The sequence below is a fragment of the Schistocerca gregaria genome, chromosome 2, assembly GCF_023897955.1.
Source record: "Schistocerca gregaria isolate iqSchGreg1 chromosome 2, iqSchGreg1.2, whole genome shotgun sequence".
Taxonomy (NCBI): domain Eukaryota; kingdom Metazoa; phylum Arthropoda; class Insecta; order Orthoptera; family Acrididae; genus Schistocerca; species Schistocerca gregaria.
The window spans coordinates 990,722,076-990,794,164 of record NC_064921.1 but is presented as its reverse complement, the minus strand read 5'-3'; the positions used below and the strand labels follow the sequence as shown (position 1 = coordinate 990,794,164).

Genomic DNA, 72,089 nt, shown 5'->3' with positions numbered 1-72,089 from the left:
ACAGAGAAGTGTTGCTGCGGTGAATCTAGCATCTTCCACCTATGGTGCTATGTGTATATGTTAACAAGTGGCTCTGTTCCGGACAGAGATATACAGACAAGACAGTTTCACCACAGTCTAGCACAACAGTCGAGACACGCGTTTCGTTTTCATTACCCATAGGGATACCAGTGCTCCAAGCGGCCAACAAGCGACGTTTCTGAATACAATATTGGATGAGAGTGAATACTATCTTTTATATTAATTTGTAACATACTTTTTAAAATAGAGACTACATAGTGCCATAAAAATCGACAATAATTAAAAATGACACCATATTTATCATTATTTTGTTTCCTAAGGCCTTTGGGAGGTACAAAATGGCACATGACAGATCAGTTCATTTACGATATTCTTGTAATGGACAGACATTTACTGAATAACGCCGTTTTCCTTTCATAACAAAAAATTGCTTGTAAACACCTGAAGACCTGGCCTTATGTAGAAAGACGTCGTAATCTCCCAACAAAGCAGAGTTTTATTTGCTAGACTTTCAGCCAAATCAGTGAATGTGTAACTTAGAAAACCTATAGAGAATATAATACCTACATTGTTTAAAGTATTAAATGAGCCACCACAACTGTAGCTTAAGGGAAAACAATACAGATGTGAAAATAAATTGTCAAAACACTAAAACTATTTCCCAACACAGAAGAAACCAATTTCACAATCGTCACTAAATCTGAGCCATAGAAGGCGAGAATCTACAACACATTCTCTTTTTAACCAAAAGAAATTACATGCAAATAATATTCACGTATTAGAAAGTCGAGTGAAGTGTAAGAATGGGAGAAACATTAGACTCTATACGAAATTTTTATTGGAAAGAAAAGTACCTATGGTAATAAACAGAATATATGCTTTTCACGCATGAAATATGTGTTTATATTCACTTTCTTTCAGCAGAATAAGCTGATACTATACACATATTCGAATGGATTTCTTCATGAACACATTATGGCTTATGTGTTCGATTCATTGCAATTCAGCTCTTTTTATAGTTATTTCCCGATAATTCATATCCCTTGGTAACACACTAATGCATGGAGAGCAAATATATAAGAACTATTTCGTTTCTTAAGTAGAAAAAAATTTGAAATAAACGTTATCCTTAGGACACTTGTGACTGTCTGCTTTCTGACCACTTGGAGTGACAGTGTCACTCTTACTGTCAACCATAACAAATTTCGCACCAGACTGTGTCGTGATTATATGCATTAGATTATGGTTTTACTTATTAATTAATTTATTTTTTAAATTTAATTTCATTGGCCTTTTGCTGGAACGAATGCAGTTATTACAATTGCTCAGAATGATTAGTGACAAGAGTTAAGCTTTAAGTACATAGCTCTTTTATATGTATATAAAATTACAAATGTCGTTATCTGATATGTCAGAGGTTCGTATTCGCTTCTAGCATGTAAAATCCTAGTCAACAATTAATTTGGATGTTCTTTTGATTCATAGATGTTATAATATTTGTAGAGGGGGTATCTGCATGTTTTCGAGGTTTTCCCACAGGTAATTTGGTGTGGTAGCTACTTAAGAACGTCCCAGAATGCTCTGGTTAAGAATTTCTATGTCTTCTCGATATTCGTTTCATGTGGGAAAATGTGTCACTCCAATCCTCTAGAAGGCGCAGGGAAACGCGAGTGTCGCAGACTGATTCTAATAATGGATGTGAAACGTCTTGTCAGAAAATTCTTCTGGTTGTACCATAATTTTTCTGAAATAGTGCAATGAACTGAAGTGAATAAAAAGCTCTTTTTTGTTGCTACATTTGCAACTGCTGTTCCCATTGTTTGTATGTTTCTTTTCTTAAAATGTAGAGAAAGTCTGAATATGGCAGGTGCTGTATTTCACAAGGCCATCTACTACTTCATTGTGTAGATTAACTCAGTGCCATCTTTAACCACATTAGATGATTAGCTTTATTGCCTTTGTTGGCTTTGACTATTAATTTTACCATGTCACAAACATATCAATTAACAGATTTCCATTTTCGATGTTCTAATTATTATGAGTACTTTAGTTGTGTGTGTTAATGTAGAGTGTGTAAATATCTTTCCTAACATACCATTTATACTTCATACAGGCTTTTCTACATCAATCATGACAACATCGACTGCATAAAAATTCTTAAAGATGGACAAATAAATAAGTAAAGCATTTCTAGAGATGGTCATGATTAATGTTTTGTTACCTTTATCGGTTCTAAACAGAACTGCTTCTTCAATTACAGTTATTTATGCAGTATAAACACTACTTAAATGTGGTAATGAATTTTGTATACCTGCAACATAAGACAATAACATGCATAGCCAACTCCATTGTGTATTTTCGATCTATCAGCGCGCTATACACATGCAGAAAATCTGGTGATCCACTTTTCAGGTAATCTACTATATCACTATTAATGCTAAACTGTTGATATATTCTGATTGGTTGATAAAATATATCAGACTAATATGCCTTTCTTATTAAAGAAAATCTGAACCTAGTACACCAGAAAACTTTTACTGACAATAGTGGTATGATTTGTGAGCAATAGGAGCCCAGCAAACATCCTCATCATTTTATACTATGGACTGATTACACCCAGTAATAGACTGCAGAAGTTTACTATTTGAAAATGCCACACAATGTGTGCTACAAAGCTAACTGTACTTTAATTTCTAGTCACTAGGCTTGCTCATTGTCATCATCAACTAATATCCTCCTGATAGAAACCAAAGAAATGCTTCTTCACTACTAACTAAAATGATTCTATGCCATAAGAAACCTTTTGCAGAGTACACAGCATAGTCTGTAGGACACGTAGTAGTCTGTAGAAATATCTTGTTTTCTTCCATTTGCTTACGCCTTTGTCTCACAGTTTTCACAGGGTCAGCGTGGTTACAATCGGATTTGACTAGGTTAATTTGAAGGGATGGCTGGATGCCCTTCCTGCCGCCACCTCATACCCCCCCCCCCACCCCCCAGGATGGATTCAATGTAATCCAGCTGTCTGCCTTTAGTGTAAATCATGAAATAGTGCGAACATGTTGCAAATGTCGGTGAATCGTGTAACTAAGGTGGGACATAGGGACCAGCTTAGTATTCACCAAGTGGGATGTGGAAGACCGCCTAAAAACCACATCGAGTCTGTCCAGCACACTGGCCCTCGTCGATAAAACGCTGGCAGATTCAATCCAGAGCCAGTACACCTACCCGAGTCCAGGAAGCAGAGCATTAGCGCTCTAGGCTAACTTGGCGAGTCCTTTTAGTCTGTAGTGGTATCAAATTCGAAAATTCCGCTTTCATTTGTCACCGTAGCTATAATTTCTCCATAGCAATTAACTATTATTTCTCTTTTTATATTAAAGGTTACTCTGTTGCCCATTTTGACTATTGAACTCACATATAACAAGTTAGTTGCAATATCTTTTACATAGTAAACATCACATGCCACAATACTATGCTTCTCACTTGACAATTACATTAAGATCACCTTTACCGGGAAGTTGAGATTGTAGCTTACAAAGATTCACTGTAAATATATCCACGTGAATTTTATCACTAATACCATAAAGAGCTGTTTTTGTTTCGAATGCTATGCAGTGACACCCTTGTATGTGGTTCTCTATTACTCATTTTTTCCATAAAAGTGATAATGAAGAGTGACTTACCTTGATTTGAAGGGCTGTTAACAAGATATCATTTTTCTTCTTTCGTACTCCTCCTTTCATTGCATTGGGATGTGATGTTGCCCATCATCTCACAATTCTATCACTTTTTTACTCGTTTCTTATTTTTCTTCTTAGAATAAAGTGCTCAAGTTGCTTTCTTCTTCAGAGTATGGACAACAATGTGCCAATGCATCCATTGGTAATATAATGTGCAAGATGCCTTAGTTGACTTCATGTAGATATTACCTTTTAAGTGTAGTCCATGTTCTTCATGGAGTAATCTGACTTTATTTGTAAGACCTCCATCTTCATATGCGCTCCGTAACTTGTCATAGTTTTGTTTTGCCCTCACAACTTTCTCTTTGTGTACAAAGTTGAATGGGTCAACCAAAAGAATTAACTTTTATCTTCTAGACCCACTTGGTATAATTTTGTTCTGTGGGCTTCATTGTAATATTCACTAAAACCCACATATCGTCCTAGTGTAATCCATAGCAAATTTCTATATAGCATAGTTCTCATGACCCCGTAAGTCCCTCTATCTGTGGTATTTGTGACACACTCATTTTTCACAGCTACCTTTCTTGGTAATAAGGACAGTACTAAATTTCGCAAACTCTTGCGCAACGAGCTAGTCTCGACAGATTTCACAACACACTTTAATGTGCAAAACTAATCCAATGATTTTTTTCCTTCTGTATATCAGAATAGTTATTCCAAACACATTCTCTGATTTCTGGTTCCATAACCCGTTAGAACTATTGCAGCGAAGCAAGTAATTCTGAAATCTAATTTTCAGAAATAAAGCAAGCTATGTTTTAACAGCCATGATTACAGAGGACAACGCAGAATATTGTCAGAAAGTTCCATTAAACTCTGTGCAGTTCACTTTGCGGCACACATATACACATAGGAAGTACACATGTGCCATGATTCAGTTATCACTAACAATCCTTTGACGTTGTTTTGCCTAGTGTAGCAGTAGTCAGTTGTGAACTCGAATAGTGTGTCACATTCATATGTCAGTTGTCACCAGCAGTTTGAGATTTGTTATTTGTTGTTATGTGAGAAACAATGAATAGAAAGCTAATTACATAACTACATGCATTTCTTTGGCAAACATGCTGGAAACTTGCCCATAATTACAATGGTGTTTGGGATTTGGATGTGGAATGTTTTCCAAACATCCAACCCCTGTCTCGGCAGGATATTTGCAAACTAAATTTAATATTTGGAGACATGGGGTCGATAGTAGAGCTCTCTCATTCAGATAGAAGAGAATCTTAACACATTGCAGTCCAGATTTAGTGACTGCTCCAGTCCCCCAGACATCATAAATTTTCCTTCCAGAACGTTACTGTGCGTTTCATAAGTACTGTCGTTGACTTCAAAACCACTATCGCGAATTTCGAGATCAGATTCTTCAAGCAGCCTCAGAATACTTTCATCAGTCAAACTGTCCAACATTTTAAACAAACGTTTGTGTCAGTACAGCTACCGAAGCACACTGCAACAACAAATCTGTGGGAACTGATAATGTCTATAATACGATTTTCAGGTCACATAGCACTTTATGGAAACAGGAACATCCGTTTAGCGGCTATCCAAAGTACTAAACGTGCGAAAAACTGACTTCAACCAGTTACGTCTTGGAAATAATGCATCATGAAGCAACAATCAGGAAAGCCAACCTTGCAGATTCTTCTCGCACAGGCTATAAGGGAACTAACAACCTGCCCATAGTGATTTGCATGTGTTAAGAATGTCACGCAATGGTTTGTGAAATCGTCAACAAAATCTGAAATAAAGGTGTCCAAGGGGTATAGAAAAGCAAGAACAAGCCTACAAAGGATTCAGAAAACGCTGAAATTGAGAAAATATAAGCCTACTACACTTCAAAGTGTAAATTTAGATTATTCGGGCTAGCATGTGGAATTCTGCAAGCTGTACACAATCTGACAAGAATCCGACCCCAAGTTTTTTTTTTTTTTTAAAGCTCTTCTCTGTGATGACAACGTGACTTTTAAGATTAGCGGCAGAGGTAATGGACACATCTGTGTATTCTGGGATTCTATGAATCGTAATTTGGCGATGGAGACAGAGCTCAACTCTCCTGGCATGAGGGTATGGACAGGGATTTTCTGCAATGGCGTAATCAGGTCTCATTTTTAAGAGTATTGTCAATTATATAAATAACGTATATATAATTCAAAAATTGGTGCTAAAACTGGAAAGTAATCCATTTTTTGAGCATCTGTAGCCAGTAAAGGAAAAGTTGATATGTCAACAAGATGGAGCATCCCTGCATTACTGATTTAAAGTGAGAGACTTTCTAAATGAAAACTTTATTGCATTGGTTGGCGATTGAGGTCTTATTGAGGGGCTTCCACAACCCCCAGATATCACAGCCATAGCTTTTCCAGTTTGGTGTGTGCTAAAATTAAATTTATTCTCTCAACATGGATGATATTGAACATTTGAAAGAATGAATACAATCAAAATTTGAAACATTACAGATCTGGAAAATTTACAACAAAATTTGTAAATCATTGTGTAAAAGATGCATTGTTTGTTTATAACAGCATGGGAACAACCCAGAGTATCTTTTGTAGGTTACTGAACCATTCATTTATTTCTGTGTAGATAATAAATTTGAATTTCCATTTGTTTAGCGTTATTTCACCAAACACGCTTTTGACATTTCCTTATGGCCCACACTGCATGTTGTCATATATCCCCAAAAACTACATATATAAATGGCCATCTGCTTTTCATGTAGTTTATTACAACACTATTAATGCTAAACTGTTGATCCCTGTTGACTTGTCAGTAAAACACTTCCAGTTGACAGACTGCTGTTTCCTATTATTTATTAAACACTGATAATATTCAAGCCTTCCATGTCAGAATAAATATGAATCTGAGATACTGGAATTGTGTTCTTGTGTTTTCTTCTGAACATCCCCTTTCTGCCAAATGCTTAATTTTAACCATTCTGGGGTTATTAATAGTTATAGATCCTTGGAGCAGCATTTCTTTGTGGATATAAAAAGGAATTTCTTTAGCTTCTGTTGGAAGGGAATTATTTATGATGACCACATTGCTCTTTCACACTGTCTAATAGTCAGAAATTTAAGTACAAATGCTTTTTGTAGTACATGTGATGGGCCATTTTGAAATAAGTAGCCCATTACAAATCATATGAGTTCATATTATAAGATGATGAAGTTACTGAGAAGGTCTTCCCACCAAATGTGACTTAGTACATATAATATATTTAGAGCTCCTTCTGTTTCCAAACACTAAGATTAACTCGTTCGGTCCAGTATAGCCTTTCATCTAGAAGAAGCCCAAACACCTTTGTTGATGTTCGTAAATGTAAATGTACCAATCTTATTTTATTCATAGCGTACATTTGCAGTGACGGATTTAAAAATTTTGAGCGCCTAAGCCCACCATATTACTATCCGATCACTTGACAACTGCCATTTTGGGTGGGAGCATAGTGAGCTGTTCCTGTACTCTGCTATTCATTGTTCTCAAGGACGTGTCAGTGGTCTAGTCGTTCTCATTCAAAATGTAATATGGTTCCTGAACTGTACTTTCTGTATGGCAGCGGATAAAACAAATTTAAAACTGCATTGTGTTAACACATTCTTCTGTAGAAAGACAACAGAAACGAACACAAGGAAAATAACTTTTCTTTTATGACCTAAAAATTCAGCAGAGCGTCTAGGAGTCAACGGACTTTTGTTATACATTCACTTTTAATGTCTTCTTTTACACGAAACCGTTGAAAATGAAAATAAAAAACTTGTGTTATCATCGAAAAATTGAAGCGAAAGTGTCACACGTTAGAAACTGATCTGTACTTTTACAGGTATCCGTTCCAAATTAAAATTGAACTGTCATTTTACGATATAATAACTTGAATGTACAGCAGATTTAAAAAACACATTCTGTATTAATACGAGAATATATGGGAAAGTGTATGAAATGAAAATAAAATAGAGATTTCAGTGCATGAATAATAACTAAATACAGACTAACAAACGCAGAACTGGATTTGCTATTACATAATTTTATAGACTGGTGTGGAAAAATCAAATTTGTTTCATAATCTAATAGATAACGTGTTAGGTAACGTTGAAAGCATTAGGGTCAGTGTAGCTACATGCAGAATAATTAGTGTATACAATACCTTTAATCCCTGTGAGGGCTTAACAGTTTTGTACTGCAGCTACTGCTCTTACCATAGCTCTTTCTAAAGGTATTAGCAAAGCCTTTATGTATTTATCGACAGATCTGAACTACATTATTTATTAACACCTTTTCATCTGAGCGTACTCTCCAATAACGTACATTTCCGCGATAACTATACATTTCAGCAGACGCCAAGAATACGCACCAGTTTTAATATACTGCAGTATCAGTATGACTTGACTATACAGCTGTGAGCGGCCTGGGTCATTCCGGTATTGTTTAGTATTGTCGAGGGCCTTCGGTCACGTCTGCATGTAAACGAGGTTTAGTTCCGCTTTCTGCCGTCGGCAATTGTAAAATAAACACGTAATATGTAGTTTGTAAATCCAATGAATGTGCTCTAAATTATAATAAAAATCATATTATAATATTAAATTTTCAAAACTTATACCAATAACTCATGACTTAGCAAAGTTTGTGTCAGGCTCTGACCGCAGAAAACTCATTGATCATGTCTTCATATTTCAGACAATTATCAGTTAGGCGATTGGCTTCAATGTGAATAATGGACAAGGCGTTCAATCTCTCCTCAAACAACATAGAACGTAGGTGCAGTTTCAGTGTTTTAAGAGCCGAAAACGAGCGTTCTTGTGAACAGTTTGTAAGTGCCATACATAGAAATATTCTAACACAATTGTCAACATTCGGAAACACGGTCTGTAACCTCTCTTTTCCTAAAAATTTACTATTTTCGACTGGTATATCACTTATCACAGAAGAATTGAATAGTTCCACAAAATAAACACATTCACTAGGGAAGGAAGGCTCTAAATTTGTGTCATATGATGCTTGGAAGTTTTGCTGCACGTTCAGCAACATAGTCAGGTGAACTGTTCTTAAGGTTACTGAAAAATGTGAAGGAATCCAACAGTGTTCTATATATATCCTTCCTCCTCACTAATTTGGCGTACAAGTTGTCGAGTGCTGGGAGAAATATTTCGACTGTAAATTTTTCCCTTTGCAGTCAGAAAGACTTCTTCAGACTCCGCTTCTTTATCATCATGGAGTTTGCGTTTCATTATCTTTTGTAGGTGCATTCATAGTCTATATCAGTCACAATCTCCATGGACTTATTTTGATAATAGTCGAACATGCCACGCATAGATGCAATAAATCCTACAAGTGATTCATATAATTCATGCACTAGTTTAGTATCAATATTTACACTTAGCAATTTCAGATTTACTATATTAAATCTCTCGAGTATGTCCTTCCAAACTGTCATCATGAATATTATTTCTAGTCTGCTGAGTTGGTTTAATAAAGGTGAAGCCTCATTTCGCACAAGTGGTTTTTCAAATGTATTATTAGCAATATGTTTGAGGGCATTAATAACGCCCTCCCAGTTTTCATACAGACTTACACATGCTTCCGCTCTTACTAACCACCATGTTCTTGATTAACTTTTTACCATTTTGCTCCCTGGTTTCATGGAAGAAAGAAGTTTATCCCAGCGCTGTGTAGAAGCAGAGAAAAAATTATAAAGATTTTCCATTACTTTGAAAAATGAAACATTCTTCCTGACAACAGCTTGCAGCACTAGTGCCGGTTTTTGGGCCCATCAGACTTAGCATAAAGGGACCGATCGTCCCGCTGCAGATCGGTCGTCCAGGGTCAAAGACTCGTGTCAACGCCCTCGTTCGCCCTCGGCACAGCACACAGCACCTCCCCCCACCAGACGCTCTAGCAGCGCGCTCACGGAGGCTCTGCTGGTTGTAATTGCATTTTTCGCAATGTTTGCTGCAGATCTGAGCATGGTCATTGCTGACTGAAACCAGTAGTCGAAGTACCTAACAATTTTGTGATCAGAGATGGAAAAAAAAGAAATTTATTCTACACTTTCTGGGTTACTGTTCTATTGACACCCATGTCGTAGCTTGTGGGACAAATAATTCAGCACGTAAGACCAGTATTTTATGATTATCAAACTGTGCAGGAATCCTTTGTTCCCTATTGCTTCATCGAAATTTTGTACTTTTAAGCACCAAGCACAAAATTATTGAATTTTCCATCTTCTTTTATTCTTTCTTGTTTTCCTCCATCTTGTATGCTTCTATTCTGTTTTCTTCTTCTTGTGAAAGCTACTGTTCACTAGTTGTCCCATCGAAAGTGACAGTTGTTTCTTCAGAAATTACATCCTTTGCTGAAATTACTTTCTTCAGCCCTTGAAACTAAAATCTGTATCCATTTGGACAACATCAGATAAAATGCATATATTTGAATGAGAGTCAAAGTTTGTACCTGTAAGTTCCTTTGAAATTTTTATAAATGCTACAGAACCAAAAACCTTCATCTTCTCCAAGTTGGACTTTCTTCCACACCACAGAGTTGCTGGTAGTTTTTTTTCCCAGGGCTTTAGCGGTCTCCTGTTTATGAAACAGCTTGCAACCTACACTGCTTCTGTCCAGAAATAGTTGTGAAGTTTTGGTATGAGAAGTATACAAAGTGGTTTATTCATAATAGTCCTATTTACTAAAGTAGTAAACTAAACTCCACCCAACGGTACCGACCAGCCGCTGTGTCATCCTCGGCTCACAGGTGTTACTGGATGCTGATATGGAGGGGCATGTGGTCAGCACACTGCTTTACTGGCCGTTGTCAGTCTACGAGACTTTAGCCGCTACTTATGAATCAAGTAGCTTCTCAGTTTGCCTCACAAGGGCTGATTTCACCCCTCTAGGCAGCAGCACTTGGCAAACTGGATGGTCATCCATCCAAGTGCTAGCCGAGGACAACAGTGCTTAACTTTGGTGATCTGATGGGAATCTGTGTTAACAGTGTGGCAAGGCCATTGGCAGAATAGTCCTATTTAGACATTCAGAAACCTCATTTTGCTGAATGCCCAAATCCTTGTAGACAGTCTTCAGTTCATTCGATACTTACTCTCTTGCTTTATCAGAATGAATATGGCTTATTTTGAAATTAGAAACGTGCTGTAGACATTGTTTCAAAGATTTTGAAAAACTATGGTACTTCTTCGTTTCTAGAAAATATATACGAAAAAAAGAGTGAAGCCATCAATAAACCTTAAAACATAATTTGTTTTCATATAAACTTCGTGTAATTGGCCCAGTTAGATCATTATGAAAACGCTATATTGGTATAGTTAGTTTTATTCTTCTTGTTTTATGTGGCTTTGAAGTCTGTTTCCTTTCATCACATATATGAAAAATATAAGAATTTGAACCACTCAGTTAGAGGTTCATTCCATCAGCTTGTATCTGGAACTTTAAAATGTCATTGTAACTCAGATGATCCAATCTTTTCTTGCTACAACTGAATCGTCTGTACTGATGAAGCTACAGGACATTGAAGTTCCTTATGTATAGTATTAGTGTGTACAATTTGACTCACTTCTTTGTGCAATGGCAAGAGTAATTCTGTCCTCCTGAATGATAACTTTACAGTTCTCAAAAACTACTCACTGAACTCTTTATTCTAGTGCACATACTGGCAGCAGGTTACCATGAGGCCTGAAATTGACAGGATATCTGCAGTGAAACATCTCTGTAACGCTATCATGGTTACCAAATAACCCTGTGACGAAACGCGCCGCTCTTCTTTGGATCTTCTCTATCTCCTCTTTCAATCTAAGCTGGTACAGATCCCACACTGATGAGCACTACTCAAGTATAGGTCGAATGAGTGTTTTGTAAGCCACCTCGTTTGTTGATGGACTACATTTTCTAAGGACTATCCCAGTGAGTCTCAACCTGGTACCCACCTAACCAACAATTAATTTTATATGATCATTCCACTTCAAATCGTTCAACACGCATACTCCCAGATATTTTACAGAAGTAACTGCTACCAGTGTTTGTTCCACTATCATATAATCATACAATAAATGATCCTTCTTCCTATTTAATTCGCAATACATTACAATTGTCTATGTTAAGGGTCAGTTGCCACTCCCTGCACCAAGTGCTTATCCGTTGCAGATCTTCCTGCATTTCGCTTCAATTTTCTAATGCTGCAACTTCTCTGTATACTACAGCATCATCCGCGAAAAGCCGCATGGAACTTCCAACACTATCTACTAGGTCATTTATATATATTGTGAAAAGCAATGGTCCCATAAGACTCCCCTGTGGCACGCCAGAGGTTACTTTAACGTCTGTAATCGTCTCTCCATTGATAACAACATGTGTGTTCTGTTTGCTAAAAACTCTTCAATCCAGCCACACAGCAGGTCAGATATTCCGTAGGCTCTTACTTTGTTTATCAGGCGACAGTGCGGAACTGTATCGAACGCCTTCCGGAAGTCAAGGAAAATGGCATCTACATGGGAGCCTGTATCTAATATTTTATGGGTCTCATGAACAAATAAAGCGAGTCGGGTCTCACACGATCGCTGTTTCCGGAATCCATGCTGATTCCTACAAAGTAGATTCTGGGTTTCCAAAAACGACATGATACTCGAGCAAAAATATGTTCTAGCATTCTACAACAGATCGATGTCAGAGATATAGGTCTATAGTTTTGCGAATCTGCTCGACGACCCTTCTTGTAGACTGGGACTACCTGTGCTCTTTTCCAATCATTTGGAACCTTCCGTTCCTCTAGAGACTTGCGGTACACCACTGTTAGTAGGGGGGCAAGTTCTTTCGCGTACTCTTTGTAGAATGGAACTGGTATCTCGTCAGGTCCAGTGGACTTTCCTCTGTTGAGTGATTCCAGTTGTTTTTCTGTTACATGGACACTTATTTCGATGTCAGACATTTTTTCGTTTGTGTGAGGATTTAGAGAAGGAACTGCAGTGCGGTCTTCCTCTGTGAAACAGCTTTGGAAAAAGGTGTTTAGTATTTCAGGTTTACGTGTGTCATCCTCTGTTTCAATGCCATCATCATCCCGGAGTGTCTGGATATGCTGTTCCGAGCCACTTACTGATTTAACTTAAGACCAGAACTTCCTAGGATTTTCTGTCAAGTCGGCACATAGAATTTTACTTTCGAATTCACTGAACGCTTCACGCATAGCCCTCCTTACGCTAACTTTGACATCGTTTCGCTTCTGTTTGTCTGAGAGGTTTTGGCTGCGTTTAAACTTGGAGTGAAGCTCTCTTTGCTTTCGCAGTAGTTTCCTAACTTTGTTGTTGTACCACGGTGGGTTTTTCCCGTCCCTCACAGATTTACTCGGCACGTACCTGTCTAAAACGCACTTTACGATTGCCTTGAACTTTTTCCATAAACACTCAACTTTGTCAGTGTCGGAACAGAAATTTTTGTTTGGATCTGTTAGGTAGTCTGAAATCTGCTTTCTATTACTCTTGCTTAACAGATAAACTTTCCTCACTTTTTTATATTCATATTAACTTCCATATTCAGGGATGCTGCAGTGGCCTTATGATCACTGATTCACTGTTCTGCACATACAGAGTGGAAAAGTTCGGGTCTTTTTGTTATCAGTAGGTCCAAGATGTTATCTCCACAAGTCGGTTCTCTGTTTAATTGCTCGAGGTAATTTTCCGATAGAGCACTCAGTATAATGTCACTTGTTGCTCTGTCCCTACCACCCATCCTAAACATCTGAGTGTCCCAGTCTATATCTAGTAAATTGAAATCTCCACCTAAGACTATAACATGCTCAGAAAATTTATGTGAAATGTATTCCAAATTTTCTCGCAGCTGTTCTGCCACTAAAGCTGCTGAGTCGGGAGGTCGGTAAAAGGAGCCAATTATTAACCTAGCTTGGTTGTTGAGTGTAACCTCCACTCATAATAATTCACAGGAACTATCCATTTCTACTTCACTACAGGATAAACTACTGCTGACAGCGACGAACACTCCTCCACCGGTTGCATGCAATCTATCCTTTCTAAACACCGTCTGTGCCTTTGTAAAAATTTGGGCAGAATTTATCTCTGGCTTCAGCCAGCTTATTGTCACGTTTCTTCAAAGTTACTATCTATCTGTCTTTTTTGTGTGTACTTCTGCTGTGTCACATTCTTGATATATAATCATTTCAAAATATTTCATTCGGACAAATTCCATCTGATCCATGTCATTTCAAAGCACTCCATTTTCCAGTTACTAATATTGTTTCCATGGAACAGCAGAATTCTTTATTTCTCTGCCTCATTAACCGTGATCAGTATTTAGATCATATTCATTGTATTACACACACATATATCCTGCATATCAACACAGATCCGGGTCCATAACCTGATAAATTGAGATAGCTAAGACCATTCCTCAGGTGCACATGCGAAACGTCACTTGATAACAATTTATTTAATGACCTTATTACATTTCGCAACATTTGAATGTGTAAAAAGAAACAGAATTGCATGGCAGAGACAGTGTAGCAACAGAATAAAAAGATAATATGGCAAGGTTGCCACCGAAAAAGGAAAGGGACATAGGTATTGAAAAAACATTAATTTCAGATATTTCAATTGCTGCCTTCAACAATTCTAATTATATTTTTTACCACAGATCTGATACGTGTTGTGTCCCTTCAGTAGTTTGGTTGTGCTTGGAAGAAATTTTTTCCTGTGCCGTTGCGTGCATTTTCTAATACTTCCGATAGTTCCCTCTATGTGTGTGTAAAAAGGACTGTTTCGATTGCCCTTACATTTTATATTGTATGTTTGTATCACTCTGAAATAGGACTACTGCTCCAGGACGTATTAAGGTCGTTTCCACGTCGATTTGGGTGGACTTTCTATTACGCAAAACAATATAATCTTTATTTTGTTCTACAGTTTGCTCCAGGTTATTGTAATACAAAACCTGTGCAGTAAACTTGTCAGTTTTATTCAGCAATTTTTTTGCTTTCGATTGCTGGTTGTCTTTCATTGCAACTGTCTCGTCAGATCAATGTTTACTTTTCCATTTACAGTCGAAACTATGTGCTTGTTGTATTCATTTTTCTTAATTATGGCAACAGCAAGGCTCCACAATGCCGTAGGTGTTCTGCTGTAAGCAGTGGACAAATTGAAATGCACATTGATGGACACTGTAGTGGTAAACTTCTGTGGCTGTTGTTATAAAACATATTTAACAGAGTTATGTCGTAAACATTAAGTCTCATGTAACTACAAGATTAATTTGTGAACATATGGCAACTAGTTACTGTTTACTGATTTTTTAACTTAGGCTCTACTACAAGAAATTTATCATAACTGTCTGTTCTGGTAGCTGATTCACTACATTATACCATTTATTTCCATAAAAATACGCAGGTGAATCATGATATTGTGGCTGTAGGGTGCCCTTATCACCATCTATTTCATCGCGTCAAAAAATGAGACGTTTTGAGGCTCATTTCGACCAGTACTGTCAAAAATATCAGAGACCGCTAAAAAAATGTAAAATCGGTGATGCATCCCTTATGAAAATGTAAGCACTATGACGGAAAGTTCCTAATACCAAACACATAAAAATATCCAGTATAAAAAATATCCCATATGCTTTAGATTTGTATGGTTTTAATTGTAAATATAAGTCTTCACAGGAATCATTGTTGAAATGTAATATTGATGACATGTGACTTCATGATTAAACTACAGAGATTCAGAATCTTGAAACTGTTCAGTATTGGTTCCTTTCCCGAATTTATTTGTGCAAACAATACTGCACAGTTCTTCATTTTTTTTCTTGCGCTTTCACTGGAATGTGTAGACGGTACAGTTACGACTAACAAATATTGTCAGCGTGTAAGTACAAGTTTCAATTATTGTATGTATACACCAATAAATATATAATGTTAGGTCTGTATCCTTACAAGCCACAATACTGTTCAACTACTACTACTATCTTAGCACACTCTTATCACCGTGGTCCAAAATATTTTTTTCCCTGTTTATTGGCTTCTAGATACAAACATTTTAGCCATCAAACCTAAAGGTTCAAATTTTCCCGCGCCTGCAGTATCTCCTGGGAGACTAGTTATTATTACAAGGTCTTTGGAGCTTAATTTGAGTCTCAAGTATCGATACACTTGTGCTAACGCTAAGAATAAACTTGAGCGGCCTATCAGCTGCATGGTGATTTGTGACAGTTGTCAAACAGCAGTCAATTTTGGAGTACCATTCTCTTAAAGACATTGTTAATAAAGTCGATACAGAAAGTCTGTAGTTCCGTATTCCTCTGTGGATTTGTACTGACAAGTAAATATTGTTATGTTTTGCATGTTCTCGTGTAATGCAAGGGACGTACAATCACAGATGACTAAGCCCCAGCTGCTAAAGAAAGTAAGCCTTTCACAGAATCGTTTACTTTCTCTCAGAACTTTTTAGTGACAGAACAGTGGTCAGATGTGATCACTGATGAAATTCCGGCACTTCCTAAGTTTCACGTCTTCCAATTCTAATTTCTAACAATTTCCTGTGTAATGGATTTATATTAGTTCTTTTTTTTGCGCTGGTATACATTTACAAGTTGTATGTAATAGAGCCCTTGAGAAAGAATACCGAGGTGAAATAAAATAGCCGATGAAGAATAAGGAAGAATGTTGACATAGAGCCCGCCGTACAAGTTGCCTCGTGCATCATTTTCCCTTTAAATCTGTGCAATTTCTCGTACCCCGTAAATTAGATTTAGATCAAGCAAGTTCATATGTTCCATACGAATAATTGATACTGAAGTATGTTGCCTTGCGATATGATGTAGGAGTCTGTGCTTATTGTGTTGTTCCAGTTGATTCCAACGTTGTGTTTTATGGCAAGGCGAGGGGGGGGGGGGGGGGGTTGTGGCTAGAACTAAACAAAAATTATTCTCATCAACCCGCTATTTTGCATATCTCTGTTGAACGCAGCAATGTCAGTGTAATATTAAAATTATAATTTTTACAATGCCATATTGGATACATGTAGTTTGCTACCTTACGTTTGCCCCATAGCACTCCTGTTTTGACTGAAAGAGTCGAGTCTCAAGTCTGGTACACAGTAGTTGAACTGTTGTACATTTTCTCATGTCTCTTATTTGGTGCAACTCAGATATGGTTCTCTGCTTCCACCATATAGACTAATGTAGTAGTTTAATAAAGTAGCGGGTTTCAAAATGTATTTTAGCCAATCTTCTTATTGTTTAATTTTGGGGTTCTATCCTTGCACATGTGTACATTGCCTATTTCTCATTTACAGAGAAAGGAAATTTTAGATTTCTATGATTTTTAATTGTAAATATAAGTATTCACAGGAATCATTGTTGGAATGCAATATTGATGACATGTGACTTCATCATGATTAAAATACAGGGATTCAGAATCCTGAAACTTCAGTATTGGTGCAAGTCTTTGGTTGCAAAAGCTCTACATACTTTCTTCAATATGTAGTTTGTTAATGATGATCATTTCAGTCTTTGTTAATAGAATTGTATAAGAAACCTCCAAAATCTTGGCTATTTTTTTTCTATTAAAAAGTGTGATATGAAAGTTACTGTTTGAAACTGATTAACAAACTAAATAGCAGTTTTAGGCTAGTAATATATTGCTGTAGTGATTATAATGGACACAGTAAGAGGAGGATAAACAAATTCATTTATAGGGATTATCATCTGTTAGGAAAGAAAAATAGTGAGAGGGGTTATGGAAAACAAAACAAAGAACTGAAAATATAATGTGAATAAAGGGTACTTTAGCTTCATTTTACTTAACTTGGGGTTACATGCATATATTGAATTGATTAAAATAAACTACTGTGTTTGCATTTTTCCCCATACTGGTTTCCAGCTAGATAAACATTTTCGTTGTTGGGGCAGCTTTAATGTGAAACATTGTTAGGAGAAGCTCGACTGGATGGTGTGGTTATCATACTTGAAACACTTTATACTGAGTGCTACCTGTTCGTTCTGCCATATCCACCCCAAAATTGATATTTTTTTCTTATCCCGTCCTTTGTAATACCCTTCTATGACCATACATGCAATTCCGAGTGACTACTCTTCCATAATTTGCACCATTTCCAGTAGCTCAGATTGGAACCTTCTCTGTTTAATTATTAGGAGATATCACACATATCCAACATTTCTAAATATTTAATACTGATCTGTGACCCACCACCGTTGTGTCTTCGATTAAAAATTTGCTGATTTCCACATTGCTGTGAAAGTTTTGTTTCAACATTGCACTTGTTTTGAATCTTTACAGGGGTCTGACATATATGATTGGACCCTCACTCCCTTTCTTCATTCTATGTATGCATTTCATATGTGAATTTATTGCAATACTTTATTTTTTTCGTGTAAATTATCTTCAAATTTAGGCCCTACAACAGAGGAAATACAGCATCAATAATTATAGATTTACCAGTGTTTGATTGCTGTAATAGTAGATCTTGTCTGTCAAATTTCGCAACTTCGATGTAGGAGATATTTTCTTGAATTCAGAACAACATTCTTGTGTTCTTAATAAGATATAGCATTACATAATGAGGAGTCATATTTCATATCTAGCCATTGACAGACTTCTCTCATATCCAGTCCATATCACAAATGAGTGACACATCAGTTTTGGGCTACAAAAACTGTATACAAGCCACCATGTGAAGGAACTTTTTTGCCAGTTAATAATTTACTGAGGAAATGGAGGAATTTTCCTTGTAGTTCCTTTTTCTACTGCGTGAACAGGATTTGTGGAATGCTTATGAAGTCCAGTTCACAGACATCTGAGGTAATATGAATCAGCACAGTAAAATTGGTCATTGTGACCCACTGGCAGTAAGAGATATTGTATTTGGATTTACCCACGATTCCACTAGAATTAAGTTGTCCAATTTATGGGAATTAAGTTACCCAATTCATTGGTGTATCAACACAAACTGTCCAACATGTGCATAAGAAATGGTGTACCACTCTTGGCTGGAACCAGAAATGAATGCGCTGCCTTGTCAATGCCAGTCAGTTTCAAACTGACAGGAATTGTTGCTGTCAGTGAATGCAAATCCATTTCAACCAGTTTCCGAGTGAACATTGTGAAGGTAACTTCATTCAGTGGGCAGGTACCGCACGAAAGGTCATTGATCGCAGTAGCACATAAAGCTACATGTGTTCATTGAGCCAAATACAGAAACTGTATGGTAATGGATTGGTGAGAAGCATTTAATGTTGTCTGCACAGTCACAATTTTGCACTTTTCAAGTAACACAAGGCATCAAGTGGTCCGCTGAAGTTTTCAGCCTGCAATGTGTGTAGGGCCAATCCAAGCTGGAGGTGGTTCTGTGGTGTTTTTGAGATGTTTTTGGAACATGACATGGGCCCACTCGTTCAGTTTACTATGAACATGGACCAGGATGTTTATTTTAACATTTTCAGTGACTAAGTGTTGTCCCAGCTTCTACATCTTCATGAGGGATGTGCTGTGGACACCCACATCTTCGAAGATAGGAACAGCTCTGTTCACAGGGCCACACACGAATGCTCCTGGTCTGATGAACTGTCAGGCACCATTTCACATCTCGACTGGCCCTCCAAATCATGCGATATTATACAATAAAAAAATGTCCATTGTAGTGGGCCCGGTTTTGATTCCTGCCCCAGTTGGAGAGTTGCTCTGCCCCGGTGGTGGATGTTGTGTTGTTGTTATCATCATTATCATCAACAACACCACCACACTGGTCAACAAAGTGGCATCAAATGAGATGATTTTCACCAGATGGCCGAACTCCCTGAAAGGGGACTCCCGACCAGAGTATGCCATATGCACATTACATTTATACCAAGGATCGCTGTTGTCTAAATACTAATCGTTTTCTCGTTTCACTTGTGCATTTCAAATATTCATTAAATTCTGATTTTGAAATATGGATGACATGTTGATAATGAGTACCAGTACTGATGCAGTGGTTAAGGCCTTGTCTTTGCATTTGGAGTTAGTAGAGTTGAAGTCCCTGTCTCATCATTTAGATTTGGGTGTCACCAAAATCAATTAAGGTAAATGCTGGTGGCATAGTTCCTTTGAAAACGATGAAGCTGATTTTCAACACCATCCATTTCAGTCCAGGATTATCTCTAGCTCTATTGCAGTTATCTCCATTCCCACTTTTTCCATATTGATATTGCCACTAACATTTTCCTTTTTGTGTTAATCGAACTGATTTTATGGGAGCTGTGCACAGGAAATTTGGTGATCTAAGTCATATGTTCATAAGTTTTTGACTGTCATGTTTTTATTTTACTTGAACATTTCTATGCGTTAATTTTTGCTCCATAGCCGGCAGCTGTGACTGATGGCTCTACTCTGTACATCTTGTAATAAGTTGCAATCATAGTTGAAGAAAATTTAAAAATTTTTCTTTATTGGTAACCACAGTCATCCGAAAGTTTTTAAATGGCTGTAATTACAGCTCAGATAGTGATAAAATGGCCGTCTACAAAAAATATTATGAAGGTTATAGTCTAAATTTGGAAGGCGCTGCTCTTTTATTCAGTTCACAGTTTTCCCTTTACCAACAGGGCAACTGACTTTTGGAACGGCAGCCTGCAGGCTTTGCACTGTGCATTACTCTCACAGCTCTGTTCCAATTAAGGAAAATGTGTGAGCTAGGTGAAGAGTCTTGACCTGGGAAGGATACAATATAGCTTACACTATGAAACTGCATAGCATCCACTGCAAACAGTCTCTGTGCTTGTGCTGTATGTAAGTATGCATGAGGTGCATACTTTATTCTGCTTTAGTTGTGTAATGTGTCTGCCACTTTGTTGTTCTGTATACAGCGGCCTAAAAATTTTGTTTCTAATGCAGGACATATTTCAGAGCCATGAATTTTCATATTGGTCTCCATTTTCCTATTCACTAAATAAATATTTGGGAGGTTGTCATTTTGTATGTTGGTATCAGGTTACTTCTGCCGTACCAACAGCCAATTTACCTGTACCCATATTTATGACCTCTTGAATCTCATGATAAAATTTAGTGGATGGATCTCAGCATGTTTACTCTGTCATTTATTCATATTTTCTGTACTGTTGCATGAAGTATCAGTGCATCATTTGATTGCAGTCTCTTAATTTTACAGAATTTAGAACTGAAAAATGGTTGAAACGCATTATTCAACAGCATTTACACACATTTTACTAGCTGGCTCAACTCTGTGGGCTCTGAAGTCTACATTTAATGCTACTGAATATCCTTACAAATGGATATATGGAACATTTGTACCATTACTTGTATTATCCATTTTGGGCATATTCAGATTTGGTAAGTTGTTTTCTTTTTTTATTACTTTTAGATTACGATAATTTTAGTCTAGTCTCTGTACTGTTTGCTTCTTCACCCTTTTAAGAAACAGCTGTAGAGATAAATTCTTTGTAAATTATGTGCTGAGGTATTCTCATTTAATGATACAAATAGCTATCTATAGGTCGATAACAGAGAGCCATAGGCCTACTCTTTTAAGGAATTAAGAAGAAGAGTACAGAGAGAGAGGAGGAGGGGGGAATGCAGGGAGGGAAATAGGGAGAGGGAATGTGAGAAACTATGAGATACTGCTTAGAAACAAAATAAATATAGCAAATACGGATTTTTTTTATAGGTACAGAGTTGTGTATTAAGTTTACATATCAGTGGAAGGCAAGACAATTGTATTAGGTTGCTTGCCTGACATAAACAATAAAAACAAGCCAAGCATTATCTAAAAACGGCTCACAGCTTAGAACTAGAGGTCATCTCTCTTGCCACATTCTGCTGTGGTTTTGTGGATCCATCATGAATTTCACCAAGTGCCATGCAGCACATGTATGTAAAATTCTTTTCTTTCATGTTATTTATTATTATCAGCCCATTAGTTCAGATTGAATACTTATGTAGAAAAAATGCATTTTTTAGCTATAGCTGTAATGTCCCAAAAGATTATGTCATGTAACATAAGTGGAAGCATGCTAGCATTCCTATTTGCAGTGCAACAGAGTGAAAGTCTATTATTTATCAAATTTATAAAGTGCTTAGGATCAGTTGTTAATCTGTTTAATTATTCTCTTAATTTTTTGTATGGATATATTTGTCCCTTTATCATTGTACTTATGCCATCAGCAAACATCACATTTGCCAATGTCCATAGTAAATCATTTACGTGGTTCAAGAATGGCACTGCTGTCTCCAGAAACAGACAACAGCAACTTTGCAAGGGAAACACATGACTACATACAATCGAGTACTTATGGTTTAACATGACTGTCAAAAATAAACAGGGGACATTGCAAAGGGTTCACTGAATGGAATGTTTAAATATTGAAAGAGGGGTGATGGAAAAGGTACCCCATGAGGAAAAGTAAGGAAGGAAAATTAAGATTAGTAATATTACAACCGAAGAAAAAAAGACACACACTCTGAAAGACAGCTACCCTTCCCAATACTAACCCGCACGGGACTACTCCCTGGAGAGAGGGTACTTCACAAGGACAGAGCTGTTTATCAGTCTTACAGAATGGACACCACCAGCTTTGTCCCCCAGGCCCCGAAAATTGGTTTGAACACCCTACTATGAAAGCCAGTGGAGAGTGCTGCTAGTCAGATAGTCTGAACGAGACTATAACATGGACTTTCTAATTAGTCAAGCATGCAGTCCACTCTTAAATTCATTAGCTATGAAATGAGCTCAGTTTTCTTGTTATAGTTAAACTAACGACCCCCATAAAACTGGACAAGTTCAACTATATTATCTTTTTCTCCATTGCAAAAATTTGCTGCAAGCATTTCTCTGTTAATAGTTAGACTATAAATAGAATCATAGAGCTGTTTGTTTGTACTTAACATATTACATTGGATACACATTGTGTGCTCACATCACACAGGAACTGTTCATTCAATTAGTTACCACAGAAAAAAATGTCTTTTAACAGTTGTTCATTTGCAAGTTATCACTAGTTGTGTTTCTACATTATTCCTCGTGTGAATGGACATTCTTCTTTTTATTCTCTGGAGGTGACTTATTAATTATATTCATGACCAGAGCCCTGAAAAATGCAAAAATTTGTCTTGACAGCGGCATGTAAGATAATGGATATCCTAACATCAGCAAAAAGATATTTGCATTACTTCTCTCTTTTCCACCTAATTATTGGATAGTAATGGATATTCTGACAGAGATAATTTCACTGAATTAATTGTATGATACTAATGATTAGTGATTGTAAACTCTGAGCTGTAACTTGTTTTTGTGCAATACTATAGTGTATTGACTGTAAGCTGTGTGAATGCTGCTATCACCCTGACATGCCAGAGAATACAGGTTCAGGAAAGCCTATGGAGAGTGAGACAGTGCTCCTGTTAAATAGATTCATTTTACTTCCCTCTCTGTTTCATTTCACATCTGTCTCTTACTCCTAATGATGCAAATTCTGACAGTTAGGATCTTGCTTAACTAAATAGTAGAATTTAATTAGTATAAATGAATTGTATTCCAATAATGTTAATTCATAACTTGTTGTTGAAATGACATGATCAGTAGATTAGTAAACCAGTACATTTCTTTAGTATATTCTAACGGCTATACATCTTCAGGATTTCCTTTTGTCTTATTAAATTACTCCTTTCCTTATTTTACAAGTATGGCAGACTACTTGTTTTAATTTTAGGTCTTAATGTGTTACGTTCCTTGTAACAGTATTTGAATAAACTAAAATATGACTTGACAAACGTACATCTGGAATGAGGCGATTAGTGTCACACATCCGTATGTCTATTCACAATTGCCAGGTTATTAATTTGGCATAACAATTTTTACCACATGGTGCTTGTAAACAGTTTATACATTACATGAGCCTAACTTGAAGCTCATGTACTTTTTGCACCAACTACCACAATTACATTCTACTAGACCCAGTCCAGCCTAGAATGGATGACACTTTGGTCTTTGGATGTACTGCTTCTGCAAGTGACTTCATGCGATTTGTTTACCCTTCTGAATCCACAACTCTGTCATTCCTCTTACTACATCACATTATGATTTTCTCACCTAGCCCAACAATGGAATATTCCTGTGGTACTTGTAACTTAAGGTCACACATTACAATATTCTACTTTATCTACAAGAAAGCTACCAATTCTAATTACCCCAGCATGATCCCCTGCGGGTCCAGGGGTTAGAATAGGCCCGAGGTATTCCTGCCTGTCGTAAGAGGCGACTAAAAGGAGTCCCTCCCCCTCAAGGGGGTAGTTTTCGCCTGCGTCTGGAGACGGACGGTTCGACGACTTCTCTTTGTGGTCATTTTGGTTTTCGCTTATTCTGGTTTCTTCCTTCCTTTGTTTGGTTCCTTTCTTTGTCCTTCTCCCTCTCACTGTCTTCCTTACTTTTTACCTTGCCTTCTTCTTCTCTTTGCCTTCTTATTCTTCTCCTTGCCATCTTCTTCTTCTCCTTGCCATCTTCTTCTTCTCCTTGCCATCTTCTTCTCTTTGCCTTCTTGTCCACCCTCTGGTCTCCACCTCGGTGTTTGAGACAGTCTGTCCTTTCTCTCCCTCTCTCCCTTTCTTTCCTCCCTGTGCGTGCCTGAAGGCCGACCCACACGTTCGCATGCGTAGCCAGTGATGGGGTAATGCGTGATTCCCCACCCTGGGTAGATAAGTAAGGCATGCACGTACCCCCTGGTAAAGGCTGGGCCCAGGGAGGGGTGATTGCCTGAGCTGACACCTTCTGACCATGCCGATTGGTCCCTCCGTCCATTTCTCGGGAGGTGTGACCTGAGGTGTAAACATTCACCTAAGGCGGGAGTGCCCTCTGAGAGGGTCCCCACAAGGAAGGAGCGCGCCATCGGAGATGCTGGCAATCACGGGGGATTCCTCCGCAATGGATTTCTCTTCTTTTTCTCTCTTGACTTCTGCCCAAAAACGGAAACTTGACCAGCCACCAGCAACAAAAGTACTACCGTCTGCCCCAAAGTTCCTCGTAGTTTGTAGATCTGAGGACGGAAAGGATTTTTCCACTGTCAACCCTTTCGTTATTCAAAAGGTCGTAGATGCCATAGCCGGATCTGTCAAGTCTTGTAACAGGATGCGTAACGGTACCTCTTTGTTAGAAACTGAGAGAGCTTTCAGGCACTAAAACTGCTTCGGGCCACACTCCTGTATACGTTCCCTGTCCAGGTGGAGGCTCACCGCACTTTGAATTTGTCGCATGGTGTGGTATATACTCTATCACTTGACGGATTGACTGACGAGGAGATTCAGTCTTTCCTCACTGAGCAGGGTGTGACGACTGTCCATAGGGTCTTGAAAAAGGTCAACAATGACCTTGTACTGACCCAGACACTTTACTTGACCTTTGATAGTGTTCAGCTGCCGTCGCGCATCAAAGCGGGCTATGAGGTTATCTTTGTTCGCCCCTATGTCCCAACACCTATGCGCTGCTACCAGTGTCAGTGTTTTAATCACAACTCGCCAGTCTTGTTCTTATGCAGCTAAATGTGTCACTTGTGGCAGGGACGCCCATGAGGGTGACTGCCCACCTCTGTCTTCTCATTGCACGAACTGTCAGGGAGACCATGCAGCGTCCTCCCGCGACTGTCCCAGCTTCAAGGATGAACGCTGTATACAGGAAATTCGGGCCAATGAGAAAGTGTCCACCTTGGCTGCTCGCAAGCTATTTGCTAGTAGGAAGCCCATGCTGCTCCCAGCGGGGAAATACAGTACTGTCCTTGCCTCTCCTCGGACTACCAAGGAGGTGTCGACGCAGACATGCGATCTGACCTTTAGCACTATGGTCGTCCGTTCGGCCAGTGTTAAGATCGCCTGGTCAACATCTCCTCTTTCTCCCGCCACCCCTAAGACACAAGCACCTTTATCAGCTTCTGTCAAGACTAAGACCCAGAAGTCAGATGCAAGGGTCTTCAAGAAGGAACCGTCCCGTGCAGACTTCCTACGTACCTCAAACTCCCAGCCATGGACCAGTACTTCCACTAAATGACCTTCCAAGAAGGCTCGTAGGAAGCAAAGTTCTCCTCCTCTGCCACGGCGCGTTTCTTCTCCTGTGCCACCTAGTGGTTGTTGCCCCAGGCCGTCATCCATTTCGCCTGGCCACACCGCTGGTAGCTGAACATCTGGCCGTTCACCGGTGGAGGAAGCTCCTCCTCTCGGTCATCTTAACAAGATGGCCGATGAACCTATTGAACAAATGGACGATGACTCTCCGCCTATTGATAGCAGCGGCAGTGCTCTCTTGAAGCAAGGCCCTCAGCGGCCTTCAAGGTGACCCCTTCTTGCTTCTCCTTTTTCTTTTTCTTCTCACGATGGCACTTCTTCACTGGAATATTCGCAGCATTCGCTCCAACCGAGAGGGCTTACAGTCGTAGCTCTGCAGGAAACGAAGCTACGCCCATGCAATCAAATTGACTTGGCACACTATGCCTCTGTGCGTTTTGACCTGCCCCCTGTGGCAGGTATTCCGGCTTTTGGAGGGGTTATGATGCTGGTCCAGGATGATATTTACTATGATCCCATCACATTGGACACCGACATGCAGGCAGTTGCCGTCTGGATTACTGTCCCCACTTTTACACTCCATCGTCATCTGCCGTTACCATAGCAGACATGATGCAAATTATTGCTCAGCTACCTGCGCCATTTTTGTTGACTAGAGACTTCAATGCCCACCATCCCCTTTGGGGCTCTCCAGCATCCTGCCCAAGACGCTCCCCGGTAGCAGACTTTTCAACCAGCTCAATCTTATCTGCCTCAATACTAGCGTCCCTACTTCTCTTTCGAACACAACTCACACCTATTCCCATTTAGACCTCTCTATATGTACTACCCAACTTGCACACTGGTTTGAGTGGTACGCACTTTCTGATACATATTCGAGCGACCACTTCCTTTGTGTTATCCATCTCCTGCATCATACCCCCTCTCCGTGCTCAACTAGTTGGAACATCTCCATAGCAGACTGGGGGCTCTTCTCTTCCAGGGTGACCTTTCAGGATCAAACCTTCGCAAGCTCCGATAGTCAGGCCACACACCTCATGGAAGACATTCTCACTGCTGATGAATATTCCATCCGTCACACTACTTCTTGTTCTCCACGTCACATACCAGTCCCCTGGTGGACTGTAGCATGTAAGACGCTTTACGTGCTCATCGACATGCTTTACGCACCTTTAAACACCACTTTATGATGGAAAAGTGTATCAATTATAAATGATTACGTGCGCAGTGTCGTCGTGTTATTAAAGAAAGCAAGAAAGCCAGCTGGGTTGCTTTCACAAGCACCTTCAACAGTTTTACTCCTTCTTCTGTTGTCTGGGGTAGCCTGCGCCGGCTATCTGGCACTAAGGTCCACTCACCTGTTCCTGGCTTCACGGTCGCGAATGACGTCCTTGTGGCCCCTGAGGATGTCTCCACTGCCTTCGGCCACTTTTTCACAGAGGTTTCGAGCTCCTCCCCCGAAAACAGGCAGAGGAGGCAAGGCCACCTAACTTCCGCTCCTCGAATCGTGAAAGTTATAATGCCCCACTCACCATGCGGGAACTCGAAAATGCACTTGCCCGGTCACGGTCCTCCGCTCCAGGGCCTGATTCTATTCTTATTCAGATGCTGAAGAACCTTTCTCCTGCGGGTAAAGGTTTTCTTCTTCGTACGTATAATCGCATCTAGATTGAGGGTCATGTTCCCACATGCTGGTGCGAATCTCTTGTTGTCCTGATTCCTAAGCCGGGAGAGGACAAGCACTTGCCTTCCAGTTATCGACCGATTTCCCTTACCTGCTGTGTCTGTAAGGTGATGGAATGAATGGTTAACTCTCGTTTGGTTTGGCTGCTCGAATCTCGACGCCTACTTACCAATGTACGATGTGGATTTCATAGGCCCCGCTCTGCAGTTGACCATCTGGGTACCTTGTTGACCTTCATTATGAATAACTTCTTGTGGAAGCGCCCGACCGCGGCTGTGTTCTTTGATTTGGAGAAGGCTTACGACACCTGTTGGAGGGTGGACATTCTCTGCACCATGCATACATGGGGCCTTCGCGGTCACCTCGCTCTTTTTATTCATACCTTTTTAATGGATCGACAGTTCAGGGTACGTGTGGGTTCTGTCCTGTCCACGTGTGGGTTCTGTCCTGTCCAACGCCTTTCGCCAGGAGAATGGGCTGCCACAGGGCTCAGTTTTGAACATCGCTCTCTTCGCCATAGCAATAAATCCAATAATGGATTGCCTCCCAGCTGATGTACCAGGCTCCCTTTTCATGCATGATTTTACCATCTATTGCAGCGCGCAGCGTACATGTTTCCTGGAGCACGCTGAAATTTCCTGGAGCGCTGTCTTGACCGTCTTTACTCCTGGAGTGTCGCCAATGGCTTCCGTTTTTCCGTCTGTATCGACTTCTGGTGCTACAAAGAGTTTCTCCCACCATCCTTACGACTCGGTCCTGTTGCTTTCCCATTCATGGAGACAACAAAATTTTTAGGTCTTACATTTGACAGGAAACTTAGCTGGTCTCCACATGTCTTATTTGGCTGCCCGTTGTACCCGTTCTCTAAATGTCCTCCTTGTTCTCAGCAGTATGTCGTGGGGAGCGAATCGAACCGTCCTACTTTGCCTCTATCGGTCGATCGTCTGCTGAAAGCTGGATTATGGGAGCTTCGTATAGTCCTCTGCATGGCCGTCCATCTTATGCCGCCTCAACTGTATACAACATCGGGGTTTACGTCTTGCGATCTGAGCGTTCTATACTAGTTCCGTCGAGAGCCTTCATGCTGAAGCCGGTGAATTGCCACTAACCTACTGTCGCGATATACTGCTTTGTCGGTATGCCTGTCGGCTATTGTCAATGCCCGACCACTCGTCGTATCGTTCCTTTTTTGATGACTCTCTCGACCATCAATATGTTTTGTATGTATCTGCCCTGCTACCCCGTGGAGTTCGCTTTCGTTGCCTCCTTCAGCACCTTGATTTTTCACTCCCTGCAACCTTTCGAGTGGGCGAGAGCCAAACACCACCTTGGGATCCAACGCTTTCTTCAGCAGCTGGCAGACAATGGTTCTCCGGTTACCTTTATGTGGGTTCCTGGCCATGTCGGTATCCCTGGGAACGAAGCTGCAGATGCTGCGGTCCTCCAACCTCGGACAGCTTGTTGTTGTGTCCCTTCATCAGATGGTAGCAGGGTCATTTGTCGGCGCATTTTATGCATGCCGACAACAAGCTTCCGGCCTTGAAACCTCTTCCCACAGCTTGGATGACCTCTTCACGCCCTTCTCGGTGGGAGGAGGTCATTTTGGCCCGATTACGAATTGGACACTGCCGGTTCAGCCATCGCCATCTGCTGACGGCTGCACTGGTGCCCTTTCTGCCCATGTGGGCAATTGCCGACGGTATGCCACATTTTAACGTCCTGTCCAAATTTTAATACACTGCGCGTTGATCTTGGCCTGCCGTGTACTCTGGATGCCATTTTAGTGGATGACCCAGGCATATTCCATATTGCCTTAAGGGCAACTTAATGCCTTGTTGAAGCTCTATACTGGGTTTTATATTGTAGACATACTACTTATCTGATCTTAATGTTTTTTCTGCTGCCTGTGTGTGTTAGTTTTCATGACTGTCACTCTCTATGCTTGTCAGATTGCCCAGTTTATAAGAAGGAAAAGGAGATACAGCAGTATATGTCCTTCGATCATTTATCCTACACTGAGGCATATTAGAAATATGACCATCTTCACCCTGTCTTGATGTCATCTAACTTTGTCTCTGTTATGTTCTTTCCTTGTCCTCAACCCAGTTCCTCCCCCTCTCCTCTTTCCCTCTCCTACGATTCCCATGTCTAACCCTCCAGGTGCCTTTCCATGCTTATTCAATGAACTGTAGTGGATACTACCTCCATTTACTGGAGTTGCAATTCCTTATTTCCTTTTACTCAGCAGCTTGTGCCATTCTCCAGAAATCTCATTTTATTGATGGTTACACACTGACCCTTCATGAGTTCTGCACATTGTCAGAAACAGGCCAACCCTTTGAGGGCTTCTGGTGGCATTTTCACTTGATCCATATGGGCATTGCTAGTACATTCTCCTTGACCTGTCTGGGGGCAGATGTGTGGCTTTACGCCAAATCCCCTTTCACTTGATTGTATGCCAACTCTTTGGGGGGCTACCCCCCCCCCCCCCCCCCCCCCCCGTCTAATAAACTTCATGCAACTGACAAGACTCCCATTATAGGGCATTCTTCCCTTTGCTTTGCCCGGTGGGAATCTACCATCCTCTGCTGCCTTCATATCAGCTGTGCTAGGTTGACCCCTGGTTTTATACTCTGCAGTGAGTGCTCCCCCCCTCCCCTGCCCACACCTGCCTTTGTAGTTCCAGGGTCCCCCTCACAATGATCCATATTATGCTGGACTTCCCACACCTTTTGGCCTTTCACACTAAATACTCCCTCCCCCCTTTCTTGTTCCGGGTATTAGCAGATGAACTTTACATGGTTATACCTGTCCTTGGTTTTCTTTGTGGAAGTCAGCTGTAAGTACCTGAATGTCCCTCAGGAACTGGCGTCCCTCAGTTCGCATTGGCATTGCTTATGGAGGCCTTGGCTTTGCCTCCACACTGCCTTGGTTCTCCCCTCTTTTTCCCTATGTTTTGACTGGCCTGTTTTGTTTCCCCTTTTCTTGTGCCTTCTTCCCCTTATGGTGTGCTCATTGTATTGTGTTCATGGTTTCTCTGAGGTGCTCCTGCTGTTGTTGTTTCTCCACCTACCCCCTCCTCCTTTCCTGTTCTTTAATTTTCCTACTGCCCTGTCATTCCTTTTGCCCCTTTTCCCTTCGCCTTGACTGGAGTGTGCTGTTTGTGTAGTTCTTCCCTGGACTTCTGCCTCCTCAGTTCATGGAACTGATGACCTTGCACTTTGGTCCCCTCCTCAAATCAACCAACCAATCAACTAACAATCTTAATGGTTTTGTAACTCATTATTGTGTGAGACCATTACATATAGACTAAACACTCATAAACCTGGTATAGGTACCACATCAGAATTTGATAATTGTGAGCATTTTCCATACTTTATTTCCATGACCTGACAGTTTTTCAACATTCTACTCTAAATTCACAGTTAATGGCTGTTAACTAAGCAAATAAATGAGTAAATGGTTTACAAAAGTATAAAAATCAGCTTTCCCTTAACTCTAGAGCGAGGGCACTGTCTTAAAAAATCTGTTCTGCAACATCAAAGATTTATCGTTTCCTTTCAGTGAAATATGTGAAGCCAAGTTACATCTTTCTTTTTCTGGATACATGATGCCACATAATATTTTCTTTACAGTTGTTAGCATGCATTACCCTATACCCTTGCAACTGCACTGTATTGTATACCTGTGCTTGGAACTTTGAGAACACCTTCAGGGTGTGACTTACCAATAATTTCCCACAGTCCATTGTTCCTTCAACAAAACTTTTCCAACTTTCTTTTTAGTCTGGAGCTACAACCATGTGTCCATACCACCACTAAATCACATACATGCAATTCAGATGTGCGGTCCAATACATTATGCTTTTTTCAACCTCTGTTCAGCACTGACAGTCATTGCTCCACTAGGCTCTTGAGAATTGTGAGCTTTTCTTGACAATCAGATGGCCATTTTAGTTAGGTAACAGAGGTGCAGCCAATATTTTTCTTCCCAAAAGTTCTAATGGTGCCAAGTGTGCATAAGGTGTGGTAGTTTATTTATCAGTGCTTCACTCTCCTGCAGCTTTTCTACTCACTGGGTGACTTCTAGGATACTGAAGCTCATATATAAAGGAGATCATGTATAGAGCAGTATTGTGAGGCCTGTTCTTGAGTAATGCTCAAGTGCTTTTGATTTGCACTGGGTTGAATGGAGAAAAAAAAAATACATTGAAGATATTCGTAGGTGTGCTGCTACATTAGTTACTTGTAGGTTTAATCAGCATACAAGTATTATGGAAATGCTCCATGAACTCAAATGGGAATTCCTGGAGGGAAGGTGATGATCATTTCGTGAAACATTATTAAGAAAGTTTAGAGAACCAACATCTGTTACTGACTGTAGAATGATTCTACTGCCTCTGATGTACATTTAATGTAAATACTGCAAAGGTGAGATAAGAGAAACTGAGGCTCATGTGGAGGCATATAGGCAGCCATTTTCCCCCACACACCATTTGTGAGTGGAACATAGTAAGGATTGATTAGCAGTTGTATATGTTGTCCTTCACCATGCACCATATGGTGGCTTACGGAGTATGGAAGTAGAATGATTTGTATCTCTGTTACCACTTTTCTTGTTACGGGATTTGGCAGTAGCAAGTTTCAGTCTATCTGGAAATATACCCTTTGAATGTGATGTATTGCAATGCAACTGAATATGTGAGTTGGGGGTGAAGGATGTCAGTGGCATGGGGTTTGAAGCAGCCATCCATGTCTCACACCCTCCTGAACCCTTGCCACAAGATCAGTCCAATACACACACCCAGCACATCCTTCTGTAGTCCTGTTACTTGCTTATCTTACCAGAGGCATGGCATCCTGTGAAAGCAGTCACATCATACTCATATAACAGTCCTGCTGTAACTTTTGTACAGAATTTTATGTGTATATGACAATCAGCCCGCAGTCCACCCAAATGGATGTCCACTGCCAAACTGTGGCTAAGAGTAGAATTGACCACACAGTGGCAGAACACACTGTTGAGGACAGTGTGTTTGATCTCAATGGCTACTTCATAACCCATGCCAGATGGGTCCTCCCCCCTCTCCCCCTGGCACCAGCTTCTCTGAATTATGTGGATGGGAACTGTCCTTTCAAACCATCCTTCAGTCCCGTAATCCTCATGGTCTCAATCTCTACTAACCCTGCCCCAAGACTCTAACTTCACACATCATGCAGCCATATCCTCTTTCCCTGAGTCTTCCCTTCCTTCATGCCCCCTCTAAACCACACCTCCCTGTCATTGGCTGCTGGATACAAGTTCCCTTGTCTGCACTGAGAATGAGGTCACCAGTGCCAGTGCTCCATTCCAACCCCATTGACCTCCCACTGCCTCTCCCTCACAGCCATCAGCCGCAGTTCTCCAACACAGTCATCTTTCTGCCTTCACCCAGTCCATCCAACACAACCCCTCAACCTAGTCAAGCCCCACTCCAACACAACCCCTCAACTCAGTCAAGCTGTGTGTGTGTGTGTGTGTGTGTGTGTGTGTGTGTGTGTGTGTGTGTGTGTGTTCGAGCAAAGCTTCATCTGGAAGCTAGCAAACTTCTCACTTTTGTTTATGTGTCTTCTTTCAGTGACTCGACACTTGTACTATTCAGTAAGTAGTTCCCTTTACTCCTTACATTATTCTTATTTCTCGGACTGATTCTGTAAATTGATCTGTTGGTTTGAAAAAGAGATAGATTACCTACGGCAAATTTCATTAAGAAATAGTGTACTGGGAAGCAGCAGTTAGTATCCCTAGTTCCTTGAACAGGGTTCTGTAGGATGTTGTATTTGACGTATGTATCCCTGAGCCAGTGAACTCAGCATTGCTTTGCAATTGCTAAATATGTATGGGAATTGGATGTATGTCCTAATCTCCTTCTCCTACCCTCTCTCTATCCCTCTCCTCCTCTCCCCTTTCCTTTGTCCCTCCTCCTCCTCCTCCTCCTGCCCCCCTCTCCCCCCTCCCTATCTCCGTCCAACTCCTTTTCCTCCAACCTGTCTTGGTCTATCAGCCTCCCCCGCTCCCTCTACATCTTGTGTCCCACACTCTCTACCCATCTCTCCCTGCCTCATCTTCCTGTACTCATATCGCCCTTCCTCTTCTTTATACCCATGTCCTTCCCCCTTCTCATATCCATTTCCTCTCCCTTGTCTCTCCATATCCTCCTCCCTCCATGTCTCTGACCTTATTTATTGTTATTGCAAACGGAATCTTGATTGGGAGCAGAAGTCAGAACGAAGCAGTAAATTGGTTGGAATCATTACAGAGGGAGACCTTTATAACTGCTGGATCTGTGAGGATAGGAGCTTTAATGACAGTATTTTGCATGATTTTAATCTACAAAAAGGTTGGATTGTAAAGTTAGCCATAAAGATAACTTTCCTGTTTTCTGTTAAAAATGAGTATGAAAAGAAAAACAAAACTACACATTTTCACAGCACAACTTAGCTTGTCCTTTCTCTCAGTTGGTTTTAAGAGAAAGTGTTTATTGTATTATAATTACTCACTTTGCCTCCAAACACTGTCTGTGCTCTTCGTCAGTCACATTGACTTGACACACATGTAGTTGGCTTGCGTTGCACGTGCCGACCGATATTTTGAAGCCTCACTGGTGGCATTTTTTTCCAAAGAAATAAACCGCAAACTGAAAGTTTGCAACACGCCAAATTGCCATGAACTGACATCAGTTTAATCTTTGCATCACACCGAAGATACAATCTCCACCAATACCACATGTTTGACTATCTGTTTGGTTGACATTCCAAATTATTTTGTGCATAAGCTCCACCTGGGTGAGCCAATCTAGACTGCTTTCATCGTTCTGGACTCATAATGGATTGCAGCTGAGAAATTCATATTCAATTTGCCTCAAAACCTATATATGCTCTTCATCAGCATCATTGACTCAACAGTCGTGTAGTTGGCCTGCAAAGCACGAACACTGACCAATATTTCAGTGCCTCACTGGTGGCATTTTTTCCACAGAAATAAACCACAAATGAAATCAATTTAATGATTGCAACATACTAAATTAACACAATTGACATCAATTCAATCTTCACAGCACACCAAAGATATGATCACCAACAATAACACACAGAAGTGTCACTTTCAATTGTATTCTTTTTCGCAAAATATTAATACTCAACATGGAATTTGATATTGTTATAAAAGCATTCAACAGCAGAAGTCAAACTGAATATAATATTTTTTTTAAATGAAAACATATAACTGCAGAACTGTAAACTGACCACCGCATTTCTTAAATTAAGATTTTCATACAAAAATACCATCCAGATTTCTGATTTTTCCAGTGGATTTTCCAAAAATTATCTTTCATGCAAACCCTGTAATGTCAATTATGGACACGACAAAAGAAAAATCAGCCAAGCCATTCTCAAGTGATGGTCTTCCAAATATGTGGCAATGAATTTTTATTTAAGTAGATATATTTGGTCCTCAGACAGACTTAATAAATATAGATCATGTAAGCAGACAAGAAGGTCATAAACTTTTTTTAAATCCTGTAACTTTCTAATACATCATGCTAAGTTTATTGAAAGAGGTTTATTTTGAGCATGATACATGTCGTTATCAGGAGAAGGAAAACTGGTGTTCTATGGATCGGAGCGTGGAATGTCAGATCCCTTAATCGGGCAGGTAGGTTAGAAAATTTAAAAAGGGAAATGGATAAGTTAAAGTTAGATATAGTGGGAATTAGTGAAGTTCGGTGGCAGGAGGAACAAGACTTTTGATCAGGTGAATACAAGGTTATAAACACAAAATCAAATAGGGTAATGCAGGAGTAGGTTTAATAATGAATAGGAAAATAGGAATGCGGGTAAGCTACTACAAACAGCATAGTGAACGCATTATTGTGGCCAAGATAGATACAAAGCCCACACCTACTACAGTAGTACAAGTTTATATGCCAACTAGTTCTGCAGATGACGAAGAAATTGAAGAAATGTATGATCAAATAAAAGAAATTATTCAGATAGTGAAGGGTGACGAAAATTTGATAGTCATGGGTGACTGGAATTCGGTAGTAGGAAAAGAGAGAGAAGGAAACGTAGTAGGTGAATATGGACTGGGGCAAAGAAATGAAAGAGAAAGCCGCCTGGTAGAATTTTGCACAGAGCACAACTTAATCATAGCTAACACTTGGTTCAAGAATCATAAAAGAAGGCCGTATACATGGAAGAAGCCTGGAGATACTGACAGGTTTCAGATAGATTATATAATGGTAAGACAGAGATTTAGCAACCAGGTTTTAAATTGTAAGACATTTCCAGTGGCAGATGTGGACTCTGACTACAATCTATTGGTTATGACCTGTAGATTAAAACTGAAGAAACTGCAAAAAGGTGGGAATTTAAGCAGATGGGACCTGGATAAACTAAAAGAACCAGAGGTTGTACAGAGTTTCAGGGAGAGCATAAGGGAGCAATTGACAGGAATGGGGGAAAGAAATACAGTAGAAGAAGAATGGGTAGCTTTGAGGGATGAAGTAGTGAAGGCAGCTGAGGATCAAGTAGGTAAAAAGACGAGGGCTAGTAGAAATCCTTGGGTAACAGAAGAAATATTGAATTTAATTGATGAAAGGAGAAAATATAAAAATGCAGTAAATGAAGCAGGCAAAACGGAATATAGACGTCTCAAAAATGAGATCGACAGGAAGTGCAAAATGGCTAAGCAGCGATGGCTAGAGGAAAAATGTAAGGATGTAGAGGCTTATCTCACTAGGGGTAAGATACGGCGTACAGGAAAATTAAAGAGACCTTTGGAGATACGAGAACCACTTGTATGAACATCAAGAGCTCAGGTGGAAACCCAGTTCTAAGCAAAGAAGGGAAAGCAGAAAGGTGAAAGGAGTATATAGAGGGTCTATACAAGGGCGATGTACTTGAGGACAATATTATGGAAATGGAAAAGGATGTAGTTGAAGATGAAATGGGAGATACGATACTGTGTGAAGAGTTTGACAGAGCACTGAAAGACCTGAGTCGAAACAAGGCCCCCGAAGTAGACAAAATTCCATTGGAACTACTGACGGCCTTGGGAGAGCCAGACCTGACATCTGGTGAGCAAAATGTATGAGACAGGTGAAATACCCTCAGCCTTCAAGAAGAATAGAATAATTCCAATCCCAAAGAAAGCAGGTGTTGACAGATGTGAAAATTACCGAACTATCAGTTTAATAAGTCACAGCTGCAAAATACTGACGCGAATTCTTTAGACGAATGGAAAAACTTGTAGAAGCCGATCTCGGGGAAGATCAGTTTGGATTCTGTAGAAATGTTGGAACACGTGCTTCAATACTGACCCTACGGCTTATCTTAGAAGCTAGATTTAGGAAGGGCAAACCTACGTTTCTAGCATTTGTGGACTTAGAGAAAGCTTTTGACAATGTTGACTGGAATACTCTCTTTCAAATTCTGAAGGTGGCAGGGGTAAAATACAGGGAGTGAAAGGCTATTTACAATTTGTACAGAAACCAGATGGCAGTTATTACAGTTGAGGGGCATGAAAGGGAAGCAGTGGTTGGGAATGGGGTGAGACCCTCTCCCCGATGTTATTCAATCTGTATATTGAGCAAGCAGTGAAGGAAACAAAAAAAAAATTTGGAGTAGGTATTAAAATCCATGGAGAAGAAATAAAAACTTTGAGGTTCGCCGATGACATTGTAATTCTGTCAGAGACAGCAAAGGACTTGGAAGAGCAGTTGAACGGAATGGATAGTGTCTTGAAAGGAGGATTTAAGGTGAACATCAACAAAAGCAAAACGAGGATAATGGAATGTAGTCGAAATAAGTCTGGTGATGCTGAGAGAATTAGTTTAGGAAATGAGACACTTAAGGTAGTAAAGGAGTTTTGCTATTTGGGGAGCAAACTAACTGATGATGGTCGAAGTAGAGAGGATATAAAATGTAGACTGGCAATGGCAAGGAAAGCGTTTCTGAAGAGAAATTTGTTAACATCTAGTATAGATTTAAGTGTCAGGAAGTCATTTCTAAAAGTATTTGAATGGAGTGTAGCCATGTATGGAAGTGAATCATGGACGATAAATAGTTTGGACAAGAAGAGAATAGAAGCTTTCAAAATTTGGTGCTACAGAAGAATGCTGAAGATTAGATTGGTAGATCACATAACTAATGAGGAAGTATTGAATCGGATTGGGGAGAAGAGAAGTTTGTGGCTCAACTTGACCAGAAGAAGGGATCGGTTGGTAGGACATGTTCTGAGGCATCAAGGGATCACCAATTTATTATTGGAGGGCAGCGTGGAGGGTAAAAATCGTAGAGGGAGACCAAAAGATGACTACACTAAGCAGATTCAGAAGGATGTAGGTTGCAGTAGGTACTGGGAGATGAAGCAGCTTGCACAGGATATAGTAGCATGGAGAGCTGCATCAAACCAGTCTGAGGACTGAAGACCACAACAGCAACAAAAACAATAACATTTTTCTGTACCTCTTTTAAAACACACTGTGTGAATGTGACACACCTTGCATTTGCCTTCTTACACATGAAGTAGTTTTTTAGTTTCTGTGGTTTGTTATAAGCTAGACTGCTAATCCCATTTGCAACCGATGTATTTTGTGGTTACTATTTAATATAAGTTTGTCTTATCATTAGTAAAAATTGCTTCTTTCTTACAACATAAGCAGTTCTTCAGTTTTAATATTATGGTTTTACGTTGCAGGTAACCCACAATATGGGCATAAGTTGAGAACATTGTATAACAATATTCTGTTTCTGAGTTCAACCTTGTGTTTCCCATGCTTGGCAACAGAGCTTCATCTCTATTATGGCTATGATGGCAACTTTGCACTTATGAATATAGTAGCAGCAGTGTTTCCTGTTGTGTGTTATTATGTTAGTAAAAAACCTAGTGACTATATGTCTGACATGTCATTAATTTTAAGTTTACTTTTTGTGTGTTATATAGGCTATGTGGCAAGAAATTACTATGCTTTAGCTGCTGCCCTTTGTTATGCAGCAAACTTTTTTGTGATTGGTACGTGTGGTACCTTTGCTGATATGCCAGCTGTGGAACTTTTCACAGTTGGTCTTTGTTTTTTTAACTGGTTCACTGCCAGAGCTGTAAAAGACTGATTACCTGATATTTGAAAATTTACACCGTCACTATGGTTGCCTAACATCCATTAATGAAGATTCCTGTTTGATTGACATGTTTTGTTGAATTGAGGAAAATATTTTTATGCCCTTCGCAGCAGCAGCAGCAACATCATCATATGAAAACACATTAAAGAGTTTTTCACTACCTCACTTGGTAAATATTTTCATATGTATGCTCTTAACAGTCAGTGTAATCCAAGCTGTAATGAACAAGAAATGTATTTTGAAATTAATATTCATGGATATATTTTGAATATCATTTTACTGTTTTAAGAACTCTGTGAAGCATATTTTGTAAGCCCTAAAATAAATTATTTGATAAAGTAAGGCTAGTGTTCATCTTATGCTTCCTTTGGTGGCTGATTTACCACTTCACTGTGTATTATATGCTACTTAATATAATCTAGCAGGCAGAGGAAATATAATACAGAATAAGGGTGAAGCAAAATTCGTGCGCTTGGGCATCGTAGCATGACTCCTCACGTGCTAGTTGTAAAAAAATGGTTCTCACAAAATTTCATCTGATGAATACATCTGCAGAAAAAGGACATTAAAGAGTGGCAATCTGGCAACACTGTTACCAAATGTACGTTATCTCTGTCAGCACTTGTCAGTTGTGCTGTACAGTTTGTGCAGTGGAAAAAGTTTCGGTTTAACATGCAGGAGATCGAGGGTATGATCCTTGATTGGGGCACATTTTTTTAATTATTTCATTCTGTATCCTAAATACACAACATTTTGCTGTGCTGAACATAACAAATATATGGTTAGACAAATAAGAAATAGACAGTTGAAACAAGTGACCTGTCATAGGACAGAACAACTACAAAAACAATATCAATTTCGAGATGCTAAAGATGATAGCACAATACAATAACACAACGTCATCTTGTCATTTATACTACATGTAATATGAGCATTCAGATGGCAGACATTAACAACCAGTAACAATAATAATGTCCATATGAATGATCGCATGACCTTTGCAACAGAATATGTTGTCCTCAGAACAACAGATGCTCAAAGCGACCTCCCTGTACATCTAAACATGTGCAACTCGCTGGATCTTCCAGCTCTGGACCCTTCACAGCAAAGCTGCATCCACAGTAACAAGAGCAGAATGAACATGTGCCACCAATTCTTCCACATTCGTTGACAGATTAGAGTACACGTACTCCTGCAGGTGTCCCCACAGGAAGAAATCCAGGGGATTTAGGTCATGTGAACACAGTGGCCATACAACTGGACCACCATGTCCGAGCAATTTTCCTGGAAATGTTCTGTCCAAATACTGTCGTACATTAATTCCAGAGTGTGGAGGTGCACCATCATGTTGGAACCATATTCTCTGCCAAACATCTAGTGGAACGCCTTCCAGCATGTCAAACAGATAGTTTGATAGGAATGCATGATACCTTTGTGCAGGCAACCAGTCAGGCAACAGGTCCAAACTCCTGGTGCCCAATATTCTGGCCCAGACATTGATACCAAAGTGAACTTGATATCTATGATCACAGGTGACTTGCCGGCTAACCTCACACCAGTGGTGGGCATTGTGCAGATTGATGACACCCCACAAGTGAATGCTGCTTCATCCAGTCATATTATGGTGTTCACTAATTCGTCATTGGCTTCCTGTTGTTGTTGGAACCATTCACAGAATTGTATTCGCTGATGGCGATCTGCAGGATGCAGGTGTTGTGGGAAAGCATAATGATATGGGTGCAGCCCATGCTCATGCATCACATTAACAACTGCGTATTGTGAGACACGCAGCTGCCTTGCTACGCTACGTGTACTTCGCTGAGGTTCTTGGTGTATGACCTCCAGAATAGCTTCCTCAGTAGCTGGAATACGGCGAGTCCGTGGATTACCTGTCGTGCGATGGTGGAAGGAGAGAACCTGACTCCTGGAGGGGCAGCTCCAGACGACGAAACACATTTTTATCTGTATAGCATTGACGAGGATATCTAACAGCATATTCATGAGCAGCAACGCCAGCCTGGTTCTCAGAGGCACCAAGAACCAGAAGCATATCCACATATTCATTGTTAGTGTATGCCATACATCTGCCAAACTGTTTTAGAGGTTTACAATGAGAAAATTCTATGTATCTATATGTCATTGGAGTCTGCCACCGGTGCGTTACTCCACTCGCAACTAATTCCTGTCTGGCAGGCAGCGCATACAGTATAAACACGCCATCAATCCCACGCACTGTTCCACCTAACACACATTACACCTTTGACAAATATTGCTTTGCACGATTCATCCCGAGACCGCTAAATATGAAATGTTCGGTTACGAATTACACTTCTTCCCTAATGGTAACAGACATTATGATTCCACAACCCCATCAATAGAATAACAACAACAATAATAATAATAATAATAATAATAATAATAATAATAATAATAATACATTGAGATATGTACTAAATCAGCATGCATTTACCAGACTCAATGTTGAAAGGCATAATTAGTGGGACCACGGTGATAGCACATACAAATAGTAACCAAATTTGGACATGATTCACAAAGCACGTTCCCAGTCCTACTGGCAATGTAAGGCACTAACAAAATGTAAGGGACCTGAATGAGGCAAGAATAATACACACATCAAAAAAAAGTTTTGCCTCACCTCGGTTCCGGAACCTGTACAGAAAATTGGAATCGAGGTCAACATATACATCATTTCCTCCCTTTTTATTGGTCATGAGAACCACACATTGCATGTTGTACCACCACACAGAGGTGGTGGTCCTGATTGCTTTACACACTGATACCTCTGATACCCAGTAGCATGTCCTCTTGCATTCATGCATGCCCGTATTCGTCCAGGCATATACTATCCACAAGTTCATCAAGGCACTGTTGGTCCACATTGCCCCATTCCTCAACAGCCATTTGACGTAAATCCCTCAGAGTGGTTGGTGGGTCACGTCATCCACAAACAGCCCTTTTCAATCTTTCCCCTTGAATGTTTGATAGGCTTCATGTCTGGAGAACATGATGGCCACTCTAGTTGAGCAACGTACTTATCCTGAAGGAAGTCATTCACAAGATGTCCATGAAGGGGGTGCGAATTGTAGTCCATGAAGATGAATGCCTTGTCAAAACACTGCCGATATGGTTGCACTATTGGTCAGAGGATGGCATTCACGTATCCTACAGCTGTTACGGCGCCTTCCATGACCACCAGTGGCGTACATCAGACCCACATAATGCCACCCCAAAACAGCAGGGACCCTCCACCTTGTGGCACTTGCTTGGACAGTGTGTCTATGGTGCTCAACCTGAGTGGGTTCCCTCCAAACACGTTCTGATGATTGGTTGGTTGAAGGCATATGCAACACTCATCGGTGAAGAGAACGTGATGCCAATCCTGAGCGGTCGATTCGTCATGTTGTTGGGCCCATCTGCACCATGCTGCATCGTGTCATGGTTGTAAAGATGGACCTTGCCTTGGATGTTGGTACTTGCATCATGCTGCCTATTACGCGCAGTTTGAGTCTTAACACAATGTCCTGTGGCTGCACGAACAGCATTATTTGACGTGGTGACATTGCTGTCACGGTTCCTCTGAGCATAATCTATAGGTAGCGGTCATCCACTGCAGTAGTAACCCTTGGGCGGCCTGAGCGTGGCATGTTATCGGCAGTTCCTGTCTCTCTGTATCTCCTCCATGTCTGAAGAACATCGCTTTGGTTCACTCCGAGATGGCTGGAGACTTCCCTTGTTGAGAGCCCTTACTGACACAAAGTAACAATGCGGACGCAATTGAACAGCGGTATTGGCTGTCTAGGCTTGGTTGAACTACAGACCACACGAACTGTGTAACTCCTTCCTGGTGGAATGACTGGAACTGATCAGCTGTCGGACCCTCTCCATGTAATAGGTGCTCCTCATGCATGATTGTTTCCATCTTTGGGCAGGTTTAGTGACATCTCTGAACAGTCAAAGAGACTGTTTCTGTGGTACACTAACCACAGTCAACGTCTATCTTCAGGAGTTCTTGGAACCGGAGGCTGCAAACTGTTTTTGATGTATGTAGTTAATACTAATCCATGAGACCATTTGAGGAGGGTACAAAGAAAACAGGTTTCGCATATAGTAGATGCAAATTCATACACATGGCGTGGAAAGGGCTTCTTTCAAAGCTGACCAATCTTCCATTTCTACGATTGTAATATGTGAGTGTAAACTTTTTCTAGAGAACCTGCTGATTAAGATGCCAGGTACCTTACCACATGGACTATATTTACCAAATAAAAAAAATGTACGTCAACCCAGGAGTTAACCATCGACCTACTGCATGCTAACCCAAAACTCTCTCCACTGCACCAACTGTACAGCAGATTAACATGTACTGACAGAGATAGTTACCATAGATGTGGTTACAGTGTTGCCAGATTGCCACTTTTTAGCGTCCTTTTTCTGCCTGTGTACTCACCGGACGAAATTTGGTGAGAGACATTTTTTTATCGCTGGTATGTGAGGAATCGGGCTGCGAAGCCCGAGTGCGTGAAATTTACTTCACCATGTATAACACCATTGACACATCAGTAGTCCCAGCATGTGCATCTGATCATGTTCTCACCCTAAATATGCAACCAAATTACTTTTTGAAGAGGGCATTATCACACCAAATGTAATAAAATGTTCATGAACGGGCAAGGGAAGTACAGGGTGACACACGGGAGACGGACGATTTTGAACTGCGTAGTTCTGAGGGCGTGGTGGTGGGAGGTGGTCGTGATGGGGATAGTTCTGATCCACATAAGACGCCATTTCATTTACTCAGTCACTATGGAGCAGTGGGACTTGCAATGTTGAGTGTTTGTCTATGACAGTTTCGTGAAAAGTGGTGAGTCTATTATTGCTATGCAGCGATTATTTCGTGCACGGTTTAATGTCTGTAGACATGGAGCTGTTCCAAGCCATAACACAATCATCAGATGGGTGGGAAACGTCAGATCAACTAGAAACATACTGGGTAAGAAGCATCCTGGCCCAAGATGCAGAGCAACAACACCAGAAAATGTTGAACAGGTAAAGCAAGTGGCAGTCAGAAGCCCAGGGCGGTAAGCTGAGACATCATGCAACTGAGTTACGAATCAATCATGAATCGGTTAGATGAATTTTGCATAAAGAATTAAAATTCCATCCCTATAAAACAACTTAAGGAAACTGATTTTGCTGTACGAGAAGACTTCGCAGAATGCAAGCGGTTTTGGGATCAAATGAAAATGAAATTTTATGGATGAGTGATGAAGCTCATTTAAATGGGACTGTGAATAAGCAAAACCTACGTTATTGGGCTCCAGAGCATCCATACCTTATCCACCAGCGTCCTCTACACTCAGAAAAAGTACAGTCTGGTGTGCTCTTGGTTCTGTTGGCATTATTGGACCTTATTGTTTTGAAGAGAACAGGGCCACAGTTACTGTTAATTCGGTTCATTACATTCATATGCTTGAAACCAGAACTAAGAAGACAACAAATCCCTTTAAAATGCGTTTGGTTCCAGCAGGATGGGCAACATTGTACACCGCTAACACCTCAATGACAGTTCTTAGACGCATGTTTCGTGGCCAGATTATCTCATGTTTTGGCAATGTTCCTTGGCCTCACAGGTCTTCCGACTTGCAGTATGTGACTTTTTTTCTGTGGGTGTACCTTAAGAACTGTGTCTATAACAGCAAACCATGAAATTTGGACGAGTTGAAGAATGCAATAATTCAAGAAATTGCTACCCTCCCTGCAGAGATTTTAGTCCATGTGATGGAGGATTTTGAGAAGAGACCTGAGTCCTGCATTCGAAATGATGGACATCACCTTGACGACATTATTTTTCACAAATAACTTTGTTAACTAAAATGGCAAATAATGAGCTTTGATTTTGTGTAAATAAACATGCATTAATTTTAAAGTTGGCTGAGTATTATTTCATTAAAAACCATCCGTCTCCCTTGTGTCACCCTGTATATTGTTGCTGCGTTCATCTCATCTTGTACTTTCCAAAGATCATGTGATGGGTCTCCCTGAGACCAGTAGTTCATCCTGATAAATAGCTTAATATGTGTGTCACAAACCTAGATTAATATAATAGTGAACAGTGAAGTGAACAGGTGAGCCTTTACATACTGCAGCAGGCAAGATCTCTGCCCAAAATATCAAACTACAGAACATGAGAATAGGTATATGTGGTGACTAGTAGGCATTTGATCTCAGTGCAATTTCTTCAGAGCATATGTCAAACAACTATCACTATCTGAAAGTTCCATTTCCATAAGAATATCCAGTAGTATTGAAATGGGAAGAGGCGAAGGGGCAACAACATAATCAGTCAGAATTTTGTTCTCTCATGATGTACATACGTAAATCATTGATTTAAGTTATGCGAGACTTGTGAATATACACTCCTGGAAATGGAAAAAAGAACACATTGACACCGGTGTGTCAGACCCACCATACTTGCTCCGGACACTGCAAGAGGGCTGTACAAGCAATGATCACACACACGGCACAGCGGACACACCAGGAACCGCGGTGTTGGCCGTCGAATGGCGCTAGCTGCGCAGCATTTGTGCATCGCTGCCGTCAGTGTCAGCCAGTTTGCCGTGGCATACGGAGCTCCATCGCAGTCTTTAACACTGGTAGCATGCCGCGACAGCGTGGACGTGAACCGTATGTGCAGTTGACGGACTTTGAGCGAGGGCGTATAGTGGGCATGCAGGAGGCCGGGTGGACGTACCGCCGAATTGCTCAACACATGGGGCGTGAGGTCTCCACAGTACATCGATGTTGTCGCCAGTGGTCGGCGGAAGGTGCACGTGCCCGTTGACCTGGGACCGGACCGCAGCGACGCACGGATGCACGCCAAGACCGTAGGATCCTACGCAGTGCCGTAGGGGACCGCACCGCCACTTCCCAGCAAATTAGGGACACTGTTGCTCCTGGGGTATCGGCGACGACCATTCGCAACCGTCTCCATGAAGCTGGGCTACGGTCCCGCACACCGTTAGGCCGTCTTCTGCTCACGCCCCAACATCGTGCAGACCGCCTCCAGTGGTGTCGCGACAGGCGTGAATGGAGAGACGAATGGAGACGTGTCATCTTCAGCGATGAGAGTCGCTTCTGCCTTGGTGCCAATGATGGTCATATGCGTGTTTGGCGCCGTGCAGGTGAGCGCCACAATCAGGACTGCATACGACCGAGGCACACAGGGCCAACACCCGGCATCATGGTGTGGGGAGCGATCTCCTACACTGGCCGTACACCTCTGGTGATCGTCGAGGAGACACTGAATAGTGCACGGTACATCCAAACCGTCATCGAACCCATCGTTCTACCATTCCTAGACCGGCAAGGGAACTTGCTGTTCCAACAGGACAATGCATGTCCGCATGTATCCCGTGCCACCCAACGTGCTCTAGAAGGTGTAAGTCAACTACCCTGGCCAGCAAGATCTCCGGATCTGTCCTCCATTGAGCATGTTTGGGACTGGATGAAGCGTCGTCTCTCGCGGTCTACACGTCCAGCACGAACGCTGGTCCAACTGAGGTGCCAGGTGGAAATGGCATGGCAAGCCGTTCCACAGGACTACATCCAGCATCTCTATGATCGTCTCCATGGGAGAATAGCAGCCTGCATTGCTGCGAAAGGTGGATATACACTGTACTAGTGCCGACATTGTGCATGCTCTGTTGCCTGTGTCTATGTGCCTGTGGTTCTGTCAGTGTGATCATGTGATGTATCTGACCCCAGGAATGTGTCAATAAAGTTTCCCCTTCCTGGGACAATGAATTCACGGTGTTCTTATTTCAATTTCCAGGAGTGTAGATAACGTTCCAGAGATACATACAATGTGTCAGAGAAAGAATAAAATCAGTCTCACAAAAATATGTTTGTTTATTACTCTACCAAGAAATCTACACATCATTTAAAAATTCCATGAGTGAATAACAACATTTTTACGATAGGATGGAGCGTAATCTTAACCAAGTTCCATTCTGTGAAGGTTTTTCATTTTTAATTTATTACAAATTTTCATAGCCATGTAATAAGGAGTTTGGGGGCAGACAAATAGTCTGTAAGATGCAGAATGAAATTATCTTTGTTTCTGGTGCTGTACATATGTTGGAAATAGTTTTCTGTAAATAATTCAGGGTTATTATGGACAAAGACAAACATTTTGTAGATGTAAATGCATGGGATGGGTAACATTTTCACATCCCTGAGTAAAGGTGAGGATGACTCTCTAGGCTTAGCATTAAACAATGGAAAATTTAGGACGGAGTGTAACAATATTATGAGGAGGACAGTTGCTGCTCACCATATAGTGGAGATGCTGAGCCACAGACTGCCAACAAGGCCTTTGTCAAAATTATACATATGCATGCCACAACCTCTGATAATGTGGCTTCAGCTGCCAGAGGCTGTGGTCGTGTGTGCGTGTTTCCTGTTTTTAACAAAGGCCTTGTTGATCAAAAGCTTATTTTGTGACAGTCTTTTTACAGTGCTTATCTGCTACTCAGCATCTCCGCTATTTACACTACTTACGTTCCTCCAAAAAATTATTCTGTATCTTAAAACGGCTTCAAATTAGCTGTGCCAAACAACTTTCATATTGTCAATATTACTTGCATAGGACAGTATTGTCATTGCAAATGCTAGACTGTTTAGTTTGTTTGACAAGTAACTTATATGTGAAGACCAAAATAATTTTTTTTTCTAAAAATATCCCCAGGAATTTGACAGATTCTGCTTCCTAAGTTCCTGATACTTGTGGATAATTTGGAAGTAACTTGGTTTTGACTGCTTCATTTTAAAATTTGTGAGATGGGTTATTTCATGTTTAGTTTTAATCCAATTACATGAAATTAGTGTTTGAGGTATTTAGGGTGTCAATGACTCTTTGGAGAATTTGTTCTTGTGTCCATTAATGCTATGCTTCTTTGTATACATCTGATTTTCTGTGTTAGATGTCTTTGGTATTGTACCCACACACTTAAGTGATATTCGAGGATGAGTCACAAGACTGCTTTGTAAGCAATTTCCTTCATAGCTGCACTGCATTTTCCCTTTACGGTGCAAATGAATCCTTGAAGGAAGTGGCTTATAAGGAGCTTTTTCAGCCAGATTGTGAATGTTGTTTGTCAATATGGAATCCTTACCAGGGGGTACTGATAGGGGTGAGGTGGATGCTCGGGTGAGATACAACAAACAACACCTTATAATCAGGAGTTCATTTATTCACGTCTTCACACAAGTAAGGCTCTAACAAAGAACTGGATGGTAGAACTACACAAAGATAATGTTTAGCTTAGTTGAAAGATGATACTCAGATCGATACTGGTGTCAACTTCATTGGCGCCACATACCCCCCCCCCCCCCCTGCAGTACTCATGAGGCCAGGAGGGGGGGGGGGGGTGACTATGGCATTAGCACAGGTGGTCTGCTGGAGCCAGACCACGGTCAGCTCGCCAGCGTCATCAGGGAGCTGTGTGGGTAGAAGCGTACCGGGTGTCGTACTGAGTATGCTGGTCATGCATCGACAGGTAGGCCGGCGGTTTGTGGGAGGAACGGAGCGATGACAATGATGTCTCCGGTGGGCATGGCAAACACACGAAGCATGTCTAGGTTGACGTCGGGCAAGAGGGGAACACATTTCACCAAGTGGCAGGGAATGGCGGAGGTTGTGTCATGAGCACCGGATGAAGGAAAACACACGATGAACAGTGTGTCATCAAGTGGTATTATAGAGATGTCGTGGATTATGTCCAGGAAGACAGGCACAAACACCTCGAGCGAGGGAATGTTCAAGATGGGGGGGAGAGGGGGGGGCGTGAGAAACCCTGACAGGGCGAGGCAGGTGACGGGGGAGAGGTCGAAGGGACCAGAGAAGGGCCCGGCGGCGAGGACGAGATCGTAGGTAAGCTCGACGTGGGGAGCATATGATCACTTGACGGAGTGCATGAGACCGGAGTAGAGGTTGGAGAAGAGCTCGACGATTGGAGGTGTAAGTCACTCGACTGAGTGAGTAAGTCCGACGTGGAGGGAGTGGTCAGAGCGTCGTGAACCACGACAGTGAGTGGCGTGGTCGTGGTCTGAAGGGGGGTAGAAGCGGGCTCATCATAAGCAGGCTTAACTCTGTTGAGAGAGACTGTAACAGCTGAGACTTTTATCTAGATGTCATAAGTGTTGGCTGAGCGCCGGAGAAATCGGTACAGGCCGGTATATGGGGGTTGGAGGGGAGCATGGACAGTGTCATCTCGGAGCATGACATACTCACAATTGTTCCGAGATTTCGGGACGTGAACCTTGCCTTAGGGCAGGAATGGCTGGCAGGCAGAGGGATGCGGAGGTTGATGAAGTGGCGTCTGACGCGGTCCAGGAAGGAAGGTAAGTCAGACAGAGGGAGAGAAGCGGAAGGGCTCACAAGTACGCCAGGGAGAACAATGTCCTGGCCGTATACGAACTCGGCTATTGTGCCTTTGAGGTCTTCCTTATAGATCGCACAAATTCCGAGTAGCTTAAGGGGAAGGGCCTCCATCCAAAGAGAGTCATGCCATCGAAGAGCCACCTTGAGAGTGTAGTGCGAGCGCTCAACTAGCCAGTTACTTTGCAGGTAATATGCTGTGGTATGGGTGCGCCGGATGCCGCAAATGTTACAAATCTTACTGAACAGGGCCGACTCAAATTGTCTGCCCTGGTCAGTTGTGATGATAGCTGGACATCCAAAACGCGATACCTATGACTCGACGAAAGCCCAAGCAACAGTTTCTGCCATTATATTGGGGAGGGGGACAGTCTCGACCAAGCGAGTTGTTCGGTCGACAGACGAGAGAACATAAAGGAAGCTGTTAGAGGGGGGTGAGAGGGCCGACAATGAATATGCTGGCAATGCCCAGCAGGGATCAAAAAGGCGCTGAGGGGGGCGTGGGTGAAGTGTGCGTGTGTACTTTGCAGCGTTGGCAGGCGACGCAGGAGTGTGCCCATTGCTGGCAGTCCTTGTTGACATTTCTCCACACGAAGTGCTCTGCTACGAGGCAGGCGGACGCACGAACACCGGGGTGGGGTAAATTATGCAGTGTATTGAAGACAGCTCGGTGGGGCATGGTTGGGATGAGGGGGCGTAACGTGCCCGTACTGTTGTCGCACCAGATCTCACCAGAAATGCCAGAGAAGGTGGTGTGGACGAAGTGTAGTGAAGAAGTAGAGTCTGAAATCAGGTTTTGTGTGTCCTCGTCAGCGGGTTGGAGGTTAGGCAGTTCAGAGAGGTCTAACAGCGAATGAACGGCGTCAACTCGTGAAAGGAAATCAGCAACTATATTGTCAGCACCCTTTATGTGTATGACATCAGTGGTGAACTGAGATAGGAAGTCCATGTATTTGAAACGGCGAGGAGGCAGGTCTGCTGGCGGGTTTGAAATGGCCGCAGCCAGGGGTTTGTGGTCTGTTAAAACATAGAAAGGCATCCCTCAACGTCGGTCTTAAAATGTTTGATCGCTTCATAGACCATGAGCAACTCCCTGTCAAACACGGAATATTTCCATTGTGTATTGGTGCGCTTGTGCTCGAAGAACTGCAGAGTCGAAGTTTGGCCGTCGACTGTCTGGCTAAGGACAGCACTGACGGCAGTATCGCTCATGTCTGTGGTGATGAAAAGCTGCACATTGGGATGAGGATGCGCGATGGTGCAGGCCTCGGCAAGAAGATTTTTGAGGGCAGTGAAAGAGTCAGTCATAAGAGGGGTCCATGGAATGGGCCGAGATCCAGAAGTCTTGGTGCCTGCCAAGGCATCCGTCAGTGGAGCCTGAATTTCTGCAGCCTGAGGTAGATAATGGCAATAATTATTAACCGTCCCCAGAAAGTGCCGGAGCTGTTTGAATGACGAAGGTCTGGGTAGGTTTAGTATTGTTTGTACTTTGTCAGGGTGCGGTGAAATGCCGTTCGCAGAGATCCGAAAACCAAGAAATGTGACAGTGGGTTGATGTAGCTGCAATTTCTCCTGTTTGGTCTCGATGCCTGCATCTGCGAGTGTGTCCATAACAGTTTTCACATGTCGAATGTTGTCCTCTATGGAGGAGCTAAACACAAGAATGTCATCAAGATATGCAAAGCAGAATTTTAGTCCGAATAGCACTCCGTTGATGAAGCATTGCCAGGTCTGGGTTGCGTTTTTCAGACCGAAGGGCATGAATCGAAATTGAAATAAACCGACTGGGGTGGTGTCTTCTCAATGTCTTCAGAAGCCATGGGGCTGTGGTGGTAGGCCCGTTTACAGTCTATGACAGAGAATGTGGTCGCACCTGCGAGAGAACCGGTAAAGTCAGCAATGTTGGGTATGGGGTAGGTGTCCATAATTGTTCGTGCGTTTAGTCGACGGTAGTCTCCGCACATGTGCCAGGACCCGTCTTTCTGCCAGACTAGCTGCTCGCAGAGGGTTCGGTGATGCCGGAGCTTAGAAGTTCAGAAATCTGCTTTTTAAGGTCAGAGGGGCACTCGGGACAAAGTCGACATGGTTTATTGGAGATCGAGGAGCCTGGCATGAGGCAAAGCTTGTGAACTGTCCCATTGGTGACGACGGAAATGTTGCCGGCGGCACGGGAGGTGATTTGTTTACAATGTGAGGTGGGCGGGGCAGGCGAGGTGAGGTCGTGATGTTCGAAGCCACTCGGCGGATCTGACAGGAGCCTAGGTGGCGAAGTGTCCCAGGAGTCAACGTGACAAGATGGCCGCCGGCCCGAAGCAGTGGCACCGTGGTCGGATGAGCTCGTGAAGTGTTAGTGACTCCAATTCCACAATTTTGAACCAGGTTGTTGCCCTGTCAGAATTGAACAGTGGCAGCCTCGGTAAGCATTGTAGAATGTTCGGAAGAACAGGGTGAGTTGAATTCGTCGGGGCACTGCCTGAAACGAGCTGCTGTTGCTGCAGTATTCCAGGAGTGTGTGTCTCCAGGGTATGTGGCGACGACGGCTGGTCGGGTGGCAGCGTGAAGGTGACGTATTGTGGTTGAGCGCGATCCGTCGCAACGCAGAAGGCTGACACGGGTGAGACACCGTAATGTGTCAATTGCAGTTGTGGAAGTTCAACACGTTGCGGGTGTGTTCGGATTGACGTGTCGCGGAAGGCCGATGCGAATGAGGCACTGAGATGTGCTGAGAACGGGAGCGAAAGCTTGACTGGAGCTGGCGCGGGGGTGACAGGTGAGAAAAAGTTCATAGTTTGAAAACGCATGCCAGTCCTCGGAAAACTCAACCCGCTATCAGAGTCTGAGCCACCTGTGTTGCAGGGAGACTGCGGAGGTGTGGGCTGTCCAGAAGCACAGTGAGGAAAATGATGTTGAACGTCGGGCAGAATGTGTGAATGTTTACTGTTCATAGTCACTTCACTCAAATCGGTGTGCAGATAAGGTGAATGTTGTGGCACAGCAGATAAGGTGAATGTTGTGGCACAAAACACTGAGGCATAGCAGGGTCACCAGTGAGGTGGATGCTTGGGTGAGATACACCAAACAACACCTTATAATCAGGAGTTCATTTATTCACCTTTTACACACAAGTAAGGCTTACAAAGAGCTGGATGGCGGAACTACACAGAGGTAATGTTTTGCTTAGTTCAAAGATGCTCAGACCAATACTGGTGCCGACCTCATCAGTGCCACAGGGAGGCGTTGTGCATTGCAGAGAGGTTTTTTGGGAGAGCACTTTGCAGGAAGATTCAGACAACATATTACTGCTTCCCACACACATCTTGTGTAATAACTGTGATGAGAAAATTTGAGCAATTAGAGGCAATACAGAGGCAGAGATACCTTCCATCACACACCATTAGGTGGCTTGTGGACTATGATGTAGATGTAGTCTGTCTACTGCTTTGCCTATGATTGAGCCTATGTGAGCAGTCTGTTTTATTTACCAACAAATTACACACAGAGGTGAGATATTTGTGAGATTGTAGAAATGGCATCATGCAACAACTTATTTATAAAAGCTGTGGACCATTATCAACAAAGAAGTAGAATGTAATGTACAAGTTGACAGATTCCAGTTGTGAATCATAGATTTTACTGTCATACATTGCTACTTTTTTTTTAATTTTGTGAAGTTCACAAACACAGTTCTGAACATTTAAAGTAAGTTGCCAATCTTTGCACCACTTGGAAATATCATTGAGACCAAACTGAATATTTCTAATTTTATAGTTTTGCCAAATGAAGTTTCCTTCCGATACAGTTAACTGATTATTTGTGCAGCTATTTTAGATCATACTTCATTGTAGAGAGCCGCATCATTTGCAAAGGAAATCTAAGATTGCTGTTAATATTATCTGCCAGGTCACTAAAATACAACATGGGCAAGGGTTTTAGCACGCTTACCTGAGACACACATGATGTTACTTCTCCACCCAAGATAATACACGAATCCTCCCCACCAAGAAACCCTCATTACAGTCACACATTTTGTTTGATACACTACGTGATCATACTTAAATTAATAAGCATTGGTGTAATACTGAATTAAATGCTATTTGGAAGTGAGAAATACTGAATCTGCCTGATTGCCTTCATCCATGGCTTTCAGGATGCAATGAGAAAAGTGAGACTTGGGTTTCACACGGCCAGTGTTTTCAGAATGCGTGCTGGGTAGCATGGACAAAGTTTGCTGATTCAAGGCATTATGCCACAGGATGATAGGTCCGCAACTGTTCAGTACTAAGGTAACTGGATAATATTTTTTATTTCATCCATTTCAGCTGTATTGATATATAAATTTTACTGCACTGGTTACCAGTTTTGGGCTGCCATACCCATTCTCAAACCACCCGCCTTATTATTACTGAAGCTATTTGCGTCTTTTAGCACCATATTGTATGACTAGTTATGATTAATAGTAAGTGTGTGGGTTGAGACTGGGCATGTTGGCCTGAAACCGTCAATCACTGCAGCATAAACTGTATGCCTATGCAATTGAGATGGACAAAATAAAAATTATAATTATCCAATTTCCTCGTGGAGGAAGTTACTCTGTTTGAGCCCAGAATATTTTCTAAGATTCTGCAACAGAAGAATTTCAGTGATATGGGACAATACTTTTCGAAATCACTTCTGCTACTCATCTTGTAGATAGGTGTGACCTGTCCTTTCTTCCAAACACTGGAAAAATTTATTGTGTTAGTGATCTCCAGCATACAGGGCAAGGTAGATAATACAGATCACACCAAATACGAGGGACATTCGGTAATGCAACACATTTTTGTGAGAGCAGGCTGGTTTTATTCAGGATTCCAGTACACCATATAATACCTTACTCTTTTGGCTATAAAATCCTATTTTTCAGCATAATCTCCATTCAATGCAATGACCTTATGCCATGTTACAGGGAGGGCTTGTATCACCACATGGTACCACTCTACTCGGTGATGCCAGAGCTAATATGTAGCTGCATCAATAACCTCCCAATCATCCACATACTGCTTTCTGTGGAGTGCATCCTTCGCTGGACCAAACTCATTGCTCCTTATAGTCTTCTGTTAGCCAGCAAGGTATCCAGCAGGCACACACAAGTGAGTACCTAAACTGGTGGACCCGTGTGTCAGCACTATGAACGGAGATGTCCAGTTGAACAGTGAACTGTTGATCAACTCAAAAGAGAGTATCCACACATTCCAACATTGCAGGAGTCACAGCTTTGTGAGTCAACTGGCATGCCAGAGATCGGACAGATTTGCATGACCTCGTTGCGATGACAACAGATGCCTCACCCAATGACTCAATGCATTTTTGTTCACTCCTAGTTCACTGTACAAATTCTGCAAATGTGTATGAATATCTGCAATGCTCTGGTTTTATGCTAAAAGAAACTCAGTGACAGCTCGCTGCTTGAAATGCACCTCCACGAAAGATGCCATTTTGAAGGTTATGTACAGCTCTACCACCTTTTGAAACTCTATGAAAATACAAAGGTTGAAATAAGAATATCCTACAACGTCCCACAACAAACTCCCCACACATGTCCAGGAGAGTAAATACAGTGTGTCAAGGTTTGGTATATCTTGGTAAGTTATAGTGGTCAATGTGGTGCATTGTCTGACTTGTGCAAGTAATAAAGTAACTTTATCATTTATTACCATTGAACTATGACATTGACTTTCTTTTAAAAACAGAAATGTTTACATTTTTCTGTGACATAGGAAAGAGCCTTCGAAGAGAACTTCAGTGACATGACATACGTGGAACTTCAACGCATAGTAACAAAATAACTGCTACAAACCAGTTTCCTGTAGTCGAAAGAAGAAACCATATAAAAGTCACATGACTTCACTTGCTCAAATTCTGCATGTTATAGTGATGAAGTCCTCTTTGAAGAATCTTTCCATTACTGCAGAATGAAATGAAATGATCATATGGCATTACTGGTCATGCGGCCCTGGTGGTGTGCTGTTTGGCCTCTTGGTGCAAGTCTTTCTATTTTATGCCACTTCAGTGACTTACGTGTTGAAGAAGATAAGGTGAAATGATTAGAACACCACAAACACCCAGTCTCTGAGTGAAGAAAATCTCTGACCCGACCAGAAATCAAACCTGAGACCCCATGGGCTAGAGGCAACAATACTAACAACTAGACGACGACCTATGTGCAAAGCTGCAGAAAAAATGTAATTCCATAAAAAATGATAGACCAAACAATGTAAGTAGGTGCATAATTTGACAGCTATAAATTTTAAAAATTACTTGCATAACTCAGAAAATTTGCACTTGGTCCCTATGATTTAGCAAAAATCATACCTCATTAAATTTATTCGTTTTGGGTGAGCTGGCTTAGTCGCCTCATCGTGCATTCTGTGTAGACTCTGATGTGGATTCTATTGGGCACTGGTGCCATTTTAGCATTTTGAACTGTTCTCATACAGCTGACGATTGCGTATATTTCACCCAACTTTACAGTGATATGATAATTAAACTGCCCAGTATTCCAGTGTAGCCCATTATCCATAAAGGAACATTTGAAAACAGTTCAGAAGTCCTACTTCTGATTTGCTAGCCTCAGTTTCAGTTCCTGTGTCACTCATGAGTGTCTGAACACTGACTTTAATGCCATTCACAACCTTCACATCCAACTAAAGTTTCTTTGAGTTTCATGAGAAGCTTTTCATTTAAAGGCTTCACTCATTGCCCTTCTGACAGAAACTTTTTTATGGAAATTGTATACCAGTAAGAGTCCTTCCCATCATGATGTGTTCCATTATGTACATAGCTATCCAATGATGGTAGGCTGCTTTTAATTTTGGTCTTCATTTCCTCTGTATATTCATGTCTAGAGCAAAAGTTTTCAATTACTTCCTTGAGATAAGGCACTACTGCTTTTAGTCTATTTTAATGAAAATGTAAATTTTTCTACTTGTTTTTGTTGTCCTTTATACCTTGGTAATAGCTGTTGCTACATTTGTCCCAACATCAGTGGTAATAGTTTCAGTGTGAACATTCTCAAAAACATCAGGAGTATTAGTGGCCATTAGGTTTAAGACTAGACTTTCAAACTATCTGTTATAATTGATTTTCAGAGAAATCATTTCAGATAGTTTTGCAGGAGGTCTTGCACCCACCACTTACAAAACTGTAACTATCACAATCAATTGTCAGATTATTAAAGTAACCTCCAATTTGTTTTATCCCCACCCCTCTTCATTTCATTCCAGACTCATACTACTAATCATATATACCTCTCCCCACTGACTTTCAGGTAGTACGTGCAGAAATTCAAGCACTCTAAATGATCACAGGGCTTTCATGTATCTTCTGCAGTGTAATTAACTGAATGCAACTCTTGAAGACCTCACCATTGAACTGCCTTACTCACTTCTTCTCCTTGTAGATATTAATGAGTATCTTATTCACCTGTCCTTCCTAATTAATAATCTAAAGGTTTATTCTGTGTCATTATATCCGTGTTCTGAAAATGTAGCATTAGCTCTGCCATGGTAATGCATTGTGGTAGGCTGTTTCAGAAGACTTGTATTCAAATAATTTATGTACCTGAGTCAATTTGCCATGTAAAGCACTTTATGGCAACCAGGAATTTGGACCGAGTACACAAGAGATAGCACCCATGTATGTTGACCCCTTACGGCAGAAGGTTGTGGAGAATGGTGAAGAAGATTTATGTTGATCTTTAGTGCCAATCTTCGCCACCAGGTGAATGAGTCAGGAAGAATGGACTTGGCAAACTTAGTCGTATGCCACAGCTGTCAAATGACAACCCAGCAGCCAACCAATGCAGCTACACCAAGTGTAACATCTCCCAGGTGAACAGACGTTTGGAGTTTGAAGCACAACACGCTGGTATGTTTCCCTATGGACACCTGGACATGTTGTACACTACTGCAGGGAAAGAAGATGAGTGTCTTTTGACTATTACATGAAAGATGTCAGCCACTGCATCAGTCCAATTCATGCTGGTCAACGTCATCAGTCCAATTCATGCTGGTCAACGTGTGGGACAAAGCACATCGCTGTACCCTGGACGAGGCCATTCCTCAACATTCTGTAGCTGTTCTCTGTTGCTCTATTGAGGTACCAGCTGCTTGCCTTGCTGTTGAATTCAGGAAAACTAGGTGGGGTGACCATCTATGAAGGTGAAGCTCCCACACATAACGTCCTCCATCAATGGCATTTACCAAGCTGTAAGGAAATCTCATTCACAGCCAAGTTGTCTGAGCACTAGTCAACTAGGGCTTCATTTTCTGTAATGATTGATACTTAAAGTTGTCTGCTAAAGAATACTATGCTCCATGATATGAAAGAAACAGATAGGAAATATGTCCAGACATCAGGAACATGTATTGCAAAAATAACTTTTAGTGGCAGAACACTGCTCTCCAAATTTTTCACTTCAACAGAATGTAGTCATAATATTATTCTTGAAGACATCAAAAGCAGTCACAGACTGTGGAAGATCATAGTTCCTGACTGAAGAACTTGTTCCAAATAGCATACATAACAAAGATTACCCTGGCAGTTGTTTGACATTGATAATGATGATAGTGGATATCACCAACAAGATGAAGAGAGAGACAAAAAAAAAAAAAAAAAAAAGTTTCGTACCAGAGGTGATCATAAGCATTGTAAGCAGTCAAGGAGAACTTTGTACTTCTCATTGTCACAAGCAACCAAAAAATTTTTCTAGAGGTATATGAGTAGGGACAGCTGAACCAATTTAGAATGGGATGCCCAGTGCCATTGATGATGACTCCTGCTCCACTATCACCACAGACAATACTGAGAAGGAAGCTATTATAAAACTGCCAATAGGTTCTGATCTGACTGGGGAACAATGTTGGTGAATTTAGCCATTCTGTACCAGGTATCAAATGTTTTCAGATTTGGAGTAGAGAAAACACAGACCAAGTACAATATCGTATCAGCACTGGGTATCATTTGCCAATTAGCAAGCATTTGTATACATGTCACTGGATGAATACCACACAATTTAGTAGGAAGTTGAGAGATGCTGTAAGACGACATCACTCTTTCTTCTGAGTCCTTGGTCCTACCCTAGGGTCCTTGTGAAGGATAATGGCACATGGCATTTCTGCATAAACAACCAATAACTAAACAAAATCATAGCTGCACACTGACTACATCTTACATAGTATTTCTTGACTACACACATACAGACAGGCAGCCAAGAAATCGAGATTGATGAGGCCGATCGGGAAAAGACTGCCTTGATGACACCTAACATCCTCTATGAGTTCAAAGTTATGCTTTTTGGACTATGTAATGCTCCAGCCACCTCTGAGCGCATAATGGTCACCCTGCTTTGACACCTTCAATGGACAACATGTCTTTGTTATCTAGGAGATATTGTCATTTTTTATGACATTTGTAGAAGCGTTGAAGGAGGAGGAACTGTCCTAAGTTGAATTCCAGTTAGTAAATGGAACATTGTAAAAGAGGCACTATGTTCAATCAGCACAAAACTGTGTAAAGTAATAGAATAGGTTGACTCATAATGAAAACTTTAATCCTTGGCCAGTGAACCAGAATCAGAATTTTAATTAACATACATGTAAACATACATAAATGTAAACATACATATTAAATCATTTATTTAATGTATGGTAGCTCATCAAGCTTATAACGATAACAGATTGTACATCGAACACAACATTTACTAGGATTATAAAATATGATACCACTTTGTGATGCATACGCAATATACTGAATCTCAATGAGCACATGTTGTAATGTTATTAATTGTCTAAATTAATGAAACAGTGGTAATATGAGTTATAGTTATGATGTATTCTTATAAAATATGATTAATATTAAAAAATATGCTCAATAACCAAACAACCACTAAAACTCACATTTATAAAATTTGTACGTAAAAACGTAATTGCTATTACTGTTCAACTTAATGAAAAGACCTAGGAAACATGTTAGCATCACAGTCCAACCCGTTTTTAAAAAGTTATTACAATTACTTACATCCAAATAAATTTCCTGCCGTACAGCAAATCCTGGACCTATTTTCAGGTAGTGTTTACTGCAATGGAGAGATACATCCAATCTTCAACAATCAAGAATATAAATTTTGTATTAACCTTTGTAGCCCAACAAAGTGGTTACATTGTAATTTTGTGGAGGAGGTGGGACCCATCGAAATTTGTCAGGGCAGTCGTATTAATCACTTCTAAGTTTCAAGTACCAGCGCATCAAAACGTACAAAATTCTAAATTATTTAAAAAACTGAAGTCGTGTACAACTTTGACAATATGGACCAAAAGTGAACTGTATAGATGAAAAAAAGGAAAGTGACAAGCCAATTTTCTGTATATAAATTATGTGCTATGTCACCACTGAATACATCAAAAATTTAAGTACTTTAAATTTTATTTTATTTTGTCCTGTTGTGAAATATTCTGTTGTAGGTCATGTGAAAAAGTTTCCATTTGGGATTGTGTACTTTTCTGACAATAGCTAAAAAACAGCAAGTGATGATGAAGTAATTAATAATTATTTAGTAGCAAATAGCAGTATGGAGCATGATGTTAATCACAGCAAAGCAGAAATTGTTTTACAATAACAATGAACTAAATTTGAGTCATAATGAGGAAACAGCAGACAGGAATGCTAACAGTGTTTGCAGTCCATTTCAAGGTTTTGATCAGTGACATCAGCTCATAGAGAATTATAGTTCATTTCAACAACTCGCTAAGTTCATTAAAGAAAAACTGGAGAAACACAGCAAAGAACTAAATGTCAGTTTGGGGGCGGGGGGTAAAACTGAAATAACTAATAATAATTTGAGCACTAAAATTGAGACCACAAAGATCAAACTAAAGAAATTAAGGTAGAAACTTTAAACTACTAGTGTTAAAATTAACAAAGTGGAAGAAGACTGAGTAGTTATAAATCAGTTGTAAGGTCAAAACACAAATAGGTGTTGTAGAAGATGAAGTATCCAAAGTTAAAACAAATTTTGCACAAATTGTTGCACAACTAAATAAAGGTTTTGATGTAATGCTTTGTATTTAGAAGCAAGAAAGTGAAGTATTAAGATAAGAAATGTGTCAAAACAATAAAAATCTAGAAATTAAAGTCAATAGTTTAGAAAACCAAACTTAAAATCAATTAGTAGCTATTAACAGTAAAGTTGTTGAAGTAGAAAAAGCTGTAACTAGTAATGTGGGTGAATAAAAAACTAACATGGGAAAAGCTTGCAAAAAATTAGCCAAATTAGAAGAAAGTTTACTGACTAAAAGTTTTACCAGTAATTACAATAGAACGTGAGCCTATGCAACAATTAAAACATTTCCCAGTGATCACAAACTTCACCCTGTGTCAATTTTCTACAACACTACCATGTCAATTTCATTAGTGAAATGTTCACTATGCAGCAGCGTGTGTGCTGATACGAAACTTCCTGGCAGGTTAAAACTGTGTGCTGGGCCAAGACTCGAACCCGGGACCTTTGCCTTTCGTGGGCAAGTGCTCAACCATCTGAGCCACTCAAATCATCTCATGCTGCCATGTCATATCAGTGCACACTCCACTGCAGAGTGAAAATTTCATTCTGGAAGCATCCCCCAGGCTGTGGCTAGGCCATGTCTCCACAATATCCTTTCTTCCAGAAGTGCTAGTTCTGCAAGGTTTGCAGGAAAGCTTCTGAGAAGTTTAGAAGGTAGGAGATGAGGTACTGGCAGAAGTAAAGCTGTGAGGACGGAGCATGAGTCATGCTTGGGTAGCTCGGATGGTAGAGTACTTCCCCGTGAAAGGCAAAGGTACTGAGTTTTAGTCTCAGTCTGGCACACACTTTTAATCTGTCAGGAAGTTTCATGACTCATAGTGATTTTGAGGAAATCTTTTTAAATAAATATTTGTTGGAATTGAACTGGTTAGAATTAAAGTCAATTTCTTCAACAGAGCTTGTTGTAAAGAAGCAGATGGCAATATGAAAGATATCAATGAATAGCAACTTAGAAAGTTAATACCTTTAGACAGATCATTCGATGAGCTTACACAAATAGACACATTAAAGAGAAAATGACCAGGAAAAGTGCAGTGGAGATTAACTATGGACCAGATGATTCTATAGAACAATTTCTAAAATATGTAGCAGGCTAGATGGAGCACTAGAAAAAGAAAAGAAAGATATAACTCAAACAAAGTGGATTAAAATTAATCAGAAAGGCAGGGTAGAATCGAAACTATAACAGTACTGGTAATTTTGGAAAATGAGAGGTAGGAAATTTTAGAAACGATAACTTTCATGGAAGAGGGAAAAAAAGAAAAATACATTGTGATGATAAAAATAGGAATGATAGTAGCTCAGATAGCAGTAGACACAGAACTTTATATGGGGAAACAGATCATTTAACAACAATAGATTTGAAAACAGAGGTAATGATCTTGTAAACCAGTGGATGTCCCAATGAAAGTGTGTCCATCTGGGGCAAGAAGAAACAAGAGAAATCAGGCAAACTATTTTAACAGGAATTTTGAGAGTAGGGGGAAATTTAAATCATATTGGCAACAGAGTAGAAATATGAGTAGGAATAGTCTTAAGATGAATAGATTACATTTTGATTGGGAATTTTGGGGAGGTATGATTTTAGGCATGTCTTGAAAAGATCAAAGGAAGTCTACTCAAAGTGTGCAAATAGAATCAGATTCCAAATGTTTTGCAGAGTTTCACATTATACCAAGCAATGAAGTGTTAGTGGGAGAGGTGAGCAATGAAAATGATTTTGATGAATTTTGAAAACATAGCAAATGCAAGTAGTCAATTTATTGTTTCTAATGTTTATACTGATGAACCTGATAATAATCATGTAGCTAGTGGGGGAAGATGTTTTATCAGATTATAGTAGTAAGGTAAGGAAAGTGAAGATGATGTCTTAGAAGATTATGATGAGGTTAGCGAGGAAGATGAAACTGTTACTAGTTATGAAGAGAGTGTAGATGTTGTAGAAGAAACTGAAGAGCAAATGAGGAATGAAATAGATCTATATAAGGACTTAGGTGGTATTATATATGTAGAAGTTAAAGACAGTGTATTAGAGGAAGGTAGTTATGAGAACAGTAGTGGTTACTACACCCAGGGCAGCTAGAACTGTGATACAGATGTACATGAAAGTGAGATTTTAGTAGAAGCAGATTTTTCTAGAACCAGGTTTATCATACTGGGGGGTTAAAGTATTTATGTAATAGAGAATACATTGAGGAAGACTAACAAAGGTTGAGGCCAAGAGGATTACGGGAATGTAGGATATATTGCAGGGAGAGTTCCCACCTGCACAATTCAGAAAAGCTGATGTTGGTGGGAAGGATCCAGATGCACAGACTGTGAAGCAATCATTGAAATGTAGAACATTGGGCTTGGCAGCATGCTCAGTGACAGGGTGGTCTCAACCTTTCTTACATTGTCCCTACCCATCTAGCTTCTTCCCTGTTCCCATTCTAGCATTAGACAGCCCTCTGTTCCTTCAATGTACCCAGTCTTTATACTTCTCTCCTTTTCCACTACCTAACCCACCCCTACCTCTCCCTCCGCCTAACCTCCCGACAACACCTTGCTGCTCTTCCGTCTCTCTGTCTCATCCCTGCACTCTCCCACTAGTAGCACTTTACCATTCCACACCCCTATCCTGTTAATCCTTCCCCTTCCTGCCCCAGCCTCCCCCTTACCCCCCCCCCCCCCACCCAGTTTCCTTTCCCGTCATGCACTACTGCTCCTATTTTCAACAAAGGCCTTGTTGGAAAAAAGTTCATTTTGTGACAGTCTTTTTGATGTGCCTGTCCGCAACTCAGCATTTCCGCTTTATGGTGAGTAGCAACTATCCTTTTTGTAATATTGATTATTCAATAAAGAACATAAAAGGAAAGGAGAATGTAACTGCATATGCACTGTCTAGATTATCAGTGGGGGGGGGGGAGGGGGGGGGGGTGATGATGATGAAAGCAGGACAGGGTAATCGGATTTTAGGATAATGTGCATGAGAGGAGTCAAGTCGGAAAGGAAAATTAGAAAAATCTGTAATGAGATAAGGAGAAACCAAAACAATGATGAAAACTGGAAACTTGTAAAAAATATTATGGGAAAGAAGGGAAATTTATTTATTTATTTAGCACCTGTATTATCACAGTCATGAATTGGACTTGCCAAAGTACAGAACAGTATAAAATATTACATATTTACGTCATGTACAAAATCTTATCATTGGTATCAACACATCTTTGTAACAAAATCATTATTCTGCTTACATACATACAGATAGAAGAAAAGCTTGTGAAATGCATTGGTTGATTACTAAAACTATTGAATACCTGTACTTTAGTTAACTAGGCTTAGTAACAAACAGTACAAAAGTTAGATGTATAATTACATACATACATGGATGAAAGAAGTTTGGCTTTATCTAGGTGTGGTTGATAATTATGAATTTATGTTTAGAGAGTTATGAAGTAGACCTACAGATTTGAGCAAAAAAGCAGAACAATATTACAAAGTTTACAAAGGAGTTTTCTTCAAAAGTGAAACAAATACTAACAAAGAGATAGAGGGGCTGGCCAGTACTTACCTCAGCTCAGTACATCTCACTTTTCTTCAAAAGTGGCAGTCCAGGTAGTGATAAGTGGAAGCTGTGTTTGCCAGAACACTATAAAGTTGTCTTATCAAGTACGTTCACGAGAGTTATGGACACTGAAGTTTTGCAATGTATACAGAAAATACAAGGAAATATATATTTTATAACTTAGCCAGAGAGTTAAATGTACTTTAACCACTTGTGACAGATGCCAACACGTAAAAGTAAGCAATCAAACTAGTAGAGGACACCTGCAATGTATTATTCCAAAGAAACAGATGAAACTAGTAGGTTGTGAGGTAACGGGCAAGTTATGGCGGCCTAAAAATATTCTATGTTCGGAGTTGGCGTGGCCGCGTGGGCCACTCGGCAAGCTGACCCCATGGTGCCGGACATTGGCTGAAGCAATAGGGGTCCAGCCCGAGTGCATGGCTGGGAATTCCATGGTGACACTGTGTCGATGAAAGAGACTTGTATGCCAAGAGTGCCAAAGATGGCAGACTTCGCGAAACCATCATGGCAGACATTTCACAGTTCGTATGGAAATTAATAATAGCCAGATGGATCATAATACCTGAAAAAGAAACATATACATTACCATTATTTCCACAATGATTCTTATGGCGTAATCAGATTTTCAATATCTTTATTAGTTTAAAATTTAGTATCTGATGGTAAATTATACAAGTAACACCCAGCAATAAATTTCCAAAATCTAAATGGTTCATCCAATTTTGTTGATCGATGTATCATTAGAAAGTTATTAGTGTAAACCCAAATTGGTATAAATCACAGGCATGTAACTTGAATAGTACATGAGCTATTGGAGGTAAAGTGGCTGATTACTATCGATCGCATCAGGCATAAGTACTCCACAGTGACACAAAAAAATTGTAGCAGTGTGCTTATAAATATATTTATTATTCTATGTCTTTGTTTATATCTGATATATGCTATTCATGAAGAAATTGGTCTATTATTTACTGTATTTTAGAAGGCACAGAGACATTAGGCTACTGGCGTACTTTTGCTTGCTATCCCTTTGATATATGTCTATTTTACTTGTTTATGTTAAAAACAAAGATTCCAAGACTTACCAAGCGGGAAAGCTTGGCACAATGAACAAAACACACAAACACACACACAGAATTACTAGCTTTAGCTTTAGCGAAAGACTTACCAAGCGGGAGAGCGCCGGCAGACAGGCACAATGAACAAAACACACAAACACACACACAGAATTACTAGCTTTAGCTTTAGCGAAAGCTAGTAATTCTGTGTGTGTGTTTGTGTGTTTTGTTCATTGTGCCTGTCTGCCGGCACTTTCCCGCTTGGTAAGTCTTGGAATCTTTGTTTTTAATATATTTTTCCCATGTGGAAGTTTCTTTCTATTTTATTTACTTGTTAATGTCTTTAATAATGTATGTTAGAGCGTGTTTATGGTACAGCCATAAGAATATTTATTTATTTTCAAGTTATTTAAATGTAAATCAAGTTATTTAAATGTAAATCAAGTATTTTGAATGTGTTTTAAAATGTTTGTGAGTGTGTGTTGGCTTGAAGACATGGTGGGAGTGCTGTAGCCAATCACAGCATTTGTTAATGGAGAGACCATATGGAAGTGAGGGAGGAGCATGGAGTACGGGACACGATACGGGAATTTCCGAGAGAGCACAGCGCAGTGGGCGCATGGTAGCAAGAGAGACTTGGAGAGCATGGAGCAGTTTGTGCGTGGTTGCGGCAGCTAGAAATACTTCGGAGTGCTGACTTGTCCGCTTGTGAGATTTCCGTGGCTTCTATAGTGAAGACATTGTGTGCATTTAGAAGTGAATATCTCATGAGCTATGTTATTGTTCATAACTAATGATGTGCAGTAGGAATCTATTGTTTCCCTGTTATTCAACTTATTTTTTTCTTTAATTGCTGGACCATCAACACCAATAAGTGTTTTTTTTGCAGAAATATACCACATTCTCAAAATTGCTTCTACTATTGTACTCATCATTTAAACTCATTAAGATAGTACCTGCAGATTTTATTTAATTGCAATCTTTAATTTATAAATTTCTACGTTACATTCGCAATTGCCGAGTGATAGAAACCTTCGACCTTTCAATTCATGTGTGTATTCATATAGTATTATGTAGACTCAGCAATATTTGGATTGTAATGTGGCAACTACGTACACCAGCCCCTAGACAACGAAACCAGCCAAAACTTTTAATATGTCAACTCAGAGTCTGAGGGTACATAGTTGAGGGCCACACCACATAATTTCAACAATTTTTTTATTTGAAAGCCTGCAAGGCACTTATTTATTTAGACAATAACCAAAAGCAAAAGAGGATACAGTTAAGTCTATGCTATGGTAGATCTATTTGCAAAATTCCTAAAGTTACATCCAATAAACAACCACCTAACAAGAGTATAATACAGAATAATAAAAAAAATGGAGCTCAGTTTGCTTCTAAGTCATGGAAAAAATATAAAACACATATTAATATCAGGATATACTACATCAAGTAACCCCACTAAACAAAATATGAGAGAAACTGATAGATTATGAACGATATACTGCAGTAAAGAGGACACAAATTGGATTGGGTATATAAGTAATTTTTATGATATACTAAATAGTTTACAACATTCAGCCACTGGATTTTCATCTTATGAGATAATGTATGATAAAAAAACCTGCAAATTTAATCAATGAAATGATACAATTGCCTGCCTGAAAGAGTTTAATTGCACAGAGAAAGAAGAGATGTTGTTGTTGTTGTCTTCAGTCCTGAGACTGGTTTGATGCAGCTCTCCATGCTACTCTATCCTGTGCAAGCTGCTTCATCTCCCAGTACCTACTGCAACCTACATCCTTCTGAATCTGCTTAGTGTACTCATCTCTCGGTCTCCCTCTACGATTTTTACCCTCCACGCTGCCCTCCAACGCTAAATTTGTGATCCCTTGATGCCTCAAAACATGTCCTACCAACCTATCCCTTCTTCTAGTCACGTTGTGCCACAAACTTCTCTTCTCCCCAATCCTATTCAATATCTCCTCATTAGTTACGTGATCTATCCACCTTATCTTCAGTATTCTTCTGTAGCACCACATTTCGAAAGCTTCTATTCTCTTCTTGTCCAAACTAGTTATCGTCCATGTTTCACTTCCATACATGGCTACACTCCAAACAAATACTTTCAGAAACGACTTCCTGATACATAAATCTATATTCGATGTTAACAAATTTCTGTTCTTCAGAAACGCTTTCCTTGGCATTGCCAGTCTACATTTTATATCCTCTCTACTTCGACCATCATCAGTTATTTTACTTCCTAAATAGCAAAACTCCTTTACTACTTTAAGTGTCTCATTTCCTAATCTAATTCTCTCACCATCACCCGATTTAATTTGACTACATTCCATTATCCTCGTTTTGCTTTTGTTGATGTTCATCTTATATCCTCCTTTCAAGACACTGTCCATTCCGTTCAACTGCTCTTCCAAGTCCTTTGCCGTCTCTGACAGAATTACAATGTCATCAGCAAACCTCAAAGTTTTTACTTCGTCTCCACGAATTTTAATACCTACTCCAAATTTTTCTTTTGTTTCCTTCACTGCTTGCTCAATATACAGATTGAATAACATCGGGGAGAGGCTACAACCCTGTCTCACTCCTTTCCCAACCACTGCTTCCCTTTCATGCCCCTCGACTTTTATGATGGCCATCTGGTTTCTGTACAAATTGTAAATAGCCTTTCGCTCCCTGTATTTTACCCCTGCCACCTTTAGAATTTGAAAAAGAGTATTCCAGTCAACATTGTCAAAAGCTTTCTCTAAGTCTACATATGCTAGAAACGTAGGTTTGCCTTTTCTTAATCTTTCTTCTAAGATAAGTCGTAAGGTCAGTATTGCCTCACGTGTTCCAACATTTCGACGGAATCCAAACTGATCCTCCCCGAGGTCCGCATCTACCAGTTTTTCCATTCGTCTGTAAAGAATTCGCGTTAGTATTTTGCAGCTGTGACTTATTAAACTGATAGTTCGGTAATTTTCACATCTGTCAGCACCTGCTTTCTTTGGGATTGGAATTATTATATTCTTCTTGAAGTCTGAGGGTATTTCGCCTGTCTCATACATCTTGCTCACCAGCTGGAAGAGTTTTGTCATGACTGGCTCTCCCAAGGCCGTCAGTAGTTCTAATGGAATGTTGTCTACTCCGGGGGCCTTGTTTCGACTCAGGTCTTTCAGTGCTCTGTCAAACTCTTCACGCAGTATCGTATCTCCCATTTCATCTTCATCTACATCCTCTTCCATTTCCATAATATTGTCCTCAAGTACATCACCCTTGTATAAACCTTCTATATACTCCTTCCACCTTTCTGCCTTCCCTTCTTTGCTTAGAACTGGGTTGCCATCTGAGCTCTTGATATTCATACACGTGGTTCTCTTCTCTCCAAAGGTCTCTTTAATTTTCCTGTAGGCAGTATCTATCTTACCCCTAGTGAGATAAGCTTCTACATCCTTACATTTGTCCTCTAGCCATCCCTGTTTAGCCATTTTGCACTTCCTGTCGAGATACTATATATATATATATATATATATATATATATATATATATATATATATATATATATAGTATCTCTTCTGAGGGTATTTCGCCTGTCTCATACATCTTGCTCACCAGCTGGAAGAGTTTTGTCACATGCTGTGAGAAATGCCTAATACTGTTAAACTTTGATGCTCAGGACTGTATCAATACAAAAGTTACACGTAGTTGAACACAGAGATTTATATGCTTATATGAAATCATGAAACATACTAGAGAATATTTTGATTGTCACTACAATTAATGCACATGATGCAGATGTTATGTATTTTGAAAGTTTGCAAAATGTAGAATGAAGAAGGATTGTGAAGGTATACTCTAAATGAAATTTTCTTTATACACATGGTTGTACATTGTCCCATCTGGAAAGTGGCCAGTCTTGTTATTTATGGTGTTCCGGACTGTTCCCACCTTAATATATTATGATAAAGTTACACAAATACTCATGTTACTACCGACTGTCAAACTCATTTATATCTAACTTGAAATGAAGTATACTGATATGCAAATGAATAACTATCACATTCATGTGTATCTAGGGTTTTTTGAAGGTTTTACCCACTATTGCTACTTCCAATGTAAAACAAATGAAGGAATTGTGAAGTATTTTAAATGTGGATACAACAGTTTTATTACACTTGCAAAGATATGCAGAGGAAATGAGAGAAGTTTTGTTAAGATAAATGGGCCATTACTTGGTGAAAGGAGAACTAACATAAGTTTACACATGATGAATAAGTTTGAATTTTACTCTGACTTACAAGTATCCACAGAAAATCCAGGCTGGAATGTAACAATACCAAAGAAGGAAACTAGCTACTCACCATAAAGCGGAGATGCTGAGTCGCGATAGGCACAATAAAGAGATTCACACAGTTAAAGCTTTTGGCCATTAAGGCTTTTGTCAGCAGTAGACACACACACACACACACACACACACACACACACACACACACACACATAAACGCAACTTGTACACACATCTGCAGTCTCAGAGAGCTGAGACCACAATGCAAACAGCAGCACCAGTGCATGATGGGAGTGGCGACTGGGTGGGGGTAAGGAGATTGGGAAGGGGAGGGAGAGGGGTAGTATGGTGAGAGTGGCGGACAGTCAAGTGCTGTAGTTTAGACAGTGGGCAGGGGAGAAGGTCCAGAGGGGGGAGGGGGTAAATAGTGGAAAGGAGAGAAATAAGAGACATTAAAAGACTGGGTGTGGTGGTGAAATGACAGCTGTGTAGTGCTGTAATGGGAACAGGGAGGGGGCTGGATGGGTGAGGACAGTGACTAATGAAGGTTGAGCCAGGAGAGTAGCAGGAACGTAGGATGTATTGCAGGGAAAGTTCTCTCCTGTGTTATTCAGAAAAGTTGGTGCTGGTGGGAAGGATATATATGGCACAGACTGTGAAGCAGTCATTAATATGAGGGATGTAGTGTTTGGCAGCATGTTCAGCAACAGGGTGGTCCACTTGTTTCTTGACTACAGTTTGTTGGTAGCCATTCATATGGACAGACAGCTTGTTGGTTGTCATGCCTACATAGAATACAGCACAGAGGTTGCAGCGCAGCTTGTAAATAACATGACTGGTTTCACAGGTAGCCCTGCCTTTGATGGAATAGCTGGCGTAAGTGACCAGACTGGACTGGGTGGTGGTAGGAGGATGTATGGGACAGGTCTTGCATATAGGTCTATTACAGGGGTGTGAGCCATGAGGTAAGGGATTGGGAGTAGGGGTTGTGTAAGGATAGACGGATAGACGAGTATATTGTGTAGATTCGGTGGATAGCGGAATATTACGATAGGAGGCTTGGGAATGATAGTGGGCACGACATTTCTCATTTCAGGGAATGATGAGAGGTAATCAAAACCCTGGCTGAGAATGTAATTCAGTTGCTTCAGTTCCGGTAGTACCGAGATACGAGGGGAATGCTCCTCTGTGGCCGGACTGTAGGACTTTGGGAGGTGAAGGGAGACTGGAAAGATAAGGCACAGGAGATTTGTTTTTATACAAGGATGGGAGGGTAATTACGGTAAGTGAAGGCTTCAGTGAGACACTCGGTATATTCTGAGAGGGACTGCTCGTCACTGCAGATGCGACGACCACGGGTGGCTAGACTGTATGGAAGGGACTTCTTGGTATGGAATGGGTGGCAGCTGTCAAAGTGTAGGTACTGCTGGTGGTTAGTAGGTTTGATATGGGCGGAGGTACTGATGTAGCCATTTCTGAGGTGAAGGTCAACATCTAGGAAGGTGGCTTGTTGGGTTGAGTAGGACCAGGTGAAGCAAATGGAGAGAAGTTGTTGAGGTTCTGGAGGAATGTGAATAAGGTGTCCTCACCTTCAATCCAGATAGCAAAGATGTCATCAATGAATCTGAACCAGGTGAGGGGTTTAGCATTCTGGGTTTTTAGGAAGGATTCCTCTCGATGGCCCATGACTAGGTTAGCATAGTATGGTGCGATGCGGGTGCCAATAGCCGTACCGCAGATTTGTTTGTAGGTAATGCCTTCAAAGGAGAAGTAATTGTGGATGAGGATATAGTTGGTCATGATATCTCTCATCATAATTACTGCTTCACATCTTGTTCCATATGGATCCTTCCCACCAACACCAGTTTTACTGAATTGCACGAGTGGGAACTTTCCCTGCAATACATTCTATGTTCCTGTAACCCTCCTGGCCTCAACCTTCGTTAGTCACTGTCCTCACCCATCCAGCCCCCTCCCTGTTCCCATTCCAGCACCACACTGCCGTCATTTCACTGCCACACCCAGTCTTTTAATTTCTTTTATTTCTCTCCTTTCCGCTACTTACCCCCACCCCCCAATGCACCTTCTCTCCTGCCCTCCGTCTACACTGCAACACTTGACTGTCCGCCACTCCCACCATACTATCCCTCCCCCTCCCCACCCAAGCCGCCTCCTTACCCCAACCCAGTCGCCACTCCTATCATGCACTGGCGCTGCTGTTTGCAGTGTGGTCTCAGCACTCTGAGACTGCAGATGTGTGTTTCCTTCTCTGGTATTGTTACATTCCATCCTTGATTGTTCCATTGTTTGATTTTTGCCTGATGGCTTTCCTTCGATCCTAACCCTTTGCCGTTTTCCTTTGTAACTACATTCTTTTGCAACCACTATACTTAATGTCATTCCTTCTTTTCTTTTCTGTGTTTCTCTTGTTGCTTTGCGAACTGCACTGCACACTCCACTTATGAGCCACACTGTGACAAACGTCTCGGCCGTGTGCAACAGACGGCCTGAAGACCACGCTGATTGTTAGTGCGGCATCTTAGGTCCCACATTAGTCCCGCTAACATAATCAAGCCTATACCTTCAAACTGATCACACTCCCTGCGTCAATTCCCGTATTTTTGCGTGTTATCTCCCGCACTTTTCCAGTGCCACATGCTCTTTCATCTCAAACTACAAACCTCTCCCCACTAAATCCACCTCTCCCAGTCACATCTGCCATCCCCCTTACGCTTATCCACCCTTAAACCTGCTACCCACAGCAATATACATATATTTATTATTGATTAGTTATTTTCTAATTTGACCCTTGTGAGTTCTCGCAAATTTTAGTGAGTTTTTGCCTTCCACTATCGTCATCTTCCTCATATTTCATCTCGTCCCCCCCCCCCCCCCCCCTCTGTGTGTACCCATTCGTCCTTTTCACACGTATTTGGGTGTATTTTTGCATAA

General features: G+C 40.8%; 1 protein-coding gene across 4 annotated transcripts; it reads left to right on the top strand.

The window, feature by feature from the left end:
- The first annotated feature begins 15,887 nt into the window (after positions 1–15,887).
- Positions 15,888–39,008, top strand: LOC126335492 (uncharacterized). 4 transcript variants are annotated; one of them, XM_049998823.1, is made up of 3 exons: positions 15,888–16,083; positions 20,929–21,110; positions 38,245–39,008. In XM_049998823.1, the coding sequence occupies exons 2-3, from the start codon at positions 20,945–20,947 to the stop codon at positions 38,655–38,657; spliced, it is 579 nt and encodes a 192-aa protein (XP_049854780.1). In that variant the 5' UTR covers positions 15,888–16,083; positions 20,929–20,944; the 3' UTR covers positions 38,658–39,008. The 4 variants fall into 4 exon arrangements, with proteins under 4 accessions (XP_049854780.1, XP_049854782.1, XP_049854779.1 ...); XM_049998825.1 differs by having other exon boundaries at positions 20,913–21,110; XM_049998822.1 differs by having other exon boundaries at positions 15,888–16,167.
- The last annotated feature ends 33,081 nt before the right edge of the window (positions 39,009–72,089 follow it).

Bases quoted from the DNA above. Each gene is read 5' to 3' on its own strand.
- LOC126335492 (XM_049998823.1), top strand. From the start codon at position 20,945: ATGGTTGAAACGCATTATTCAACAGCATTTACACACATTTTACTAGCT. The intron at 21,111-38,244 runs GTAAGTTGTTTT...TTTACGTTGCAG, and splicing joins TTTGGGCATATTCAGATTTG to GTAACCCACAATATGGGCAT.